At 33.8% G+C, this 72,089-nt stretch overlaps 2 protein-coding genes across 2 annotated transcripts; both read right to left on the reverse strand.

Moving 5' to 3' along the window:
* Positions 1 to 10,405: 10,405 nt before the first annotated feature.
* On the reverse strand, positions 10,406 to 22,070 carry LOC149786228 (vitelline membrane outer layer protein 1-like). The gene is made up of 3 exons (XM_089978160.1): positions 21,853 to 22,070; positions 11,837 to 12,043; positions 10,406 to 10,786 (listed from the first exon to the last, which is right to left on the reverse strand). The coding sequence occupies exons 1-3, from the start codon at positions 22,033 to 22,035 to the stop codon at positions 10,541 to 10,543; spliced, it is 636 nt and encodes a 211-aa protein (XP_089834286.1). The 5' UTR covers positions 22,036 to 22,070; the 3' UTR covers positions 10,406 to 10,540.
* Positions 22,071 to 44,566: 22,496 nt separating this feature from the next.
* LOC149786229 (uncharacterized) lies at positions 44,567 to 45,274 on the reverse strand. Its single transcript, XM_089975909.1, has 2 exons — positions 45,196 to 45,274; positions 44,567 to 44,754 (listed from the first exon to the last, which is right to left on the reverse strand). Exons 1-2 carry the CDS (start codon positions 45,272 to 45,274, stop codon positions 44,567 to 44,569), a joined length of 267 nt encoding a protein of 88 aa, XP_089832035.1.
* Between the last annotated feature and the right edge of the window lie 26,815 nt (positions 45,275 to 72,089).

The raw sequence follows: 72,089 nt of genomic DNA on the forward strand, positions 1-72,089 counted from the left end.
ATCAATTTATTAACTAAACTACTAAAACCGCCTGGAAGATGTACAAGAATAACTGAACTACTATACAAATATAGAGATAATCAAAATATATGGGATAGAAAAGGATATATAGAAAACTCTAAACGATATAGTCTGTCAAGACAAACAATTAATAGAACTAAAATGCCCAAACCTAAATTGGACATTAATATGGAAAAACTTTGCAGGAATAAAATCACCCTCTATACAAGGTAGATTATTTGTTATACCTACACGAAAGCTGGATGACAGGTGAGACTGCTTTTGATAGAGATATAATAAATGCGGCACCACAATGTAGACTATGTAAAAAGCATATAGATTCAAAAGGACACCTGATACTACGATGTCCTAAAAATTATGCAGAAAGACAACTTTTAAAAAATAAAATCACAACTAAATATGGACTAGTAAATGATTCAAAATTTTTACTTGCAAATAACATCAACAACAAGAAAATATATAACGAATTAATACTATATATCAACTCCATTATTAAAGCGAGACGGGAAGATGTAAAACCTCAGAAATTATCATTTTAACTTAATATTAATATCTGAATTTTTTATATATTATTTTTTTTGGGGGGAGGGGGCACACCTAAGGAAATCCTTGTACGACAGTATATACTATTATATACCTACTTATTCATCTTTCTAACACAACAAAATAACAATATAAATAACACATTCAACACCTTCTCACACACATATATACCTTCTATCTTCCAACCTAGTACCTACACAATAATGCTTCTAAAAACTCCAACAAAGTAAAAAAAAGAACAACTTGAATGGAATTTGACCATATAAGCCAGTCCGTACAAAAACACAAAGGGAAAAAAACATACAAACAATATAGCAATAAATACATAGCACACACTGGACACCATTGATCCATTGGCCTGGATCACTTGTATAATTAACTCCAAAAACCAGCCTGGGTTGAGCAGAAATGATACACTAGTTAGGCAGGTGTCGAAACCCTAGATCAAAATCTTTCAAAATGAAATTTCTAAAATAAATAAAACAAACATACACACTATGGAGGGAAAAACAAATAAACATAAAAAGCTTTTAACTTTCGGAATTAATTCTGAGACGGACTACACCAATAAAACCCTTAAGGACTTGCACATCTTCAGCTGTAGAGGTATGTGAATTATTAATTTATTGTGTATCAGCTATAACTATTATACTACAACGTTTATTTTTATATGTTTGCTATGTAGCTTCGGCTTATGTAGTGTAATGAAAATATTTTTTATTCCGGTTTGTGACTGAGCAGGGGATTTATATTAGCAATATAAAACAAAGTTGCATCTTTAAATAAACCTTTAGTACCGTAGGATTCTTCTCGGGCACGGTTAGGTTTACTTCTGAACGTGTTTGTTGTTTTGGGATTATAGTGCCGATAATGTAATTTGTATATGTATATGTATGTATATGTATATATATCTTTGTATATGTATGTGTATATATATATATGTGTGTGTGAGTGTGTGTGTGTGTGTGTGTGTGTGTGTGTATATGTTGTTGTTGTTGTTGTTGTAGGGTTTAACGCCATTTTTCAGCACATGATAGGCTATACATGGCGGCCAGTATTAGTGGTGGAGGAAGAACCCGGGAAAACCCTTGAAAGAACCACCCACCCACGAGAAGCTACTGGCAAGCTTTCTCACATACCCACATTAGCCGAATCCGAGAACTCGAACCCACGCAGACAGAGGTGAGAGAGATGGCAGTGATCCGTAACGGATAGCGCTTTAGACCATTCGGCCACTCGGGGCCCCAGTATATATATATATATATATATATATATATATATATATATATATATATATATATATATATATATATATATATATATATATATATATATATATATATATATATATATATATATATATATATATATATATATATATCTATATATATATATATATATATCTATATATCTATATATATATATATATATATATATATATATATATATATATATATATATATATATATGTATGTATGTATGTATGTATATGGAGGTATATATATGTATGTATATATACATGTGCATATATATATATATATATATATATATATATATATATATATATATATATATATATATATATATATATATATGTCATTACGTTTTATCATTAATGCCCGTGTTATGCATAGTACACGGTGTTACATGTATTTTCAGATGGCCCGAGTCATCACAGAATAACCCGAGTGCTCCAAGTGGTCGGACTAACCAGAGTGACCGGAGCGATCCGAGTTATCGGAATGATCGGAGTCGAAGTGGTGCCAGCTGCAGAGCTAACCATAAGAGTCGACCATAGTAGCTGTGAAGCTGAACCATAGCAGCTGAAGAGCTGAATAAACGGTGTTGCTGGTTGAGTAGCAGGAGATCGGGCGTTGCTGACCGAGATTGGTGGGCGCTGATTGCTTGATTGACAAACCTGGAATACTGACGGCTTGATTTGCCAGTGTGACTGGGAGCCGCGTGTGCTGGTGACGGAGTGTGTAACTCCATACATGTAGTCATGTATCCGTGGGCAAATTTTGGCGTTTGTAAAACCCAGTGTGTTTTGGGACTGTAAAGATAATTTGCATATCTGTCCCATTTGTCTACATTATTTCAAAATTTAAGTGAATATATTTTACTATATGAGTAAAATACATTTTTGTTTTACTCTTTGAGTGAATCACATCAATCTTTTCGTTGTGAAATCCTGTGAATTATTCACCCTTTGTCCTTGTACTGTGCAAGGTTATTTATTTATATTTTCATTATTAAGTCCGTGCGTTTTATGTTAATTGATCCAATATTTGGATCTTATACACGCACATATTAATCATAATTAATTGCTCATTCAAATGTTCTGTTGTAAATCTAAAATCCCACCCGGTTATCTTTTTACAATTTAAATTATCAAAATATCCCTCTTCTACCAACTTTCTTAAAATGGACTAGAGAAAAAAGTTAAACCGTCTTCTGCATCTACACAACATAAAATCTGGATATCAAATTCTCATTAAAACTCTTAAGCTGTGTTGGAGAAGAAACAATGACAAATGGAAACAACTACGTGCGGCGGCATCTACAATATCTCAGGTCTTTGCAAAGGTACGGATATAATTATGAAGAATAATATAAATTATATTCAGTAAACTCTCGATAGCTCGAAACATCAAAGTACATTATTAATACATGTATATAACTGGCACTACGAGTCCACGAATTTAAACGTCGCTACCAACATCTTAACAGGTTTTAACAAACTTTATGAGCCATAGAGATTGTTTGAGTCAACCGTGTCAGAGGTTAAAAAATGGTACCATACCCAGTATCTGAAGCATTTCCTAAACAGAAAGACCTATACACAAAAGAGTGCACGAGGTTCCTATATCTTACTACATTTTCAGTCTAAGTTGTTCTCGACAAGCCAGTCGGAACATACCTATATCCAAATGTTACTACCATTAGCCTTTAAGTTAAGTGTAGACGTCATATATCTCATCTGTCAAAACCAAATCAGACTTAAATTTTAGTCAATCAAAAGTTCTGTCAGGACCTGAAGTGGGCCTTTTCATGAAATAGCATAAGAAAATTACAATCCACAGAGAAATGCCTATTAGCCTACTACTTTCGAGTACGCGTGTTTTGCTAGTCAATTTAACTCTCTGTGTAGTTGTTGGTAGTTTAAATTGTACAGTATATTTTGCAGTAAATTAAATCACAAACACGCATAGAAACTCCCTCACAAATGGTGTCTCGCATCGCAAATTCAAAGGAGCACTGGCGTGTAAAAGCCGGCTAATTGTAATATTTCTGTAAACTCCAAAAGGATAATACACAAAATATATATTTGTAATTGACCGATATATTAAAATAATATATCGATAATTATGTAAGAGTCAATTAAAACATTGGCTAGACTGATATTTCTTATCAATGTTACGTGGCGTCTGAGTCTGATTAGGATTTAGATTTCTCATGCCACTAAGGATTGTATATTCCTGGAAAATGACGTCTTGTAATGAGCTTAAGTGTCACCTGATTCAGTTCCAACATGCAACTTTGAAGTTTATGTATTATCATATTGTGCTTATATTTAAGCCTGATAATGATTTTTGTAAGGGACGCATTCTATAAACATTTCTCCAAAATAAATATGTATGGTCATTACAATCAAATCATCACAGTATAGAAGAGGTAATGCATCTACACACACACACACACACACACACACACACACATACATACATACATACATACATACATAAATACATACCTACATACATTCATACATACATACATACATACATACATACATATACACACACACACGTTAAAACACAATCAAATACGAGAAGGTTATTTAAAGCACAAATGAAGTAAGTGTGAATATTTATTTTATCATAATAGGGTCTTTCTTTCCAGCAATTTAAAACTAAATAAGAAATTAAAACGATTGTTTTTATGTCATTACTTCTCAGAATATCAAACAATTTATCTTCACGTGGGTTCAAACGTACTCTTGTGTAAGGGTGTTTCTCAGCCACACACCTATTTTGAACTAGAATAACAGCATGTTTTACCGCAACTACCCACCACACCCTGATTCCCCTAGGTTAGTCTTAACAAAATACTAAAACGACTTGTTGAGCTAACAGCATCGATTTCATTATCGATTACCTAACTCGAGAACCTATCAAGGAAATCATCATCGTCGTCAGACAAAATAGTGTTGACTGAGAAACTCCCCTTATGCAAAACTCCTGCGGTTTTTATTTTATAGTTCAAACAAAATTTTATTATACCTAACATTTACGCGATATTTACTATAATAATCAATCTAAACTTTCCACTTTGCTAAAGTCAACATCATACATTTTATATCCTAAAGCGAATGTATTGATTCCATCAGAACAATATCGGTTATCATCAAAATTACACAGACCAGATTTTATCATAACATCAGTCTCAATTTTATGACAATTTGATCTTATTGACATAATCTCGACATAACCAGAAAATCCGTCTAACGCAGCTTTATACTTATCAAATCATAATCACCTTATCTACTACATTTCTTTTGATGCCTTTTACTCGTTTTTTAACTTATTATCTGACAGTTTTAAACAGTACATTTTACTACGCAATCCGATGAACTCTACGATAGGAACAAAGTTTGAAACAAACTGAATATAGATGAAACATCTATAAATGTTTGTATTACATTTTTGTTTTTGTCGCAGTGAAGTCCGCTATTTTTTGGATAATCTGAGTAGTCAAATAATTCTCGGCTATCGTAAAACTCTTGATAAATATCATCAGATTCTATATTGTACATTAGCAAGTCAGTATTTGTATATAACTATACTGCATGAGGCCACTTAACCTTATCAAAATCGTAGTTACACCAGTACATTATCGCCTATTATTTCTCAAGTACTGCACTGACATAAATTGGCTTGTTCAGCTTGAAGTTTGCATTTCTTTTACGAACGAATACTAGATTTTCATTAAATATTTTCATACTGATGAAATCATCATATGCAACAATTTTAGTACGACGTTCGATGTTATTAACGATCTCAATATTGACTCGCTTTCTAATATTTTCCATAGTTTTGCCAAGGAGGCTGTCATTCATGAGCTTGAAAACGTTATATTTTCGAATTCAGTTTTAGAAACTGCGTTTCGGCTAGTATTAAAGTCAATATAATTTTCCATCCAACACGACTGATTACATTTTAGAAGTCGATGAAATTTTCTAAATATCAGACCATCATCAAGTGCCTGTTTCCGATTATTGTAATGCAAAATGTGTCTCAGTTTGTTAAGACGATTAGGAACTAGTTTCTTTAAAATATATTTAATTTGCGAATAATTTTGTTGTTTTTCTGATAATAAACTGTAGTCAATCAGCATCGATTCTGGACAAAATTGATAATCATTATGTTTATCATGCAGCTCAACAAGATAATCAAGACCAATTTCAATAAAATAACTAATATCATCCGGTATAGCTTTATTAGTTTTATGAAAAACTGTTTTTCTCTGACCCATCTGAATCCACCAACCGGCATAGACTCTGACGATGCATATCCGAAGACGTTGTTGTAGTCAACTTTATAACACTTGATGGCGATGTATTATCATAGTCCGGCAAATACGTATTATTAGCCTTGGTATATTTATTTTGTCATGACACTTATTCTGTCTCTGCCACGATGAAACAGATCACATCTGGTTCTGTTAACACTCCAATTTTATTTTGCTATGTTTTGGTAATGTATCCCAGCTTAATCCCGGTGCTGAATAACACCAAGCTGGGTCAAAGCCTTAATTATCAGCACTGACATTTATGAAATTTTCAAATATGTCTGCAAGCAACAAACATCCGTGATAAGATACAAGTCATGATAATCACCGAAGTTGTTTCATCTGAACGAGTCCTATATCGATTTAGCATGAGCATAATCAGCATCAGTAAATGTCTCAAGATTTAACCGAGAATAAAACTTATCCTTGTCAGGTAAACTTGTTTCATCAAATTTATCCCACTCATCAAGATACTCATAGAGAAAGATTCCTTTTCTTGTTAACAAGCTTGACTTGTCACCGAAATGTTCAGTCAAATTATCGAACTTAACCGCAGCCTTTTACTACTTCGACCAGCCATGCTACTATAAACTGCAAACTATCAATAAATCTTATCTTACCTAGTGTCACAGGCATGTACTTTTCAGTGTTATTAGGAATACATTTTATTTTCTCGTTGTTCTTAATTTTAATGCGGCTTATTATATTCTTAATGTCGAACTCTTCAACTATAATATCAGAATCATATCCTCTGATATCATGACACACAACAGGAAGGAAATCTCGTGCGGTATATTTTAAATTACGTTTGTAATGTGCTTGACCTCCATACCTTTCAGTCATGTGACAATGATATTTTATTCGATCTTGATCAAGCTCCGGTTCACGAAAGTGACTTTTGCTGCAGTAAAGTCAGCTTTTTGTTTTATTATCAGCGATTTCAATGCTGCTGTCTTGTCGAGTAGCATCAATATAAAATCAATTTCGTTCATTAGATTTCTCAGAAACCAGACAGCAGTGTTAGCTCTACGATAAATCTTTATTGATTTTGATAAACGCTTATCAGCAGCAGAGAAAACTTTATACGCTTCTCCACAAGGAATATGCTCTTGAATATTCCTTGTCGAGGATTTATCCAGGTCATATATATATATATATATATATATATATATATATATATATATATATATATATATATATATATATATATATATATATATATATATATATATATATATATATATATATATATATATATATATATATATATATATATATATATATATAACTGATATTGATAGTGTATAGTGTAATGATTCAGCCTTTAACATCGGCGAGAACAAATACTTAATTTAAAAAAATTAATGCCATTTAACTAGCCTTTTATCTAGAATTGTTCTAAAAGATTTATTTGTAGTACCAAAATGCATGAGAGATTAACTAAGGTATTAACTAGCCAGTTAATTCAGTTAATTTGTTTCAAAATATTAATTGCACCAGTTTCAGCAATTAGAGACAAAAATACTTGTTTGTTTGTTAAATGAGCTACACTATCATTCTTGCTTAGCACAGTATACTTGTCTATATAGATTGCATAAGCCTAAAACTGTGTTGTCTTTATACTAAACAGTTAGAGACAAAATTACCTGTTTATTTGTTACATGAGCTACATTATCATTCTTGCTTAGCATATTAAACATGTCTATATAGATTATACAAGTCTAATAATCCGCGATGTCTTTATACTAAACAGTTAATACCGGATATATATATGCATCAAGATTTATTCCCAGTTTAAATAATTGTAATGGCTTTAGTAAATTATTTGTATAACCTACTATATATTTACATTGTGATATCACTGGGCAGGAAATATACGACTTCACTACAACTGATAAGAATGGAATACATTCTGAATATGTAATATGTGTTTTGAAATCTTATGGTAATGTTTTCATCTGAATTATAACGTTCTTCATCTAAATTAAGATATTCAAATAACATTTTTTCGGTGTCTCGAACAGTAGAAACCGACTGCGCACAACTTCTCCTTCTTTGCACTTGAGCACCTAAAGAAGAAATCATATACGATCTATTACTCTGATTTTGTAGCACTATTCCTTTGCTTCTTAATATGTTGTTATATAGAATAAAAGAGTCTATCCCGCTGCTTCCTTGAGTATTCCCTTGTTTTAATTTCATCACGATACTTTTTTCATTATTAAACTATTTCAGCTCTTTAACCATAGTATCGTTTGCAAGCAAGCAGCTCAGCAGGTAGTACAGGTAGCCTGGATCGACAGTGTCTGCTCTACAAGCCCATTATCAATAAGAGGTAGTTTCTTCTTACTATCATATCTCCACTTATAGTGTACTTTAATATTAAAGCTATTATAAATTAATTCAAGTTTAGTTAAATGTATTCTGTTGGTTGTCGAATTCAATAGTGGGGAATTCAATTCAGGTGGGGATAGGGGTGGTAGGCGATGCTTTTATCTTTTATTTTTGGCTTGGTCACCCTTGGCCGGTGGTACTGTTGTTATGAAAGACATATTGGCGACATTTTGCCCAGATGTTCTATTTAGATATTGAGCATCAGTAGCCCGTGTTTTTCTCATTAGCATTTAAAGGTAGGTGGTCCAGATGTTTCTCATACATTTTAAGGCATGTAGCGTCGGTAGCCGAGGTTCTTTAGTTATGTAACATTATGAAGGCAAGAGCCCCTTTTCTTTTTACAGCTAAATTTAAACGCCACTGGCCTATAATGTTTTTATAAACATTTGAAGGCCAGTGACCCATAATGAAGTTCAAAGGTTCTTGTAAAGAACAAACGTCTCCTATAATAGGTGGCCGAGAGCTTTCAAAATAAATAAATTATTGATGGTCGAATTTTAACTGATGAGACTGACTGACCAGTTGAAACTGGCTAACACGGTCAGGTAGCCTATAATCGATTAATACTGTGCTACTTGCTGCATACATATACCATATTATGTGAACAATTTAGGTATTTGCACTTTATTTGTAATTATGGATCCACTTAGACCGTATTCTAGGTTATGGCCGACTTCATCATGCGTGCAGAAAGGACAAAATCTTTATATATGTTAGACTATTTAATCAATGCAAAAAAGTTTGATTTTAACCCTTCTCTAGAATGTTATAGTTATGAATCGATTAGGTCAGCAGAACATGTTTGAAGAAAGTTGACAAGCTGGTTCCAAGAAATCGAAGGTTCAATATATGGTCCTAATAAAAATCGCTTGGAAAGATTAACTTGTAGTCTATTTATGGACAATACAATCCATCCGTTTGCGATTTTGAACTTTGGGTTCTGATTAGATGTCTTGAAGAAGTACTGCGGATATTCGATGAACTCGCTGAGAAAAATAGGAGGTTCAATATGAAAGAGTTACCAGTTACCTGTACCAAGATTACCTATTATGAGCAAACTGTTAAAGAAGATGGATCCCTTCGTAGAGATTCGTTGGAATCGCTTTTATATGTTGTTTGTAATTAGATATATATTGAGACACCCAGAATAATATCAGACGACAATGCAAGGTTCACTGCTCTTTCGATACAGGTGTTATCTAGTAGTATTATTTGCATTCGGCCATTTAGGATAAATATCAGATATTGAAGTTTATCATCAATCAAAATTGATCTATGAACTTCATATATTGCTGATCTAAACATACAGAGATGTATAGATCTAGGACAGGTAAAGATCAAAGTGGCCATGATTATATACTTAATGGTAGCCATGACTGTCTTAAGGTAGAGAGTAATACCTATTCTCGTTTTCAGCACTTAGTCTCTGATAAAGTAAAGATAATTACAATAAAGTCGGCAGCTTTAAACATGGTACAGTGGAAGCTCAGATTTCTTGCAGAATAAAATTAATATACATCAGTTAGGCTGAGAGATTTTGAAAGTAGCTACACAAAATTCCAAACAGATCTTGCCAGTCATAAATAGGTCCTCGATATTAATCACGTCAAGATAATCAGTGCATGAAATAACATAAACAGTGCTTTTACTTAGATAACATAAGTGACGTTCAGCAAATATTTCAAGCACAAAGTGCAATGAAATAATTTTTAAGATGTTCGTAAAGGAAGTATTCAAAGGAAGATAAAACTGTTGATAAAGTAAGTAAAACCAATTTGAATCATTCTAAATAAAACAGTGGTCAAGTTAAAAAAAGTTTTAGAAGAATGTGTGCCAAAAAAAATTTGTTTACATCGACAGATTGAAACAACATTGCTCCTGTCATACGCTTTATTGATCTTATGAACCAAATTCAGAACCTTTTTTTCTAACAGCAGTGATTGATATACATAATAGATGCAATCTAATGTTTTGGTTGATAAAAAACAAACTTTTTGTTTCAAAGCAGGTTTCATGTACAGCAAAAAAACTTGACATCATTGAGGGCTGAGTCGTCTTCATGACCTTGAGGCTTCTCTATACGCGTCTGTATGCCACAAATGGCAGAGTTTATGGGACAGATCTCGCTCCATCCACAGTAGGAACCCCAGTGTCCCCGTCCAGGAGGGTAGGCCAGCTCGTACAGGTTTCTGCTAGCCTTAAGATCTCGACACATGAACTTCACGTAATTTGCCATCGTATCGTCAGTATGAGGTCCCTAATCCAAAATAAAATAGCTAAAACATGTATCTGAATTAAACAGATTAAAATTAAATAAATAAATAAATAAAAATTTATATTCAAAGAAACATTTTTGACGTTTTTTTATACCTTTCTCACTCACGCACATACACGCGCGCCCACGCACGCATGATCCGTTGACAACTTTTCTATTCCTTATAAGACTGTATGATATTGTTAATTACATCCAAATCTGGATGTAGTTTAGTGGTCAACACATAAATTGTCTTTATACAAAGACGACTCGCAAAGAAATCAATACAAATCGGTTTGGGCGAATTCGGCAGTAGTTCGAAAGCTACTTATTAACCAGGCAAATCACTTTAACGTTAAAACATCAAAAAAAACGAGTAGATTTTATTAGAATCACGAAAATATTCACCGAATACATCCTTGCAGAAAGTGCATTACGTATAAAATAGGTTCAGGCGCGCTTCCTGACCTAAATCATGCCTAATTATGTTCGTAAATTTCGGAAGAAATATAAACTTTAAGGGTGTTTTTTCTTTTCTTCTTTCCATTGCAGTTTCTCAGCAGAATCATCGTTACAATATACCTGGTTTCGTCTGCTTTCTTTATAAATAAACAAATGGTAAGGTACATTGTTGTCTGAAGATCATGTTCTTGGCTGTAGACCACGTGAACAATAGAAGAATGTCAATAATATTCAAGATTATGATTTCCTAAATACGAAATAAATCACAGAGAATGGAGTGCACTATATTATATGATAGCTACCATCACATTTGGTGATACCGTTACTTGTTTCTCAAACAATGCACCGACGATAGTGTTATATTTAAAAAACTTCCAATACGGAGTGCATGTGAAAATAAGGCAATTACTATTACCGTGCAACATTTATTGGAGAGAAAAGTGAGCTGTATATCTGGATATGGGGATCAAAACTATAAATGTCATATTATTAGAGCGGAACATGTTTCAGATGAATTTAAATTAGCATCAATATTCAGAACATTTCAGTGGTTCCTTCATATATAAGTAAGAGTATGATCCGTTTGCATGCCTGATATGATTCGACTTGAAGTGAAAACGCAGTGAGGAAGTCTTGTATCCCAGCCGTATTGTTGCATCGTGACCACCCCGTCCAATCACCCCAGGCTCCCTGCCCTGATCCTACGTCACCTGCAAAGTGAGACCCCTTTACAGATTCGCAACGAAGAAGGATTGAATTTAGAGCTGTATCATCATCGCCACCTTGATCGGATTCTATCTGAAAGAAAACAAATTTTGAATAAAACGGGTTGCTATTAAACAAAATAGTCTAAATACAGCTCGTGGGCCATATATTAATCCGACCTTTACCACAACATATAATATTCACTCATACATCCATCCTTTACACTAGGCCAGTGGACATCAATTATGTGTGCAAACTTTGACCGAGGATCTTTAAAGTCAATATTAAAACCATTACTGACATCCCAAATTATATAAGCAGAAAGAGAAAATCACACTTGTTATTAACCAAAGGACACATGATAAAAGGTCAGTGCATATGGCCCATTTTATCAGAGAAAGAAATTATTCAATATTTGTACAATCGCTTTCATAACAAAGCATCTTTAGAAAGGTCTAATCGAACTCTTGAGACCAGAAATCGAAGTGCATTACTCAAAATGAAACCATAAAATGGATAGATATATTACAAAACCGTATTGTTAGAGTCAATAGATCATATCATCGATCTACAGACATGTCGCCAATAGAAGCGGTAAGCCTGCTAACATTTAAGAAGTATAGTTAACTCATTTTGCAATCTTACAACAATGACTATTGAACGCACAAATATAAAAACCATAGATAGAATATATCAAAATATAGGTCTAACTTTGCTAAAAGCTTTATATCTAATTTCGCCGGAATAAACTTTTATGATCCGAAAAATAATATTAGATGACACTACAATGTATTCATTATAAGACTAAAACGGACAGGCTATTGAGGGACCTGACTTTTACGAAGAGAAATTATCTCTCTAAGCAATATGTATTCAAGGTTGCGAAAATTATATAATGTTATAAACATGAATGGCAAAATTATAAACTGATATACTGAAAAGGATGAAAAAATCTTTGAATAATTATTAGTCGGACAAAAGTACTGTTTCATTAAAGTAATTTATATTGTATATCACTCTAAATGCTGTCGCAGTTACATATAAAGTAAATTACACTATCTAAATGGCAGCATTTATATGTAATGAGTGCTATCAAGCTAAGTTTTCTTGGCGAAATGGAACATCGGTATATTTGCTATACACCATGTAACGATTGTGCAAATATAATAAGATCTGTAGTTTTGTCGTCTTGTTTACATGTGGTCTGTGATTCTAATAGTGGCGTTTTTATCAGAGCATCTCGATCCCCCATCCATAGCTTGCTCGTGTATTCTTTTTTTTTTCTACTATTCTAGGATCATTTATAGCAAATAATTGATTTCCAGAGCATTTTCAAGTTCTGTATGCAAGATGGCGTTAACTATGCTTCCCTGAGCTACTGCTAACTGATGTTCCATACGTACTTAGTCTGACTTTATAGGGTGGAAATGACCCTCGTCACTGCTTTGGTCTGGAGTGATATGAAATCCCTACAAAGAATGTTCACCTTCACATTCAACGTACGAAATGTTGTGGTTCCTTTTAGTACCAAATAGTATCAAGCAAGAGCTCGGGTATTTTTTTATTGGGCAAGGTTAGATTCAAAGATTCAAAGGATATGGTACACATAGTTTGGTCATCTAGAAAGACTTCTATCTTCTAAGTGTTGAACTTGAAAGGATTTTCATTGATGACTCCGTTCAAGGCCGCAAAGCTGACGATGCCATGGAGCAAACTCTGGGTAACTGTTCTTGGAAAGTATAAATCCACTTCGCTGAACAACAAATGCATATAATTGTTGATGAGAGCTACTCTGGTATCTTCCCTTGGATTAGTGTTTGTCACTTAGAGAATTATAACTTACATTCATGTACGAGCAATTGTTGTTCAGATCGATGTAATCCTCGGTTTGTCCTTTGATTTCAAATTAGATTGAGGCTGAGTTAGTCAAAGACAACAAGGGATGAAATTCCTCCCATTGGGATTCTTGCAATGTCAACCTGGTTGGTGGCATAGCAAACACATCGAGTTCTGACTTGGAACATTCGCAAAAATTTTGATGCATCTTTTTGTTTTCCTTTTGTTTCTCAGTCAGGAATCAAACACCTCCATTTATCTGAGAGTTGTTTGTCTTTTCGTTTTTATTTTTTTTCTAAACGTTTTTATGAGGTCTGAAAGGGTGTCGACGTATATTTCTACCTGGTAGGAACTAGGAACTACAGCGTTGAGGATGAGTTAACGCCATCACTAGAACGGTGAAGCAAATTTATAAAAGTGTCTTGTCGACCAAGGTCTTTTTTGTTTTAATCAGCACATATATGTGCGTGATTTCAATGCACATTTATGCCTCACAGATTCTTGAGTGATTGTATATTTGTGTGTTCCTAAGTACAGCTTGTGCATATCCCTACTTCTTTCGTTGACTAGTAAATATGGGAATGTTGTAAAGTAGACACCTGTATATTTGTCCCTCATACAACATACTGGTTAGTAGGTGTAGACTTTTCGTAGCAGTAAACACATTAAAGAAGCTGTAGTAGCAGTAATAGTAGTAGCAGCAGTAATAGTAGCATCTACAATGTTATACAGACGTTGTTCGATTTGTAGCAGTAGTAGTCGTTGAAGAAGAAGCAGATGTAGTAATGAAAGAGAGAGAGAGAGAGGGACAGAGAGACAGAGACAGAGAGAGAATGGTGATTTCCAGGTTGTCAGTAACTTTATGCGCTAATTGTGAGGGTTGGAAGAACATGCACCGTAACCTGTCAAAATATCACCTCATGCGGATAGTGAAGATTTTTCTAGGATAATATTCCTACAAACTTTTAGAGAGAGAGAGAGAGATATGCAGACGAACATGTACGAAGGCGGTAAAAGAATATTATCTAATGGAATATAGATTCTATCAAGGTGGAGAGAAATCTACAGACGAATAGGACGAAATGGGCAGATGGATCAACGAATTGTAAGAAAAAAGAGCTAATGAAAGAGAAAAGAGAATGTTGTTTAAATTTTCAAATATAAAAAGTAAAACTAGTAAAGAAACTAACTTGAAACAAAATCTTTAATTGGTATGGATGCAATTACGCTGTTTGATCTGGTAAAGAGATAAAGAAACTCGTGATTCTTGTTTACATTCCAGAGTGAGCTATATATGTAAAGATAATTTGCAATTAGTTTAAAACATTAGATTCATTCGCCATTACTTGGGACACGGATCTAACAAATGCTGTAATGCTTATTTTTATTCCTTTTCCCACTTGATTCAAAAAAAGAAAAAGGTGAAGGGCGTGAAGAGTTGTCAATATTTGCACGAGATTTTGCGTCATTCAAAATTGACGGGATCAGAAAATACCGACACAGGAATTATTGTTGGAAATTAATAGTTTCAAAATGTAAGATTTTATTGGTTAATTATATACACAGCATCAAATTTATCAGACGATATTGCATTAATATAGGACTCATGTTTCGCCTCAGCCATTATTTAGGAGTAAGCCCTTTCATAAATACTTGTATAGAACAAGTGCTTCTACGCTTTATCCCCTAGTCCAATGCATGAGACTGAGCTACATATCAGGGTTTGTAGATGTCACTGAAGGTACAACAATTAAATTCATTCATTATGTAGCGGAAAGCGGTTGTGCGGCAGGATGGGATATTCAGGAATAAATAACTGATAGTCCTACCAGTGGAAGTTGTGTCAAAGTAACATGATAATTTATGCTACATCTTAAAACCTATAAATTCAAACGGAATGAAAGAGTACGTAGATGAGTTCCTTTATGCGGGCTTTAATTATTTCATAGCTTCATTACATCTGTTAATACAATCAGTATGCATTTAGCTCTCCAGGTAAAGGTCAAAGCGTGCGTACTATCAATCATATTGCTTCTTATTGATCGCATACGAAATTATGGAGGCAGTGTGCATTCATATTGGACGAGGTGCTTGAGTCTAGTCGAATACGAATTTCAAGCAAACACCATAAATCTCGTATACGGCAACTGTCAAACTAGATAAAGAATTTACTCCATCGAAATCCCGTTGCATTTGACTGAAATATTAGCACAAAAACAATGAGCTAAGTGCATAAAACTCCTCAATATCGTTATTTGCGCAGAGGGAGTGATATAGCATCAATGGAAAATCCAGTCAAAAAGGTGTCCAGGCGATATAGCGTCAAAATTTATAGCCGCAATGGGAAATCCAGTCAAAAAGGTGTCCCGACACTATAGCGTCAACATCTACCCTGGGCCACTATAGAGTCAAGGAAAAGTTGCAGATTGGTTAGATTTTTGTATAATGACAATAGGAATGGAACAGGTAGGGTGACGTCACGGTACTGGAAATTGGCAACAATGTTGAAAGGGTCTGACCTGAATACGCGCTACCATAGGTAGAGATCAATACAGTAGAGACATAGACATATATAACAGATATATAGATTGATGAACATCATTCTATCACACATCAAATATAAAATCGTATCGTTTAAATCTTCTTGTAACGTTTTCATCTGTGTCAACAGTACGTTCACATATATTTAAATTAATCAACTATTTTGATATGTAATATATTTTCTATTTTGTCCATGGCCACCAAAACTAGATATCACATGTTATCTAATACTCCTTTTCTGTTACTCCGCTATAACTCGAAGAGGCAAACATATTTCTTCTTCTTGTATTTAATGAGTGCTATTAAACGCATATTCGGACTGAACAAACCGTCCCCTATTCCCCAATAGGTCATATATTTGGTTTATAAACTTGTTCGTTTCAATATTATTAATGCAATATCTTTGTAACGGGCTTATTGCTTTACACTAGATGCCGCAGGAACATTGGCTAATTCCTTCCTTTTATCGATGTTGGATATTAAAGTTATTTGAAATACATTTGCAATTATCCAGATCCGCATTGAGATCTGTTCAACTGAATGCGTTGCCATTGTAATGTTGCTTATCATTCAGACAGGAGTTTTCCTATCTGATAGTACATACAAAACCTACGTTTTGGTCTTATTAACCCTCTTCCAAATTATAAATTCCTACAACTCATTCAACATCCTGTTGTTGCACACAGTACTACATAGTTTAATCGATCAACAATTTTAAAGGCGTAATGTTGATAACATTGTGTGGCCTGTATGTAAGATAGGCTTCTTCTGTATAATATATCTTTATTTCGTTTATAGATATGTTATTTCTTTATCAGCATGTACACAAAAACTGACTACAGGGTAAGAGTTAGGTGTGCTACGTCCTTTTCTCGGTTGTTAGGTTGTTTCTTTGTTTATTGTAGATGTGTATTCGATAATATAGACATTTTGATTGTTAACTGTGTAGACAAATGTATAGAGGGGAGATGATAGGGTGCTATGTTATGCTTTTGGTGTAGGTGACCCGGAACCGGTGCGTCAGACAAAGACTTTGTAATAAATAATCTTACGGTCACTGAGCTAGAGTTTTATCATCAACAAAGTCTTACTACTACTGAGCCAGATTTCTAATAAAACGTTTGGGGTTAGTGAACCAGGTTTCTCTCTGAGAATGTAGGGGGAGGGTAATTTGACGAGTTTCTTGTATAAAACAAGCAAACGTTCCCAGAGACATGTTTATTTCGGATAATGAGCAAGAGTTTCTTATAACAGTTGGAAGTGTTTAGAGAGCCAGGTTTCACATACAATTCTGAGGTATGTGACCGAGGATAGAGGTCAGCGGTTAGGGGTGAGGGTCGACGTTCGGGGTAAACTTAAAAGGTTAGGGTGCTGAAACCTTAACATCACTGAGCCAGATTATGTGATTTATATACTACAGATTAATTATATGCATAATAATAAACTACGACGTATATAGGATGTATTTTCTACCTGGATAATATAAAATTAAATGGCATTTGACACTAAATGAATACATAAATAAACCCCAATACAATAAGATGATTTATGTCCGGGAGGGTGGATGTAAATGTAACCCAGTGAATTAAATGGATGATCATTTTCAGTTCAATGCATTCAGATACATGAAAACAACCTAAGATATGTCGCCATGTGTGTTTGCTATGCCGTTCACGGTCTTGCAAGGTAGTGTGTAAATGGTACACCGAGACAACACACGAGGTACTTGCTGTGTTTACATATGGTAGTTATCAAAATTGATCACCCAGCTATCTTTCAGACACCCTACATCTTCTATAACTCTCAGTTGTAGGACAGTTGGCGTGGCATTTCCTTATCTCAAATAAATACACATTATTATTTATTCACTTTCCTGGATCAGACAAATGTAATTGATAGCAAAATGGGGTAGCATTGACACATATACAACGTAAGAGCACAATAAAATCCATTGCAATTTTTTATATTTAGAACGCTCCTGTAACTTTTAACCGATGTTTGTAAACTCAGATGTGTAGTTAGATAATAATTGATAGCTTTCATTCTGAAATTTAAACCGAGGATTAAACAGCAGATAATCATGATGACCTTATATCAGTCAGAATATCGAGTCGGAATTAAAACACTATTTTTACGCCATCTTAGGTACAACTAAAATCATGTGAGGTATGATAACAAATCCTGCGTGTGTATTCTACACTAAAAATTCAGTCCAATACCATTCTTGTTATCTAAATCTATATTATGTGTTTCATCTTTTACTTATGATGTAGATTGTAAGGGTCATCTGGTAACCACATTACATAGATTCATGATAGTGGGTTGCACTTTTAATTCAGATAAACATGGTTATGTAGGCTTTCTGGCAGCCCGTCCTTAGCTCGCAGGTGAAAAGCGCGCCGACAAATGCGCGCCGACAAAAGCGCGCAGCGAAATATGCCCATCAAATGCGCGCTGTCGAAAGCGCGCAGCATAAACTATAAGCCTGTAATCTTATTATGATTTCGATTGATAAATGTCCAATTTCGATGGAGAAAAAAAACTAATAGTTTGAATCACTATTTCCAGTGAGCAGACATCAAAGTGTGTACACTCTTAATATTGAGTAGAAATAAAGTAATAGTTTGAATCACTGTTTCCTGTGATCAGTCATCGTTGCAATTTGAAAAATGATAGACATAATGAAAAGAAAATCATATTAATCTCTATAATTGTTTTGCCTTGTTTGTTTGTCTTGATTATCCACATAACGTTGCATTTTGAACAGTGATAGAAATGATACACTGAAACTCAGATTAATACTATTAAACATTTTTTTTAAACAGCGAATATTTCCTTATTTATTTGACATTAACTTTTTTAATTTATGTCGTGTGCGCTTTTGTCTTGCGTGATTTTGTCTTGCGCGCTTTTGTCGGTGCGCGCTTTTGTAGGAGCGCATTAGTCGACGCGCTTTTAACTTGCGCGTTAACGATGGGATACCAAGCGTTCTTGCTGAAAGGTGTAGAAGTGATCTTGATGATGATTGTGATGGGATTTGAACTAGGTCACCTGACTTCGGATCAGTTGGCTGTTAAAGATCCTGATCTTGTTTACTAGTTGAAAAGTTCTGGCAATAAACGTATGACTCTCATCCTGGTACCGCTCCGGCGGTCTAGTGGTTAGCTAGTCCGCCTCGGATGCGGGAGGTCGTGGGTTAGATCCCCTGTCGAGTCATACCCAAGACTTACAAAATGGTACTAGCAGCTGCCTCGCTTAGGGCGCTCAGCGTTAAGGGGTTAGTGTTAGGACTGGTCGGTCTGGTGTTAGGATAATATGACTGGGTGGGACATGATGCTACATGTCTACGGCATGATGCCCCAGTGCTAGACATCACTATAAACTGTCACACTGCAGACATCGTAGCAATATGACTGTAAAATATTTAAAGCTACGTTAAACATCCAAATCACACAAACACACACACTCATCCTGGTTCTGAAATTGTGTCTTAAATTTTTATATACTGTAGTAAGAAACATAATGTTTCATTCAAATCTTAAACATCTGCAATGGAGACAGCCATTTAGTTTTGTTTAAATTTTATTTAAGTATTTTTTATTTTAAGTATTCATCAGAATTACAAAGTTCTCAGATTTTAGGACTTAATATTTTGGAATTACTGTGAACTACTTCAAAGACATTTTGGATTATATCATTGAGATACATAAAGACTGTTGACGTCTTATCACATTCGCGTCTACTAGCATATACATAATTTCAAAATTCGCCTTAATTAGGAACACCACTGGAATACATTAGGAACAATATATACTTTTGGACCAGTGATAGAACTTTTAGGACTTTTTGGGATTTCATTCACAAAACTGTAAGTTGTTTTCAAGTTTTCACTTTGTAATCTTTCCAAATAAATGGTTTGTTCAATGTTACGAACCTTTTTAGTCTTCGCTTTTTGTGAAGACCAAGAAATCAGCCCCACACCTGTAATGATATTGGCTGGCGTCTGATATAGTTAATAGTTAATATTATCAAGGACCAAAATATTGACGTTCTTTTCCTGACAGAAACATGACTTAAAACATCAGGCAATGAGCCCATGTGTGGGGATCCAACTCCTACTGGTTAGTCCATCAAGTCGTTCCCCCGTAATTCTCGAGGAGGTGGAATTGTTGTCATCACAGAGAACTCCATGATCAAACGTCTTAACCACACCACAAAATTCAGTTTCGACCACACATCGTTTGAACTAGTCCAAACCACACTCACACTTGGGCAAAGGCCAGTCCATTTTTTCTGCCTATACCGCCCTCCTCCTAGTAGAAAAAACAAGCTGTCTCACTCTCTCTTTTTGGAGCAGTTTCCGAATCTCCTGGACTATTGAAATTCGATAGGTGGCAAACCGATTATTCTTGAAGATTTCAACTTTCACTTTGACTGTCCCGGAAACCCAAATACATCAAAACTCATAAATTCCATTAATGTTTTCAGCCTCAAACAGTCAATTAACCAACCCACACATAAACATGGTCACATTTTAGACTGGATTCTTCATAGACCTGATGATAACATTCTACGGTCCTCCCTGGTATATCATGACCTTGCATCAGATCATCTCTGCATTATATGCCATCTTGACGTATCAGTCCCTAACCCTCCCTCCACCTATATCTGCTACTAAGAGAAACCTCCGAATGATAAATAGAACCAAACTAATGCACGACATCCAAGCCAACCTAACAACTTGCTTACCTCCTAAAGAAGAACAACTGGATAACTGCCTGCGTTTATTGCTTGACAAACATGCCCAAGCTACCAAGCGCAGAGTATCAATTCAAACGTGTTCTCAATGGTATAACAGTGTTAGGGACTAGCTATACAAAGTCCTCATTATTATTATTATTATTATTATTATTATTATTATTATTATTATTATTATTATCTCACCTATTCATCTGAAACCTGTAAAATCCTGCAGATAATCTTGTCTGCGCACACCAGTGTACATTTTATACACTTACTGGTATTTCTCGCAGCTCCTGGGCTGCCGTCGGCTGAATGGAGCTTTTGGAGTTATGCACATAATATTTCCGGATCAAATCCTATGTCTGACGACTTGTAAATATACAAGGAATAGCACAACCTTCTGTAATGTTGCCATTTTGAATTTCGCGCTAGATACGGCTATTACCAAATATTGCTAAGTGTCTAAACAGCACGCAAATGTGTTCAGAAGAGATTCGAGTGCAGGAAAATTGCACACTTTAATAAACAGATGACATCATATCCGCATATCGTCCATCGATATCAATACAGATTTGTGGGGTTGATTTATCAGACTACTTTTTCTGTTACTTAGTTTCAGACCATAGAGGCAAAACAATCATCCAAAATACCACAAAGGACAAAAACATTTATAGTATTAGATTAAAACCCGCTGATCTCCTGTGATATGGGGTTAAAGTGGTCTGTTCTCATTAATGCTTCCAGTCATAAGAAGAATATCAATAAATATTTAAAATGCATACTTTCATAGTGTACCCAACGGCGAAACTTCCTTCAGCACAGAACTGTGGACCATGCCAATCTCCCCATCGGCCACCATTGTCGACTGCAAGAATTTTTACAACATTTCTCGGGGTATCTTGTACTAAAATAAATCCTTGGATTGTAATACAGAGACTCGCAAAATAGACCAGTGTATGCAACATTGTCCAAGTGTTGTGCCTTAACGAACTTAGCCTAACTGCTGTTATATCCTCTCTTATCTCATATTTCTACGGCGTAGTATACTGTAATTCAAAAATTATATTGCATTGCAGCCAAGATAAAGTTCATAAATCCATTTAAATTTCATGGTATGTGGACTCCAGAACAGTGGACAAGTTGGTACAAGAAAGAGATTGCATCAAATAAGAAACAAGTTTTTGTCCACGCGACAACACTGTTGCTGGAAGCGTTGACGACATGTGCAATACACAATGGATATCTCTGTGAAAGAGATAGGTTACACATAACGCACAGCAAGTATTATAAACAAGTACTAACGTATGTTCCAGGAATGACTTCTACTTTGGACAATTGTTCGATTCCTTAGCAGTCTTTATACGTCCTGCATAATTACAAAAGTGCACAGACGGACCACGTGTTCTTCTGCAGCTGTGGAGTAAAGTTCCATGTAACTGGAAGAATCGTTTGTTTTTAGTTTATTTGCTTGTTTTCCTTTTTTTCTTTTCTTCCATAAGTACAAAACCGGAAAAATCAATGTATAAGCAATATTACAAACTTTTAATTGCTCACTCAAAAATTAGTAGGGCTGTTTCATGAAGATTTCTATTGTTACGTATATTTGATTTAATTTGTGTTTGATTTGGTTTGATTGTTTGCGGATTTTGGAATCTTCTTATTTTCTTTACATGTCAGTGTAATGTAATTTTGTTTAATAACACTTTGATATTTTCCAGAAAGTTTAGTTTGACCTGAATCTTTCCATGAATGCCTACTAATAGAAATACTGTTTATATTTTTGACTTAGTTCCTGGTCTTGATTGAGGGTCAAGTAAACAACTTTTATTCTCGGAGTAAAATGATTGGTTCTTATCAAGGAAATCAATAGGTTAAGTGATTTTTATATGTAAGCATCATCATGTGATCCTCTATTTCGCAAATAGGCATTTCCAAAAGTGCGCACTGCATAGTGTTAATAGTGATGTTTAGAGAGAGATCGGGCAGTTTGGGCTTTTAAACACTTGATGCCAAGTTGTTTTCTTCTGTTGTGACCAGTTTTGAGTTTTTGAGTTTTATTTTAATTTTTCGGATCCTAAAATATTAATTCGTTTCTCTGGAAATATTTTGTGCTCAGACAGAATTCCTGAACAAAGATATTTCTTAAAATTTTTATTTGGATTTCCAAAATCGGAGGATTATTTACTGTACACAACATTGACCAGGATACAGCATTCGTCATCGCCTTCCATCTTGGATTCGTCTAGAACTTGAATTCATTAGAACATTTTATTATTAGGACTTCTAAACAAATTTTCATGGATTATTCTTGGATTGTTTTTGGATTTGTTTCTTAAAACCGTAAGTTCGTATTATTTTTTTTCTTTCATTTTTACAGTATTTTTCCAGGGAAATAAATTATTATATTTCTCAAAACTTGTTGTTTTCACTCTTTCTTGTGTTACTGTTTATTCTAGCCTAAACACGTACCACTATGAAAATGTAAATAATGTATGTCAAGCTTTCTTTCTTCTTCTGGATTTATTTTCCTTTTATCTGAATGCCTTCAGTACAGTATATAATAGCTTCTTTTCAACCTATTCATGCGTTCACCCATTTCCCTATTAACAACCTCACCTCTAGCAATTGTCAACAACCGTCAAACCCTTTTTCATATAATCCTCAATCAGAACCATTATGTCATGTCAACACATTCACTGTTCTTGCTTGGTGATTTCCCCTTCTGCTTATCCACACTTAATACTATTTCGCTTTGCAAGCTCATTACCTGAAACAATAGCACAAATTGTATTCCTTATCTGTTTGTTTTGGAGGGTTGCGCTTTATCATGAGTTACTTCATGAAATCTCCTGGTAAACGAAACATTTGCGTTGGTTGTGCTTATTAGACGAGGCTAAAACCTACGTTTTATACAGGTTGCTGTCCCCAGAAATATATATATATATATATATATATATATATATATATATATATATATATATATATATATATATATATATATATATATATATATATATATATATATATATATATTATGATTAGAAAAATACTGTATTCATCCAATTTAAAACCATTTAACTTAAATTGATAAATTATGTTAAAAAAAATTCATATTTTAAAACAAAATACTGAGTGAGGTGGTCAATATTTATTCAGTGAGTGCCAGATATTTACAATAGTCTCAGTTTCGTTTTTAGTAACAACCCTTTGTTATGCATTACTCTCATAGTTGATCAGTAATGTTCTAAACCATTTTATGCAATGACAAAAATATACGGATTCTGGATTCCAAAAGTTTTTCTTACACGGTCCATTCATTCACTTTTGAATGCCTTTTAAATGTTCTTCGGCTTTAATATTGGTCATTAGATTCACTCTTGCGTTTTGTTAAATTACTCCTATGAAATATTCGTAGCATTGGAAAATGAGAGTTCTGGCTCACTTGCGTCAGTTTATAAGAGCACATATGATTTCATCGCATAACCTAAGACCACAGACTATGATAATATTCCACGAGATTGTTAATGATGATGTCGGGATACACGCTCACCATCAGAAAGACAATACATTTTTGTCTGATCATTCTGTTATCAAAACTGTAAAAAATATGAGTAGACGCTCTTATAAAAACTATGCAAGTGAGTCCAAATCGCGTCTTTCCCTATCCATTCTTAATTACACAATAAATATGGCAGATGATGATCACGGTGGTTGTCTTTAGTTTCGTATTTTGCATAGGGCTTACTTTTCAAAGAAAAACAATTTCCAAGGTTTTCCTGACCCGTTAACCTGGCTAATAAGAAAATACCTTATATATCTAAGGTATTTTCAAAAGAACAAGTATTTCCTTGTATGTTGGTGTGTGATTGATGGATGTAATTTGAGTTGTAGAGAATACAACCTAACCCTACTTCAGATATGCACCTGTCACAAAACTGCCTGATACGCTACGTCGTTTTTACTTACTGGAATTCAAAGATAAATTGTAACAATACAAACCTTTAACTTATTTTTACTTTATATATGTTTTGTGATGTATGCATCGCAATTTCCGAAGCTAGTGTTGCCTACTCTCACAAACATGCTTTCCCTATTTTAATACCTGCTAAATTTAGTGTACTTTGGACTTGTCAGGATGGTTATTCGAGGATATTGGGGCAGATATTTAGATTAGCAATGCGTTCAGACCATGCACTATCTCAACAATTAAAAACGATGTAAGAAATTGAATCCACGGGACATAAAGGTATTATAGAGGTAAGCCAATATTCTCTCCACTGTATGTTCCAAATGCAAACAACTTCAACTTACAACCGTATGTGGAACACCCCTGTATAAATAGATCAAAGTTGACTCCCTTAGTTGACACAATAGTTTTCTCTCCTCGACTAAAGCACAGAAAGTTTACTTCCCTTTTATTTGAATTATTTGTATAATTATGGCTCAGAATGAATAATGGCAGCACACGAGCGTGCATACAACGGTAAAGTATAATTTTTTATAGATAAGAATATGGAAGAAATCAGGCCAGTAAATAGCGCATACAAGTTTGTCAAAGACGCTCTCAAAATAATTTATCAGCCATCAAAAGAAAATCTGGAACACCTTGTTTTTTATGCAGAGATCGTTATCATACTTGAAAAACAAAAACGCGTACCAAGAGAAAACTATAATAAACTTGGTAAAAAAGGGTAGTTATATGATTTTGTGAAGAAAAGTAAATACTTTAGACAACTTTAAAATTCACGTTGCATCGAATTTTTATTTCTAACTGTAGTATGCTTAAGTATAGTAATTTCAGTGTCTATGCTTTTATTTTGAAAGCTACGGTACTGATTTTTTATGGCATAAATTATTACCTATCTGCCAACGCACATGGAGCTTGGTTCGAGTACGATTTTACCCACGATTCTGAATTCTTTAATGAGATCCGACATATTTAATTCTGTGCCACCATTACAACTCCTAATTTGATTTATAATATTTGTAGACCTAACGTAGGTATATTTGCGTATGGACTTATTATCTTGACTTCGCAATATCGACTTTTTCTAAATGCAGTATGCGCCTCGATTCTGACGCAAGAAATAATCAAGGACTGATTTAAGAAGCGCCTGTGCTAGCAATAACTGCTGCGCTTAATGCCAGCGGAATGTAATAAATCCCTAACATATCTGTTGTCAACATAAATCAGTTGATCATATACATGAAAGGCACTGAAAATGGTGTCTGTGCACAGCTACACAGCTTAGTTTTGCATCTGTTGGCACCACCAACAGTGAAACTATCAAAGCATATCCTCATTGTTTCTCACTTTAACATCAAGTTTACTTCTATAGTTTGCTTGCTATTTCTTATTTGAGACAAAAACCGCTTAATTTTTAATCCTATTTTGCTGATGCCAAACATGTCATCAAACTGACCAATGTTGAACATTGTAATACACTGTGGCTTGACATAAGCAAACACAACATTAATTTACAGATAAACATTTAAATGTGTATCGTTAATACATATTGTGTGTCTGAAGTGATCTGCTGATACCTTCTGAACTATGCACCGCTCCAATTAACAACATTTTGACTCAAGTGTATAAAAATATATTTTATCATACGTTCAATGCCAAACTGTGGAATATGGTGTTATGTTGTCCCTAGGGCCTATTACGGAAACAATACTGTAAACACATCGTGACAAGGTTGACAGTAGTTTGGGGTTAATCGCTAACCTTTCTGACATGTCAGACTTAATCAGTATCTCTCTATCAAGCTACTCACAGTCATATGGGAAGTGATAGTCTGGTAAATATTTAAATAAGGTTGTATGTGAGTCGGATTATAAGAACTGATCCACAATCTAGACTATAAGAAGTGATCCCTCAATTTAGACAATGGGAACTGGTCCCCAAGCTAGACTATGGGAACTGCTCCCACAAGCTAGATTATGGGAGATTATCCGCATGATAGACTATGCCGTTCTGCACCCAGGATCCCAAGGATATGGATAATGTGTCCTCCTGTCCTCCAATTGTGGGGGAAACACTATATTTCAAATGGACAAAGGAAAACAGTAGAGAGAACATTATGTACAAACAGTATTAAACGAAAAGGTGACAATCTTAATTTCTTGGATAGTTCTGCCATCTGCACTGTACTGTCATTTTATTATTATGTATTTAGGGTAATAAATATTGTATCCAGTACTCGGTTAGCTAATGAAACCATTTAAATATCCGAATATCTGGTTCACCTGAAAAGAGCTGGACTATAGAATGCTTCAATGCAAAAACAAAAATATTAAATCATGCTGAAAACAACACATACGTTTGATATCCAGGTAGTGCATGCTTAAAACAAACGTTAAATAAGTAGAATTGTCTGGAGGAAATGAGATAACTTCACAGTTACATATAAACATGTATATTTCTGTGATGCTATTTGAAAGGACAGAAAATCCTAACTGCGTCTATTTTAGTTTGTTGTAATACATGCCATAATTTGACATCATTATCTGTACAAGGAACTAATCTCAAAAGTTGAACATTGCTTACATGATTCATTTATCTATCACAATTGATGTTCCCATGCAAGAAACATAATACAAACTTAAAACAGTACACATATTACGGAATAATTTTTCTAAGTACATTATGTGGTGCTGGAAATAAAACATAAAGTTAAAAAAGAAAAACTATTTAGGTTGTTTTTATAGCAAAGATGCCGATGCTAAATGTGAGTATAAGCTATGTAAATACATACTGAATCATGCTGAAACAAATTACAAACTAATCTCGAGAAATATTATTGTAAGAGCGAGAAAAAACCCAAAGATTTTGGAGTGAGAGAGATAGCACCATATAGTGTCAATTTACAAGAATATCGTATATATTATATGTGAAAGTTTTAAACTTTCAAACTGATACTTTACCAACGTTAATTCTCCTCAGTGTAATTCATCTATGTTAATAATATGCAACCTGATACAATATACATAAAATCCTTGCATGCCAAGCAAACATAGACAAACTATATTCCAGACTTTTGTAGTATGTTATGACATATGTTAATAGCAGAGCCCTAGCAAATTCAAATATGCATATCATAAAGACATTGTGCCCGCTTGAAACAGACATTAAACTAGGAACAACAAAATTGGTAAATGATGATACAGTTGATAATGTGATCAGATATTTACCAAATGCCTAACATCGCAAAAAAAATGTAAACACACGGGCAGTTGAATAATGGGGTAAGTCCTATTAGCATCTGTTTGTATTATTGAAAATACACAAATCCCTTAAATCAAACAAAGGAAATCACTTCTCATTGAATATTTATAAGAGTACATCTCAATTTACAATATTGAATAAGACTCCACCTGGCACTTACAAAAGTTAGAGTTAATATCTCTATTCTTATGTCGACAACATGTTCAATATACAGAACACGCAAACAAATAAACATTGTATTCATAGCGCATTATAATCTTCAGTACTGTTACACACAATATGATACAAATAATAAGATGGAGTTTCATGACTCAGGATTCGGGGGACGAGGTACGAGCTAATAGCATGAAATAATAGAAACAATGATTGAATATCATATTGCAATTTACTCTTTTTGCATGAATAATTAAGCTATGTTCCGAATATCTAGTGTTTAGTTCTAGAGAAGACCCTGTACCAGTATCAACTTGATATCATTTTATCCTGTAGCGTGCACTCCTATTTTATATTCGTACGAAATTAATTTTCTGATTAATAAGTATTTCTCAAGCAGTTCGAGAAATCCAGATTTTCTGAAAACAATATTTGCTCGATTAGCTGATAAAAGCAACATATGACTATTGACTCCAACATGAAAGATTTATCAATATTTTCATTCATAGTTCATTTTTCATTCCTAATATATTACGTTATTTTGAGTAATTTGAAACTGATTCCTTTTTCTACTCCCATGGAGTGGTGTTGTTTTTCTTGTTTCTAGGATAAGGGACATGTCCTTTTCCCTGATTCTTGTTTTCAATCCTGACCTACTGTGTGGGTTTGTTAAAATATATCCTTTCTTTGCCAAATCGCATCTAGCCTTTTCATAACAGGATGTAATCACTCTAAGACAATTCCCAAAATTGTTGGCCATGGTCACCACTTCTTGCCTGTCGTCAAATTAAGGGAATTTCACAATTATTGGTTTTCGTTCTTCTTTCTTGCTGTGTAGTCGGTAATCCTGTACAAAGTACATATTTTCATAAAATTCAAACTATTAATGCATCGATTCCATAAATAAAGATTTCGCAACTCTGTAAATAATTTCAGCTGAATCCTGGCGTGCTACTCCGTAAAAAAAAATGAAATAGAAAGATGGGTCGATTATAGACAGCTAAATGAAGTGCTATTTTTGAACATTTGATGGGTCGAGTCCAATCAGGTGGAAGATATGTCTGGTTTATTTGAACGATGTCATTGTGCTCGGCGCAGATTTGTAAACGTCTGACAGTGTCTGCAAGACGTTTTCGAGAGACTGCTACATTCTTGCTTGAAACTAAGTATAAGAAAGTGTCGTTTGTTCCAGAAGAGTGTTTCATATATGGGGCATGCTGTATTTTAAGATGGCGTCCAAATAGATCCCGATAAGATCAAACGCTCACATAACTAGCCTACTCCTATAAACAATAAAGAGGTGAGGAGCTTCATGGGGCCCAGCAACGTGGAATAATTGCCCACTGAACTTAGACACAAAGACAAAGTGATCACATTCAAGAGGGCTCTCAAAACTCACTTATTTCGAGTGCAAGAACAAACATAAAGACTTAATAATCTTTCCTACCTTAAATATTTTCTGCATGTCTTTTATTAATGTTTTCTAATTTCATTGTGTTTGTTTTTGTAATCATATCATTATATGTTTTTTATCTTATAGGTGTTGTCTAATGTTGTAAAGCGCTTAGAGCTTCTAAAGATTAGTCGATAAACAAAGTCCTCATTATTATTATTATTAATATTAGTAGTAGTAGTAGTAGTAGTAGTAGTAGAAGTATTATTATTATTATTATTATTATTATATGCCTGTGTTCGTACCAATGAACATTATTGGAGGATTTAATGAGATTACAAGGCATTTAAAATATTGACAAAACACAATTGTCAATTTGAATCCAATGATGCAGATGAGGGACATTCCAAACTCCAAAATCCAAGTTGTTTTAGACGCCAATGCTGGCTTACACCGTCGCATCTGGTTCGAACTTCACTTTGGATACTGATGCAAGTAACTGTTCAATCAGTGCAGTGCTCTCCCATAATCAAAATGGACATGAAAAGTATATAGCCTAATAGAGCCGGACGCTGGGTATCGCAGACAGGAGATATTGCGTCACGCGTAAGGAACTCATTGCGGTTGTCACTGCTATCAAGCAATTTCGCTGCGATTTTTACGGTAGGGAATTTATCATTCGTCCCGACCATAGTTCATTACGATGGCTGACAAACTTTAGTGAGATCGAAGAGCAACTCACACGTTGCATAAAAACTCTTCTGGCACATAAATTTGAAATCGTTTACTGTGGGACTGTGACACACCAAAAGGCTTATAGTCTCTCACGAAGGCCTTGTGTGGATTGTTCATATTGCGAAAATGTTGAACTTAAAGATAGGAGTACGTTACAAAACTCCAGTAAAGAGTGCACATGTTTTCCTTGCGAGGTTCTAAGAGACTGTATGGAAGAAGGGCGCAAGGAAGAGTCCTCATGAATTGCATGAATTTCTGCAGGAGACCTGAGGATGAATCGCAGAGAAGAAAATGACACGTGATACACAATTAGATGCCTGAAAATTTGAAGAGTGCTCAAAATGGCATCAAATATCAATAGGTAATACAGCAGGTAGTTCATTATGTTCTCAGCGGTACAGGTTGGAACTCCGGGATGGAGTTTTCTACCGTAGGTGGGAAGATGAGACGGGCAATCGCATTTCTTTGTAGCTAGAAGTCCCAATGGTAGCTGGGAAGATGTTCTTGCAAACTTACATGACGCCGTTACTGCTGGTCACCTTGGAGTGAACAAGACTCTTTCAAGAGTACAGGAGCGATTATACTGGCTTGTTGTATGGTGAAATGTTAAGGACTGGTTTCCTAGTTGTGACCAGTGTTCAGCACGGAAGAGGCCATATAAAGCTAACGGAGCTTCCACGAAAATGTATAATGTTGGTGCACCAATGGAACTAATCGCCTTAGAGAATTTGCGGCCCTCTGTTGTGTCAAATCATGGAAATAAGTACCAGAACTATTTCACAAAATGCGTGGAAGCCTTCGCATTGCCATACCATGAGGCAGAGACTGTTGAAAAAGGTTTGGTGGATCAGTTCATGACTAGCTTCTGTGTTCCGATGCACATTCATACAAATCAAGGAACTTTAGTCAGATTTGTTGAGGACGATGTGTACTTTTATACGGGTAGATAAAACGCGGACTACGCCTCTTCACCCACAGTCAGATGGAATGGTAGAACGTTCTAATCAGACTGTAGAGAAAATCCTAGCTACCCTAGTGACCGAAGATCAGAAAAGCTGGGGTGATATTCTGCCCCTGGCACTCATGGCATGCGGTATGGAAAATGGGAGCTAAGTGCATTTCTCTGGAACACACGAAAACCCTTTCATTTTGAGTCCAACTTTGTATCAACTGTGCTACCGCGGCCCCCTTACAAATAGCTAGAAGATACTTATATGTGATTTTCATATTCCTTTGAATATTTTCTTTTGCTTTGGTTTTATATCTAACAGATTTTTAGACACTGTTGCGTGCATGATCATAAATGTTAAGGGTGTATTCACCGTTATCACCTTTGTTAGGACACCAAAAAATGATTTGTATTACATTCTGGGATTATGTACTAAATAAGCAGGCTCGACATAGGATTTGCATGACTTTTGCCTTGTTTTTATATAAATTATAAGCCTGGAAGAACGGAAAAATCTTTATTTTCGGCAGATTTCATAGATGGAAACACATCCCGCTTCTTCCACTGATACTTTTGCATCCTCTACTTGCTTTTTGAAAGATTTTACAATTATTAGGCTGATACCATTTCAAAAATGAGTATGTACATGCATATGTGTTGTTTAACAGTATACAGACTACCGTTGAGATTTCTTGTTATAAACATCAACATAAATCTGGATAAATCTTAGATAATCACAAATTTATCGCGTGGTGTTTATCTGCCAAAGCGGTATGCTACTATACATGAATCAGTTTGTTATTTTTATACCTGAAATTGGTTGCCATGATTATTATTTAAAACATCATTGCTAAAGTGTGAAAACTAAAAACGCACGCTTCTAGATTTCACATCGTGAAAAACAAATATGAACATCATCCACTGATGGTTGGTGGAGATAATCATCAAACACAATACAGTAATCAAATCAAGTATATTAATTCAGTTTTAGTATTGACCCATAACGTACACCATTACATTCCACATGATGCATACGTCGTGGCGTAACGTAATGACATACTTATAATCTTGTCAAAATATGCTTAAATACCTTCCGTAAATAAATGAAATTTTTCATAACAATTTATAAATTTATATCCATTATGTGATAAATACATTCTTACAATCTGTTTTCATGTCGTAATTGTTTAATATATGAAATATTAAATATTTTCAGGCCAAGGATATAATAAATTCAATGTGTTTAACTAATTTCATAAGAATTAATACTCTAAGAAAAGCCTCTACGTTTAAAAACAAATTTCACCGGAAAACGAATTATGTATGACTTTTCATTAATGTCTCATTCATTAATATTGCATAGACATATTTAGTTTCACCGATGAAAAGAAAGGAAACCAATGCAATAATCAATTCATTGAAACAGGTTTATTTAAAATGTATGTGTCTCTACAAATTTATTAGATAAAATATTACATAAATGTACAATATACAATAATTAGAAACTTGAAAACAATTTTTGAAATGTCGAGAATCTACCCTTCAAACTTTATTTTTCTCACCTCTGTCACGGTGGCTGATGGAAAGATGCCGCAGCTGGAAGTTTCAAACAGCCATAAATATTATTTTAAGTCATTTTGTGAAAGGAATACATTGTCTTTCTTCTCTCAAAACTCTGAGAAATTTCAGGAACAAGCAAATTGAATTTTATTAATTTATAGCTTAACGGTGCCGTTTCCTACAATCGGACATAAAATGTGGGGTTTTTTGTGGAACATTCTCATCTACAACATGCACATCCACATCTCATATATTTGTATTACTATAGGTTTATATTAAAAAAGTGCCTGGAGTGATGCTTTACATGCATTTTTTGAGCAAACATCAGAACAATTACAGAGTAAAAGATTTTGGTTTACTCGTCTAGTTAGATAGCTATAAATCGTTGTAAATTTATTAAAGAACAAAAACATTGCATAAAATTGAAAGACACGATTCTATGTTCAAAGACAATAAACACACTGATAATACGTCACAAAATGATTTACTAGGCTGTATAATCTCATTTCATAGTGCTAAATTACTACCGTTCTATTCCACTGTAATCCTGGCATAGTCATATTATTAGTATTCTGGTATCAATAACATGTTGAAGATGGAGCTTGGTATTGGGGGGATGGACGCGATGCTCCCAAAGATTCATGCTTTCATCCACTTACTGAAAGTAACATTCGCGTTTTATGACTGTTGTCAAAGTGCAAAATGACGTAGGACTGTTTAAATAGTACATACAATTGCAGCTCCTACCATTCTCCCCTGACCTTAGATTCCGTCTTCTTGTGCCTTTTTAATACATTATCAGTTCCTTCTCGAATATAGTCTTTATTTTTCTTGTCGATTAAAAACATGGAAATTCTAACTCTAGAATGGCTCTAAAAAGATATGCATGTGTAGTATCGACTAAGGAGTAGACATACATATAAAGTCCATATTTGCTTCTACGATGGCATTGACTACATTCTAAAAACAAGGGTTTCCATTCAGCAAAGTCATTTTAAATAGACGTTTTATTTCATGATTAATTACGTTTTATTCCTCGGTAAAGACTACTTTATGTTCTTATTATAGCTTCATAGAGTACACTGTACTAGAATTGAATGACTTAATGCATGATCGAAGTCGGGACGAAATATAAAAACACACATACCATTGACCTCAATGGCTTTTCAATGGTAAGATTCGTTGTAGAATCGCTCACTTTGCTAACTCTATGATAAAATGAAAAGAATGCACTTTATCAAACGTACAAGCTAAGTTCCCGTATACAAAGCAAATGGAAGATCGGTAACCCATGCTGCATGGACAAAGTTATACCGTGTCTTTTAGACCATATGTCAGTCAGTAATGTAAACTGTTTCAAAGATGTACGGTGTGTATTGCACCACTAATAATGTAAATCTTCTCAAAGTTGTTCCGTGTGTATTACACTATTAGTCTGTAATTTAAACCGTGTGTATCAGTCCATCATTCCGTAATACAAACCGTCTCATGTTGTACCGTGTGTATTACACCATACGACAATAGTGTAAATGGTCTAGAAGTTTAATGTTTTCAAATGTATAAATAAACCATGTGTCATTATGTAAAGCAGAATTTCCAATCGTTTCCTATTTGGCCAACAAACAAATAGGAGGCAGCGGTTACAGTTTCAGTAACCCCAAACGTTTGTGTTCAGTATGATAACACAAACAGAAACGTATAATTTGTTTTGTCCCACAAGAAACATGATCCAAAAGTGTACGTGTTTTATAAATGTTGCATCAGTCTATCTAAATACGATGGTACATAACATAATTACGAAACATAAATATTTATGACATTTATATTACTATTTGCTAGCAAACTGCTTTACTTATATTGATTGAAATTCATCAAGACGTATCAGTAATTAAATTTTTTTTGATTCTAACTTCCTTTACCAAGATTCTACTTTCTGTCACAATCATTACTGAAAATAAATACATAAAACCTGGATGTGTTTGCATATAATGATTGCTGATGGATTATTGTCAAACAAGAGACCTATATTACAAATAAAAAGGCGATTACCTTACCTTCCTTCTTCATACAATGAAAACTATGACATGTAGAGCTATACTCGCAAACAGCAGAAATAGTAGAAGCAATATCAAATCAAGCTGAACTGAAAAAGGAAAATATTTATATTATTATCATCGTCTGACATTGCAATACATGCAAAATAATGATAAAGCGTAAATCTGCAATTCTTAGGTTGGACTAAACAATTTCTTTTGATTGGCTTTGGGGTAAATATTTTATTCATCGTTATTTAGCTGTAATGTAGTTAACAATATAGAGTTTTACTGACTGTCAATCACTTTTGGAGATGGGTTTATGCAAAACGTATTAAGCAAAATAAGTTAAAAACTTTTTTATGAAGCAAATATTTTGTTTCATGTTGTGCGTATAGCATTATAAAACCACGCAATATGGCCAATATGTACACCTTTAGCGTGTACGCGTGGTTGATTTCATTGTATTGTATTGCAGTTGGTCGAATTTCATTTGACTGATTTGGTGCATGCATGCACTAGGTCCTTGTCCAACACTGACTAAGGCTCCGTTATACATTGTACCCGTTCTTGCAAATAAGAACCATATGAATGGTTTATTTAAGCAGGAATTAATCATTCTTCCAGTTTGACATATGAATGAAGTGTATTTTCTGCAATGCCACGCAGTTCTTTAAAAAGTCGTTATAACTAGATCATAAGTCTGATAACGATGACAATGACAGTGAAGAAAGTGAGGTTGAGGAGGAAAATGATGTTGGTGATTATGACATATGACGACGACGTAAAAGATTATGAAGACAAAGAAGGGGCCCAGGGAGGAAAAAGATGATGGTGTAGTTGTGATTACAACAACCATATTGAAGAATAAAGATGAATGGGGTGCCTTTAAAGAAAGTAAAATAAAAGGTTCCATTTCCTTGACTTCAAGGCACCCAATAAGAAAGATGAATAGGGTGGAGAGGGAGGAGGCTGAAGAAGAATATGATTGGACACATATATCTGAGGCATATCATACCACCCAAGAAGGAAGACGAATGGGGTGGAGGAGGAGGAGGCTGAAGAAGAAGAATATGATTGGACACATATTTGATGCATATCATACCATCCGCGCAATTACTTCCACGCGAAACTTGTTCGCAGTCGCATGAGTATGAACCAGCCGTATTTGTGCACTCTCACAAGGGATTAATTAACGTTCATTAATATTTGAAATGCAATGTATGCCTGACAATAAACGTTCTCTTAAATATTATTTTCAAACCTGCATCAATCTATCATACCCAAGTTACAGACAATGATACTCCAAGAATCTAAGTATCGCATCTGGGGACCAAACCAACATTTAAGACACTCGTAAGTAGAAAGAAGTTTAATTTATAGGTTATTTTATTGTTAGGAGGAGAGAAGAGATACGTTTCTGCAACAAATTTCATCATGATACCCATATTATATATATAATGGAAGCTGTGAAATTTTAGAGAAAGCGTAGGATGAGCGTATTCGACTACCAATCAGTAAGTTCTTAATATTTTATAAATGCCTTTAAGGAAATTAAATAAACGTTTTCCATTTTCTTGACTTCAAGGCACCCAAACACTGCATTGCATTCTGACTCTAATATTCAATCACTACAAAACTTGGCACAATTTGTCGACATATGTGTGATCAAATAAACATTATTATACAACCTGCATATGTGTTGATAGAGAAGTTTTGCATTTGTTGCTTCATAATCAACAATTGATAATATTTGATAATAATTTATATTTCTCTAAATATCTGCACAATTCGAAGTGGCAACTTACATAAGGGATAAAATGCAAAACAAATGATTAAAAGAAAATACGTTCATGTCAAATTATTTTAGTGATAAAACTACATAATGTATTTTTGTGCACGCCCTTCTGATAATTACTTCCGAAAAGAGAAAATGTGTACAAGAAAATGGCCTAACAAATGGGCAATAACACATACATTTATTTTCCATATACCCTGTCCCATCCAATGAAGCATTTGCAGAAGTAAGAACCGTCGGTATTAGTGCAAGTACCGCCATGTTCACTGGACATGCTATTTCCACATTTTCATCACAAACGTTTGTAGCTTAGGCCAACATAAAATCAAGCACCGGTCTGCAATATTTTTCAGGAAATGCATCTAAATGACACAGTGGCAGTGAGTCAGTGCTCAGTCATCTTTAGAATATCATTAAACATGCAATATGTCAAGACAAGAACACATATACGCAGCTGGAATATCTTTCTCATGAAATGCGTATTGCATAACATATTTACTGAGGATCTTTCGTTTGTTATGTATATTTAATTTTTTTGTCTGTTAATTTATAGAACAATTATTCCATTACATTTTTATGAGAAAATGGAGAACTTCCGAGGTACCTGCTGGTGGCGAGTGGTCAGTGAACTATCAAATTGTAGTTCCAAAATCATACAGATAGGAAATTCTCAGTCTGGCCCATGAAACTACTTTGGCTGGTCATTTAGGGATTATTACGACTTATCACAAGATCTTGAATCACTTCTTGAACAAAAATTAAAAGTAATGTTTGTAAATTCAGCAGCTCTTGTCATACTTGTAAAATGGTAGGAAAACCAAATCAAAAGATACACAAGGCTCGTCTCAACCTATTCCTGCATTTGACGAACCATTTAGCAGAATATTGGTAGAATGTGTCGGTCACTTACCTAAGACCAAGTCATGTACCCAATACTTGTTGACCTTAATGTACCGGTCATCACGATTCCAGAGGCAATTCCTTTAAGGAATATTAAAACTAAAACAATAGTAAAAGTTTTGATAAAGTTTTTATTCAATTTGGCCGTCCGGAATATGTCCAATCTGGTTAACGGTCAAATTTTATGTCTAGAATTTTCCAGCCAATTCTACTTGGATTTGGCATCCATCCATTCAAGTCAAAAGTGAAATGATGGTTCGACAGAACTACAGCGGAGAGAACCTTTAGGTCTGGAACTAGAGGTCTGTCTGTCTTGCTCATTCTTCAAAATTTTCTTTAGATTAGATATTACGGCCCTTACAAAGTTAGGAACAAAATAAGTTAAATTATAATAATAGCACTCCTGGGATGTAAATAAATTAATGGAGTACCAGTATGTTGAGAGAGATAGGCAGGTTAAACATGCAATTAATTTAGTTGTACCTGTCCCATTCAGTAAGGATTTAAGTGATGAAATGCAATCGGATTCTACTGATTTTGGAGTAACACATCTTCGAAATTCAGAAATTATTAACAATCTGGACCAGAAACATTGACATTTGCAACAACAAGAAAGGAATGAACTGAAATAGTTGTTACGTGTTTAGGCTTGAATAAACAGTAACACAAGAAAACGAGAAAACAAAAACCTTTGAAAAATATCACAAATAATTTATTTCCCTGGAAAAATACTGTAAAAATAAATAACAAAAATATGAGAAGTTACGGTTTCCATAATTAAATCCAAAATGTATACAAGAATAATCCACGGATTATTGCAGTCGTAATATTGAAATGTTCTAATGATTTCAAGTTTGAGTCCCCACGAAGAATCCAAGATGGAAAGCAATGACGTATGCTGTAACTCGTACTGTGTTGACGTCTACAGTTCCTTGTACGAAAAAATAATTTATCCTCCGGTCTTGGAAATCCAAACAGAATTTTCAATAAATGTCTTTGTTCAGGAATTCTGTATGAATACAATACAATAATATTTCCAGAGAAACTAATTAATCTTTTAAAGTCCAAATAATTTTTAGAAAAATTAACTAATACCTCAAAAACTCAAAACTTCATTTCTGGTCGCAATAGAAGAAAACAACTTGACATCAAGTGTTTAAAAGACCTGGACAAAAAATCACTATTAATTCTAAGTATTTTGCAATTTCGGAAATGCCTAATTGCGGAATATATTGCGAAATAGAGGATGACATTGTCATATTTACATGTAAAAGTCACATAGCTCCTGTATGTCATTGATAGGAACCAATCATTATACTCCTAAAAAAGTTGTTTACTTGACCCTCAGTCAAGGCCAGGAACTAAGTCAAAATAGAAACAAGTGTTTCTATTATTAGGTATCTAAGTTAAAACTCAGGTCAAACTGACTTTTCCAGAAAATATCGAATTCATTGTAAACATAGTTACATTATATTGACATGTAAAGAAAATAAAAAGATTCCAAAACCCACAAACAATCAAATCAAATCAACTTAAATCAAATATAAATTAAATCAAATATATGTAACACAATTATCACTTGAATATGAGAACTGATTTCCAGATGTTCCTATAAGAATAAATAAAATTTAATATGACGTTGAAATTGTACATTCCACACCTATGAAAATACACCGTACAGGATGAACCCTCTCAAAGAGGAATACATGAAGAAGAAATTCAGTATTTGCTGGAGAATGATTTCACTGAACCGAGTATAAGTTGCTAGAGTTCACAAAGTATACTTATTCCAAAACCAGATAAAACTTTCCGCATATGCACTGATTATTGAAAGGTGAACAGGGTGAATAAAAAAGATTCAGATCCATTACCAAAAATCGATGACTTCATTAACTCTGGATGGACTTTATCAATATAAAGTGATGCCGTTTGGAATGAAGGATTAGCCAAGTGTTTTTAACGTTTAATGAACATGATTACTTCTGGTCTAGATAAATGTGATACTTACATCGATGATGTCGTCATCTACAACGACACCTGGAAAGAACATTTAGCGACAGTTCTAAAATTCTTGGACATATTTTGTTTGCAAATAATAAAAAGTAATCTCACGATAAGGCTCACGTCATCAACGTAATTTCCAATTCCCTTGTATGCAGAATTTAACCTGTATAACCAATAAGGCAGTGACATATATATGATCCGAGCGTATTCGTGCAATTACCACCGTTTCTACAGGGAAAACTATCACACTCGTTGATGTCTGCGATAGAACGGATGGTATATTTTAATGCACGGTCTTTATATAAACTTATCTAAATAAATTAAGATTTTCTAAAAATAATTGTCGCCCTTTGACAAAATGTTCTTATTTTGACTTAGTGTAACACATATGCCCCGCCGATGTGTATTGTCATCATAAAAAATATTGTATTTATACACCTCTAATGTAATATAAACAATGATTTTGTACAAAATTAAATAAAAATTAACTCCCACTTTCTACATGCATTTTTCTTCAATCATCGCTTACATGACTGAAACGTATCCCATGTATTTTATTCATAAGTTTTCGATTTCTGTAACCTAAACCTATGTTATTGATATCAATCAGAAAGTACTAAATAAAGGATTGCAAATAATACTGTTAACAAAATTAGACATTGCCCTGAGAATATCAGATGTTACGCAATATTTATACAGTTTGCATCTAAATGAGACGGAGAAAGAATAGCGTTATGTACACGTGACGTGAAAGACAGGTTAACTGATATTATAATGATTAGCTTATCAAGTAAAAAGTACTAAATAAAGGATGAAAAATAACATTCTCTACAAAATTAGACCTTTCACTAAGAATAGCAGATTTTAAGTACTATTTATTCAGTTTGTATCTAATTGAGATGGAAATAGAATAGGGTTATGTTCACGTGACCTGAAAGGCAGGTTAAATGATATAACGTTTATCTCATCAAATCGTTTCAATGAGCTTGGGTGTGTGGAGAGGTAAATGAAAGCTATAATAAGCTCATTCATTCAAAATGTGTTTTCGTGCGAAAGAATAAAGAAACATAATCGTATACGGTGGACATTCTCACACTCCTGGTTCTCTGTTAAAGCTTATAAACACCCTATGTCAACGATAACAGGCTAATATTGAAAACACCATACAGTGTAGATCATAATAATATTCGGACTAGTAACGAACAGAAATATCAAAAGTATAACATGTAACAATGGCTAATGTCCACTAGCCAATTTACTGATTATATAAATGCATGTCGCAAAAGTCACAAACTCAAGCAACATATCTTGCTCATCTTAGGTTGAAGGATATACATACATTTACTTGATTCCAGCAATCTCTGCAAGAATTACAACGACTTGGAGAAAACTGCAAAACTAGGTCTACTAAAAATAATCTTCACTTGGAAAAATAGGAAGCGGCATCGCAAAAGGTCATAACTTTAATTAAAGCAACCAAGAACCCTGTGCCGCCGTAGCTTAAACATAAAAAGAAAAGTCCCAGCAACACCCACGAACCCTGCTTCAAAACACTACACAAAAGACAAAAACAACAATCAATTACAAACAGGTCAGAAGTTTCCTCAAGTATACTCCACAGGGATATTTGCAGAAGAAAAACTGTAAAAAAAATCTCGTATGCACTTGAATTAAGGCTAGTGAAACAAAAGTGGTTGAATTGAATTTATAAATACATATATACACAGAGGGAGAGAGAGGACAGACAGACATACATAGAGACAGAGAGAAAGAAATAATGATAGCACAATGCATGAAGTAAACAAAAGAAGCCTCGTCCTAACTAAACGATAGAAAAACAAACTTAAGCACAATGTAATATAACTACATCCTGTTCGTTTTAAACGACAACTCTAGTAGCAAACATTAATCATTAAAATTATATAATATAGAGATCTGAATATTTGGAACAGTTGTAATTATTCACGATAAATTTTATATTTAACTTGAAGAAATCGTAGAGATATAAATACCCTCTTGGAAATATTTTGTTTGTAAATAATTAAATTTAATATGAGTATAATTTTTAAGCATTCAGCGTAATTTCCACTTACCTTATGTGCAGGTTTGACCGGTAAAACCATTTAGGTAGTGATATACATATGAGCCAAACATTTTCGTTCAATTCTACAGGGAAAACTATCATATTCGTTGACGTCTGTAATGGAACGGAAAGTGTCTTTAAATGTAGGGTCGTTATGTCAGCTTATCTAAATAGAGAAAGATTCTCTTAAACTTGTTGGCCTTTTGTAAAACGTACTAATTTTGAGAGTGTAACACATATGTCCCGATAATGTGGCTTGACATCATATATAAATATAAACTTCTAATGTAAAATAAACAATGATTTGTACAAAAATTAATAAAACTTTCCAACCAGTTTCTTCATGCATTTTGTTCAATCACCACTTGCATGCAGGAAAGGTATAAAAAGTTTTCTAATACGTATCATTTAAGATTTTTGCAACTTATATTATCGATATAATTGATAAAGTACTAAAATAAACAATGAAAAAAACAATGATTGCAAACAGAGATTAGCAGGTTTCATGCAATATTTATTCAGTTTGCCTCTAAACAAGATGGACAAGAATAACATTATGTTCAGACTACCTGAAACACAGGGAAACTGATATGATAATACGTGTTCTACCCTGAGTCTTTTCAATGGGAGTGGGTTTGTGCAAAAGTAAAAGAAAGCTGTAATAATAACGATTCATTGAAAATATCGATTAGTGCGAAAGAAGCAAGAAGCATACTGATCATATAAGTTTGATATTCTCAGATTATGCTAATGATGTCTGCTATCTTTTAAACACATTAGGTAAATGATACCAGGCGAATGTTGTAAACACCATACAGTATGGATGATACCAACAAAGGGACTATTAATGAACAGAAATAACATAACAAGTAATCGAGGAAATTAACGGTCTCAGCTTAATTTAAAAGAGATACATACATTTACAAGATATAAATAATCTCTGCAAGCAAGAAAAAGAATTGAAGAAAACTATCAAACTAGTTCTACGGGAAACAATCATCACCTGAAAAATAGCATGCCACAACGCAAGGGGCCATAACTTCAGCTAAATTAACGGAGAAGCTTGTGCCTCTGCAGGTTTAAGTTAAAGACAAAAGAAAAAAATCCACCCCACCCGCCGTAAAAGATCCTGACGTATATTCACTGGGAAGTTTGCAGAAGAAGAATTGCAGAGGTCTCGTATACGCTTGAATCAAGACTAGTGTGTTCGTGCAAGTGCCACCATTTTGACATGGATGACGCTCGCATTCATTGACATCTTAAATTGATCATCTAACAGTAAACAATAAACGTCTGGCCAAATTATGTAAAATATTTTAACCGCAAAGAATTTGTGAAAATAAAAATAGAAATCAGCAATCAATATTAATTAATTAATTAAGAAAAAGTAGGAAATAGCGATGTCCATGATGAAGAAGGTGTCAAACGATGGTGATCATAATAATCAAGATATCCTAACTTATTTCGGAATTAATCTGTGTGCAAAAGTGATCAACAAAGATCCATGACTGAGCACATATTAAATTTTAAAAGAACGTTAATCATGTGAGTACTGCTAATATCTCAATTGGACGTGATGGCGATGCATATGTTTTTGAAATTATTTCTATTTAGCCTTCTTTGATTTCAAAGTAATTTAGCAGACGATATCTAAGAAATGCTTTCCATGAAATGATTCCGTCAAAGCGTGAAATTAGTCATTTATGAATAGGTACAATTTAGTATGAATAAATATTTGGAAACTAAACATTACTCAGTGTTTGGAGCTCTGCTTCGTGCAACTATTCGATCAGTAAATGTACCACTTGGGTTTGCATTCACTATATCTCGTTCTGGTCTCGTCGGATGAAGAAATTGCGGGACTTGGTTGCATCCTAACGTACTGCTCTAAACGTATGTAAGGAAATGCTTAACGGTGTTGTTGATCCTACTGTAAAATTGTCCGCCTTTATTGCAACTCCGTAGTAACCATTGCTTCCAAAGGCGTCATACATCAGTGTGCATGTAGTCTAGATTTTAAACAAAATGTTTGAGATTTAAAACATTTGTGTAAGACATATTTACATTCTTAATACATTTTCATGCAGATGTTGAAAGATCTGAAAATTCATAACAAGATGATATTATTGCTGGTGAAGACGTCTTTACTAATTGCTCACTTCATGTGGCAGGTGCACATTATGTAAAATAATTCCTATCGTTTCGAGTCTTCGTGAGAAAAACACCTAATTAATTCCGACTCTCTGACTATATGAAATGCCCACAAAAATAACATACATTTAATTTTTGTATCATTGCAATACATCACACAGTATTCTGCAATTTGTGCTTTCAATCGATACCAAAACTAGTTTTCTAGTTTGTTTCACAGCCACACGAGCCTTCAAATATATGTACATTATACTATATGAAATGGGAGGACAAAGTAAACTGATACATTTTTATTTCTGCCGAAGTAATCGTACTTTCTATCAAACTGAAATTACTTCATCTAACACAGAACACGAAGCTCCTTCCATTTCTTTTAATTTTTTGACACAGTATTGTGGACAAATACAGAGATATACACTGATATGTACACATTCATACATCAAAAAGACTGGGAGAATACTTACATATATTTTTTTAGACAATAAAAACATTTTGGAGTAACTTAAATGTCAATTATTTTGTGCGGTGATAATGAGAGAGTTACCTGGTATCCTTATTAAATGTTGGTATCCATGGGTCAGTTTCACAATAGGACAAATGTCAATTTGGGCGGCAGAATTGACTCTCCCAATATCAGAACGAGTTCCTAAATTTGCCACTGATCTGATTTCCCAGCCACCGGTAGATCCAGCATGACCTAGGGATATTCAATCTCCACCTATAAATCTAAATTAGATAAAGTGTGTCAAGAACGTACTTTTTCTCTTTAGAAATTAGCCCATCAAAATGTTGTGTACAATATGAATTCGAGGAAGCAAAACTAACTGGATGGCATTTTAAAAGTCCTCATTTGCTTTTAACATCAAAAAGCTCTTTACCTGATTCATACATAATTTGTATTTCACTTATCATAATAGCCTAGATACAATGTTAACTTTTGTATATGATCATTAGGTGAATACTTTTTTGCAAAAGAGGATATAATTTTTAGCAATCAGTCTTCTAATTAATCCTTAACAATTACAAAAAGCTATTGTTCATGTTAATAGTGTGCAATAAATGTTAACTAATTACCCAAATTCGTAAGATGAATATTTGGACGGAAAGTTATATATAACACTGCCTCTTCAGATCGTCCAATCTTCTGTCATACTGTAGTCCGTACAGTAATACTGTAAATCTCCATTTGTCCCATAGCAGTTGACAAAACAGCTCATGGGTCCAGATGAGAGAAGCTCGCGCGTAAAAATGGTTGCCTGGTTACAGAAGTTACTAGATGGAGTTTATCTTACTCTGTAGGAAGATCTCGATCTAAAAGAAGTCTAAGAAGAATCACATTCAACGTAGTCGTTGAAAACCAATTCTGGAGTTACTGCCTTATGCAAGCCAATACCATGCCTCTCATTCTAAAGTTATTTTCAAGTACGATTTCCTAATAATCCTAACTCATGATCTACCAAAGGTATTTATCAATGTACAGCCAAACCTGCCGTCATGGTCAACTGAATTAAAAATTACGCATATTATTCAATCTTGGACATCACACTCAAAGCATTCGAATACCCTCAATTAAATTTAGTTAATGGAGACTTTAATAAGTCAGTTATGTTTCTTTCCTGTTTGCTTCTATCTATAGATTGAACGCATATACAAGAATATATATAGATAGATAGATAGATAGATAGATAGATAGATAGATAGATAGATAGATAAATAGATAGGTAGGTAGGTAGATAGATAGATAGATAGATAGATAGATAGATAGATAGATAGATAGACAGACAGATAGATAGAGAGATAGATAGATAGATAGATAGATAGATAGATAGATAGATAGATAGATAGATAGATATGTTAGGTGTCGGTATCTACTACGTAGTAACTTAATCGCGCGTGAGAGTGAGTAATAACAACCGCGCTGGTTAATAAATCTGGATATTTCTAGTGATGGAATATTGCCGTAAATATTAATCTGTTTTTTATTATTTATTTCCGCTATACTCAGTGCAAAATGGGTTATAATGTTCGCTATGAAATATAGTGCATTGTGTTTTATAAAGAATATATGTGTTTTAGTTGCAACTTTGGTGCAAGAGTTATTGGTAAGCAACATGCTCGCACTCTCATATAAACAGCAGGAACAATAAAATAAATGAGATATCTCGCTAAAGTGTTCTAAAAATATCCTATCCTAAGCATCCTACCATGGAATTTTTTTTTAAAATGTACATATGTTATTGTATTATTACCCTACTATTTTTATATTTTTGCAACACGAATGTGATTCTCAATATGCATTAGGCATACTTGTAAACGGAGAGACCAATGCTCCCCAACAGTAGCAACGAGTTATGTCTTGAATAATAAAATAATATATTGTTAAACCATAATATACCAGTGCACAACGTTTACATCGTTTGGTTTCAGGTAGCCACTTGTTTTAGAGAAATATTAGATTGTGTAGTTCTTCACAATATTTATGTGATTATCAGAAGATATGAAAATATTCGAAATGAATATAAAATATTTAGTAATGGTAAAAGGTCTAATATTATTTAGTGCCAAAAATGTCAAGCATCATATGCGAAACGACGGCACATAATTGTCATTCTCACCCCCTTCTAGTCTATATGTGCAATACACGCATTTCCCATGCAGTATGGATAAGGATTTTCATGCATAATATGTGGCTATTGTTCAGTTATGTTGCAAAACGCACTAAAACTATCGCGATTTATTTCCATTAATTACAGTCTCGGGGACCCTAAGTTCGTAATACACAGTAACTGCTGACGTAATTTACTTGTCGTTCAGACAAATACCGCAGTTAAATCCCGACACGATTTGGTGTTTAAGGTGTGGTTCATTTATGGTTTATCTAATTTGTTAATTCGGATAATGTTTCGTTACTTTTCGTCACTTTTCAAAGCAGGCATATTTGTTGAAAGGAGCCTGCTTGGCCTGCAACGGATGCAAATGAGGGCATTTAAAGAAAACGACAGATTTTTTGTTTTAGATGTAATCTTCAAGAGTCCAAAATGTACAGGAAAGGGTATTTTTCTCACTCTGTGATGCCTAGTTTACGTCATCATATTTATAACAAACCGTTAGAGACCCATATCAAATTGAAAGCAGCTTGATTACTTTCACGCCGGTCAGTTATGTTTATCAGACACAAGTTGCGCGCGCACATATATGTTGGGGCCTTGATTTGAAATCGAATGGTAATGAGACAATCAGTGACGAGTTTCTAAACTAAATGTCTTACAACAACGGAGAAGAAATAATAAATATTCCTCGATTATGTAGTTTATAAAGGTCGAGAAAACCTTTGAATTTTTGGTATTTTATAATATTTTATCTTCTTTACTTTCTTTGTATCTATGAAAGAAATTACTTGGTATGGATAAAGTTATCTGCATTCCTTTCTGCTCAATATAACTTTTCATATGGCTCTAATTATAATGTGTATGAAATATCTATATTTCCTTTTTTGAAAACGTAGATCTAATGTTAATTGTTTGTGTTTTGGTTCTGTTTTTTTAACGTCGCTTTAACAATTTTAGTTATATCGCTACGATGGCGGCATTGTGGCAGTTTATAGTGATGTCTAACACTAACTTCCTATTTTCGATTGCAAAGCGAGATAGCTGTAGTATCATTTTTATACGTTTTTGGTAAGATTCGAACCTCCCGCATAGATTCGGACGCTCTAACCACTTAGGCCACCGGAATGGGTAGAAGTTTTTCCGGTGCTGTTCTAAAACAGGACAATGCTAAGATACCTGACATGCACAAGCACATATCTACTCAGGATTTCATATCGTCCAACGATTTGCCTATGGAAGATCAATCTCTCCACAATATTTAGGGGTGTACGCTTCGGAAATATTTCAAGACAAACGTAACGGTTGACGTAATCAATGTGGCTACTGATCACTCACATTTTTGGAAAGGTATCTTAAAACGAGAACGGATACTATTAGGTTTTAAATCGATATCATTTAATAAAACACTTAATGTGTGTTTGTGAAACAGAGAGAATCGACAATACGACGGAGGATAAGAGAGAGAATATTTTATTCCTACTTTTATAATTGTGAAACACAGAACGGACATTACGACAGAGACAAAATATTTTATGCCTACTTTAAAAATATCACGAGACTTATGTAACTTTTATGGTATATTTTCCTAAGAAATTTCAAACACACACGTCCTACTTGAAAATCACATCAATAGGAAAAATCCACTTTTTTCGGCAGAATATCGCAAGAGTGATCTGAAGACATTGTCGACTAAAATCATTCTTTTCTGAACAAGTTGATGTAAAATTCTGACAAAATGTTACATCCTAACATTTGTTGATGTATTTTGCATTAAGACTGTCACGAATACCTTGGTCACAGTCTGTAAGCTTGTTTGTGCGTTAGTTTTATATTCTCGTTAAGCATCTAGTGGTCAGGCGCAGAAAAAGAAACATCTGACCTTCACACTGCGTGAATAGCTGAGGCGGTAGAAAATATCGGTTAGCCAGTGTAACCAATGTACTTTAAAATAAATACAGTGAATACTATAAAGAAACTACATTTTAAAAGAAACATATTTCTTTGTGTAATATATTCACATTAAAAGACACAAGTTCATGATGCATCCTATTGTCAAAAACAAAATTTCGTCCACAACATATTCATATTTATAAAAGACAGATCTTGGTTTCTTGAGATGTACTTGTACAAATTAAAGTTCATGCTTTTGAAAGAAACTCTTCATATGCAACGTATTTACATTTAATAAAGTAATGCATTTTCTTACATGTTACAATCAAGGTCCATTTTTTACAAAACAAACGTAAAAGCAATGCCAAGAAAAATAAGAACAAAAATAAAAAGGACAAAGTTCATGTTTCTCTTTTATTCTTCATACTCGATGCTTTGGCCCGGTCATCTACCACTGTTAGGACTGGTCGGCATGGTGTCAGGATAATGTGACTGGGTGGGACATCATGTGACGGTAAACTGCCGCACTGCAGAAGCCTCGGCAATATGACTGAAATGTTTAAACCTACGTTAAAAATACAAATCACACACACACACTGATCATCTACCACTTGTATTCCGACGTTGAATCTAAGATGTTTCCGACCACGTAAATCCAGTGATAAATCTGTTTATGTATCCATGATGCTTGGTATACTTACTGGTAAGCACCAAGAGTAGATCAAGTACAGGCAATATCTGCATCACATGGATGTGAAACGTGTCCATGTGAATTGTTACTTTTCTAATGCAATTATTAAACTGTTCTCTTATCTTCCGTTTTTGTCCAAGAGCTTGGAAGGAGTTAATTCTGCGGGCGTACTAAACCCAGCTATGTTCAGGAGTAATAATTTTCAAGATTCAGTATTATTCCGATGATTTGCAAACTGTGGTCCGGGTCCTTAAAGACTTCACGTTTGAAGTTCCACCCGAGAAAGCAACAGATTTCATTACCGACATATTGAACTCATTGTTATAGGAACTTTAACCAAATTGCCAGGTCAAAGATAGAGATCGTTTGAGTCTATCGACATGCATCAGTTTGAACTCTACTGTATGACTCGGGTTTCATTAAAATCAGATAATATCAATGTTTCATCATATTATGATTTCTCACGTCCTCCTGAAATCTTTCTACAGTGGAGACAGTAATAATAGATAGGTTATTAGATGCACTTTTCTCTCGCAAGACCGATGAGCGACGAAGAAATTAAGGATGCAAATGCTGTTCACTTGCATACATTTTGAAATTTAAAAGGATGAAACCCCCGTGTGTCTTTTTCTTCTGTTTATCCTCCTGTTGAAGTTGTTCAAAGTCAATCATTTGGTAACTAAATTGATCTAGTCACTTCCCTTGCCATATGTGTTTCTTTGGGTAGTTGGTGCGAATGAATTGTCCACATTCAGAGCTCAATCTCAATAGTTAGCAAGAACAGTTCAGCTGTAGATCTTGCAACATGTTCGTAGCATATAGGACTAACAAACGTTCGCTTGAAAGCAAAGCAAGGAATTCGTTTTTTCCCTTCTGGAATGCAGGGGTTAGATGCTAAACAGTACTGGCATCTCTCACCGCAATTAATGTGTTGCTCTCGGCTGGTAACGCCTTGATCACATTTCTCACGATAATGATCATATCTGAGAAATACGGCGATATCAGTAATGGCATCGAAATGTTCTTGATGATCATAGACGTGAATTTTTTCCATCTGGGAAATCGAGTCTTCGAGACAGACATACGCTCAACGCGTAGCGTGGAGCCAAGACGCCTTGCATTTGGTGAATGTCAGACATGCCACAGGAAACTATTTTCTTGACACAGCATTAACATATTGTGTGTTTAGACAAAACTCTGTACAACAGTATTTTGCTTTCTTTTGCCTCACTCACTGCCTTTGGCGTGGCCCAGATATTACTAGCCCTAGTGAAGCCATGTGTCGATAAACTTATTGGACCCCAAGAAGTAAGCAAAGGTAAGATTGCTAGAAATAAACTTCACCTAAATGAGACAATTTTTTTGCTGACAAAATCCAAATAGAGAACTTAGAGGCAACATTATGTAATCTTCATTGTACCCGTCCGTGTATTTTATCCAAGATTTTCTGGGTCGACAAAGTCACCACAGATAGCAGCTCCGATAACGTTAAGATCAGCAAGATCAACAACACCAAGCAATTAAATCAACAACTCGCTTAAATTTAATCCTAACACCTTCATTGATTGCATCCTTGTACCAAAAATATATGTGGCGCATAACTTCTGCTGTGGTCATCACTCTTAGAAAATAATTTCGTAATTGTGCCGGCGGTCGGCAGATGCTAAAATCTTCTAGTATTTGATTATTTATCTGATTTAAATTCTATCCATTGTTGTATTTGCAGGAAAAACAGCAGGTCGAACTGCATGTGTCTGCAAATAATATGTGACGTCAAGAAAAACTGATCGGGGACTTAAGAACACGGCCTCATCTCTCGTATTAATGCTTATTGTATCAACTGAATTCTTCAATATGAGACTCGTCAAAGAGCTTGAAATACTGAAATGAATATCTAGACAACATGATTATACCACTGAACAAAACTTCTTTTCAGACCAGAGCCCATCATACTTTTTGACAAATTAGACGATGATATGGAGTAATATTTTATGTACATCTGATTCATAAGTTCTTGCCGAGCTTAGATAATATTTTGTTTGACTACATTAGTCAGTACGGGCTGGTTTTCTTTCGTGGGCGCAATTTCTCTGACTTTTTTCTACAATCTTTTACCTGCTGAACTTCCCGATTTGTTTAGTATACCTGGCAACACGGTGGCTATTCTGCTGCTTGCTGATCAGAATAATCCTCCTATGATCATTGTGTGCTTTAATCGAGTTGGATTCCTTACACAGATCAATTAAATATTTTCGTTTTGTGATCGCAGATGCGATCAACTCTTACACGCCCATTATTTAAGTTGACATTGTTTCTCGATTTTCCGTGATTTTATTTTTGATATAGTAACCTAATGGTAAGCTGCATACATTATTTACAGGACAGTTAATTAGAAGACAGCGTTTTGACTGAAGCTATAAATAGCATGGGTGTGGCTGCTACTTGCGTCATATGATCCTTCAGCGGCAGAACAAATTATCAGCAAACTAGTAACCTCGCTGGCATTAACAGAAAAATCGCCATCAGATAAGTCATTTTTTATAGTTTGAGAGCAGAATCAGAGCAAATGACGCAGACTGTTATTGATTGTAAATTCAGTTTGGAAGCTAGCCTTGAGCGTCATCCTATTCATTTGTGTATAATAATTTTGTTCAAATAATATCTTATAAGCAGCATCACTTCTCCCTGTAATCATACATTTTATATTACTTTCTGTATTGATGACGTTATAATAACCTGGAATTGTAGAAAGCTGAGTTTCCACATCATCTGCTGAGATAAGAGACCTAAATTTATTTGTACTTTCTCTAACGTCATGAAATGAATTCCAAATTGCAATAGAAATTAGTGCAAGTTCATAGAGCTTGTAGTGAGATAGTTCAATAGGCCTACTGTATCTGGTAGCAAAATTACTATGGTTGTTTTGGGCACGTTTGCTATCAAAGAGAGGAGTTTGATACATGGCTATATGAATTTTATTCATTAAAACATCGTATTCCGGATTATTGAGTAACATTTCCTTAAGCATTTATGTAATTTTGTTTTCAATTTTTGCACAGACGCTGTCAGCTTGTTTACTTGGTGATATAAATTTTATTCGTGCGATAATCTCTGATATTTTTTTTTTAATATTTTATTCCAGTGCCGATTGTCCCGTTTGTCGTTTCTTTTGTGTTAGAGGTGTCGCAGACCATTATTTCACCATAGCTGGTGGTGCTTTTAAATTACTCCACCTAAGTACTGTTTCAAATGCGGATAGTTATTAAATTTTTTAATTGTTGTGGTGTCGGAATTATTACCTGCAGAGGAATGTCAGCGTTCGTATCATTATGTTGCTCGCTCTCGTATGATTTAATTTGCATCTTGCCTAAGATTATAATTTGGCTCATTTGATTTTTTCGAAGTGCGATTTTATCTCAGGGATTTCGCGTTGACTTTTCTCCTTTATCCGTTAAAGAAGGTTGCCTTAGTAAGTGCTTGTATTCAGATATCCGTTCATTAGCCTGACATCGAGCTCATAAGAAACCTCTGGAGATAAACTCTCTCTTACGTTGCGTGACTTTTATCTGCTTCTCATGTAATACCAAAGTTTTTAGATCATCTCATCTGATGTCACAGCTTGCTCTAGTTTTTGGGCTAAAATAGATTTTCTGCAACATCACGCTAAAATACTTTTCGCCAATTTTTTGTCTGCAAGAACGCAACCACATATATTATTATGTTGCTCCATATAGTATAATATCGTCTTGCTACTTTTCCTGTGACAAATGACATAATAATATATGCCTTTATAAATATTAGCTATCTTGAACATTCAGTCTGACGAATAAAATTTGTCAAAGTCACGCTGGTACATTTTAGGAACCTCTTCTGTATCGCGATAAAATACCATACAATTATGCCTATTGCTGCCTATAGCATCGCAATAGCACTGCTTACATTTAGCAGCATATATTCCACGAAAATAATCAGGCGCAATAGATTCTATGTTGCCGTTGTCAGAGCCAGAACATAATACGAAGCAACATGTGTTGCCTCTAATACATTTTGGCACTTGATAATAAGACTGCGCCTAGCATAATGAATTGTAGCACTTATGTCGTGATAGCGAAAGTTATTTTTTAAATCGTATTCATATTAATATGTCACTAAAATTGTAGCCACGCCACAAGATAACGGAATGTAGCCAAAAAAAGAACACACGGACAAATGTGCCAGCGCGAAAGTTTTGCTGACAGAATCCAAGAATAATTTTTCTCAAGGGATCGAGTATTCTACATCTCAGTAAGCAGTACGCACTCACAAATTGTTTTTGGACACGACATTATAGCCAATAATGCAGCTTCAACCATCGAGTACATTGGAAGGATATATATCTCGCTGAAGATAAATTAGTTTATCTTTTGGATCGCAAAGAAGCCGAAAATTTTGTAGAGAACATCCGCAGTGGAATACGGTCCAATACGCATTCAAGTTCCAGATGGCTGTATAATTTTGGATCATGCAAATGTGCCCATTTGAAAAATTTGCACAGCCGGTGTAGACGTGAAGAGCGTAGTAATAACAACATGTAGGCGTGCAAGGGACAGTACAAATGTGGGCAACAAAACAATATGATGATATCAAGAGCGTGAAAAATTGTATCTGATATATTCCAACGCTGTCGTCAAATATCGCAAACAGAAGTGGATTTGAAAAAATTACATCGTCAGAATTGTCAGAATACACAAAACATTTTAGTATATGCCCAAAACGTTGCTTCAGGTACATGGGCAGTAGTGGATGTGATCAATAACTTCTGGACACGATTAAAATGTTCTGTTGCAATTACAATATGGAGATTCCAAATGACAGTGATGATCACCACTGCATTGACGAGTAAAACCTACGCAAAAAAATAGAAATGTAAAAATAAATAAAAAAGAGTACAGAGAACATAGCCATGATTATGATGACGTGGAAACTATACTACAAATTACCAATTGGTCTGATAGAGAAAACAAAGAGCGAGATTCTCCTGATGACGATGAAATTTCACAGGCAGAGCGACCAAAGCAGTAAGTGATTCCAGATTATTCTGTGAAAAGAGGCTTCATAAGCATATTATCTCGTCATGAAGTACAAGCCTATCACGATTATGATACAAGTAATATTGAAGCGACCATTGAACACACTGTGATATTAGCTCCAGATGAAAATTTAGTGTTCGCAACGATTGATGACAAAATCAAATCTATACTGAGCATTTGATGACAAGATTAATTCTATACTTGTCGGATACAGTTTTGGAGGACGTGCGATAAATAAATTATATTTCTGAGCGCACATTTGAAATGACGCCGCATAATTTCTATTTTGAAAAAATTCAGCTTTTCAGTTACAAACTAGATGCTGAGATGAAACTTATGTTGCAAAAAAAGTATTGTGACTGATTACATTATTGTTAAGTATCAATACATGAGAATATGTTGTGCCAAAGAACGTCAGGCTGCTATTGATTCTGCCTAACGAAATATCTAGCCATCGACAGAATTATCACGAGAAGACTTTGTTGATGATCAAGAGGCATCTCAGTCTGCAAAGGATCTGCTTAGATTACGTATCTCAAGCCATCCTAGAATGTATCGAAGTAAGCTATGAAGAAGAGTACCCGATCTCCATGCAAATTTCTAGATCTAGAATATCCACCGGAGTCACAGCTTAATCGGCCTCAGTTGGAGTTCAAAGTTAATGACGAGACGAATAAAGAGACATTGGCGATATACAATCAGTTCAAATACAAGGAACTTGAATTCACGATAAAAAATCTGCTAAATGCATTATTTTTCACAAAGGGCACTAAGAAAATATCCTGTCAATCACTACTATATTTCAGAGATACATGCTGGCAATGAGAGTCTCTGCATAGTCATTCCAAAGCAAAATGTTCGATTGTACCATAAAATAATAGAGACACGAGATTTCCTAAGTCAAAGACTGCCCCATAAGCAGAAATTTCATAACCGGCTTCTGAGCCGCAGTCAGATTATGTGGTAAAAATCCAGAGGACGAAGAAATGGTTGGCTTGAATTACATTAGCAGCCAACTCGAAAAAAGAACAACGCGAATAATCTATTGCATATTACAGATGCTATCACGAATGAGCACATCGTTTACCAAATCTTATCGATATTATAAGCACGTTTTATTTGTGTTGACACAAATCCGGCTGGGAGTTCAGAAATAAGAATCGTGGACAACATCGTGGTCGAAGTAAGACCCATGTGCTTTTGCAAGTACGAAATAAATTATCCCAGAAATATCAGAACGGTAGCTTTAAAGAAAAGCGTTGACACCGTAGTTGATAGAGGAACTGAACTAAAGTAGACTACAACAAGAAATAAAAATACAATACAATGTTCATTTTAAAGATGCCTCCTTTCAATATTTGTCGTGGCAAACTCATAGAAAAATTTCTTATTGCCAAGTTTATTATAATTTTCCCCAGTAAGCGTTTTCATTTTCTATTTCCATAATGATCTCTGCGTAATAATCAAGGTGGTCCAGATTTTCTTTTGATGCCTGATAAATTATGTTCAGAGCGTCCTTGACAAGACCTGTATGCGCTATTTAATGATATGATTTGTTGTATTTTGTGACTGACACCCATGTACTCTAAACTCAACCTGCGCTAGTCCAAAGTACACAAACCATATCAGGTATTAAAATGGGGAAACCAATACCAGCTTCTGAACGTCAATCTATGAATTACTAAACATAAAAACGTAAAAAGAGTTCCCACTTCGTGTTTTTACAATGTACATTTGATGCCCAGGAAGTTAAAAAGATCTAGCAAAACAAGTATTTGTTTTTAAAGGTGCACATATGAAGTCAGGCCAAACTTTAGTATCTATAGTCTAAATTGCACACATTAATTATTTCCCGAAAAAAAATAAATTAAACGTTCGTTTCGAAGTATGTAATATATACAAAGTCTATTCTAGATAGCCTGGATAACCAACAAGGTAGGTTGTCACCATAATATCAGCAATAATTTATGCGTAAACAAGAATATATGCAACTTGTAATGGATAACAAAGGGAAAGAAATGTTTTGAACATACTCACATGGTTTTATAAGAGCGCAGACGTTGTCCGTATTTCCGGTTCCGATAACAGCATGCGCAGACATCAATTTATTTTCATTCAGATATTGAGCGTGGATCCCGACATTATCAGTATCTATATCGAGGAAACTGACCATAGTCTGCAGTCTTAGACTATACGACAAAATCGTATGTACGTTACAAAACCATGCAAGTGAGCCAAACCTCTCCTTCCCCATATTGCTAATATTTCATGAGAGAAATGTATCAAAACATTAGTGTGAATCTAAAGACGAATATTGAAGTAGAATAACATTTAAAAGGCAGAGGCATTAGAAAAAAATCATTATAAATGTATGAGTACATTTAAAATACAATGAACGTATAAGAAAAAATGTAAAATGCAGGGTCAGTATAAGGTTGGCCTTGGATATAATGGTTACGGATCAACTTTGACATCGATGTATAGCATACGGTAGTTACTGCTAACACAACCGAGACTCTCTGAAACATCCGGCATTACTGAAAAATATTGCCATCCCATTCCATATTTCTTTCAAAATAAGAAAACAAATCTTAATGGCTTTATATCAATTTATGTTAAATGATTTTAAATTGAATGAATTCATTTTTCCTAATGATGATCAGATATATAGATTTCTGGTGTCAATACCCTGTTTTAAATTTAGGTTTAAGCCTCGACATTCAAATATAATAGCCCCCTACCAGGCGATTTACGAAAATAGCTCATGACAAAGTGTCAACCTATTAAGGAAACAGCCAATGAATATATTTTTTATCTTTTTAGGAAATGGGCTGGAAAAGAGAGACAAATTTAAGTGTGGAAAGGCAAAAGGGGAATCCAACAAGCAAGAACAGATAGTGTGTTGACATGACATAATGTTTTTACGAAAGAAGGATTGTACGGTTGCTGACAGCTGTTGGAGGTTGTTAATAGAGACCTGACTCAATGCGTGAATTGTTCGTATAAAAAGCTAGAATATGCTGTTACGGAGAGCATTCATATGAAGAAAAGAAGCCAGAAAAATATAAGGGTGTCAAGGGAAGAATATGTTTAGAATCCACCCCCCCCCCATGCCAGTAACAAAATGTTAAATGACAACTTAAAACTTATTGAAATAATCATTTCATAGATACCAAACTTTGTTTGTTGAAGCAAGATACAACAATAAATGCAAAGTGCAAACATTTTCAGTTTGTTGTATAGATCTTTCTGGGAAGTGCTATGTATGTTTACTTGTCTCAGGGGCATTTGATGTTATGATACTCGTCTACAAGTTTCCTGAAGTAATGTGAATACGAACATTTCTTTTCAGTGCGTTTGCCCTACACTGCTTATCACAAAATAATTACAGCCGTGGTTCAAAATTCTTTTTTTACAAGTAGATATAATAGATAAGATCATCAGTGTGTTTTGAATTAATATTGAAGTTTGTGATCGTGCAAATATGCATATAGGTAAGTGGGAAACAATTTTAAAAATCAACTGAGTATAAAATTCTTTTATTATAAGGGGCATTGTTAGCTAACTGGTCATGCCTGAAAAAAGAGAAGTGTGATATAATGAAATAGGATTTAATATATTAACGTATATTCTGATAAATATCAAAAAGTAAAAAAGACTTATAGTACTACTAATTTAAGAGTCAGTTTTTCTCCATCTGGAAACATGTATAAATTGAGAACACATAAACAATGTACACTATTTAATTTGTAAAAAAGTTCACTTCACATGTCAACAAACGTTTATCCTCATCATAGCTCTGGAAATTACATATTTTGAGTGAGCAATTATAAAATGGTCGTAACAGAGCTTATTCATGTTTCGGTGAGCGTCCTTCTGGGAAAAAAGAAAAGCAAACAAATTAACTAAAACCCAATGATCCATTCTATTAACTGAAACTTCACTGCACAGATGCAGAAGAACACGTGATCTTTCTTTGCAATTTCTTAATTGTGCAGTGTGTTTACTAAGATTGAAAATTAATTGTTCAGGCATCCATATTAAACGTCATTCCTGGAAGAGACTTGATTCAAATACCTGCTGGGTGCTGTGTGTAATGACCCCGTCTTAAATTCGTTCACAGAGATATACATATTTTATTGAACATGTAGACAACACCTCCAGAAACAGTGTTGTCTTATGGACAAAAATATGTTTTTCACTGTATAAAATCTGTAGCCTTATTTCTTATACGTGTATCATGTATCAGCTTTTTCATTGTTCTGAAGTCCACACAAAATAACATGTAATTTTGTTTAAGAACTTTATACAGGCTGCAATTTCATATACATTTATGAATTATAGTATACTACGCTTAAGACATGCTATATAAGAGAAGATATTCCATCAGTTATACTAACCTCGTAACGGCACAACACTTTTACAATGTTACATACACTGATGTTGTGAGTCTCTGTATTACAGTCCAAGGATTTATTTAAGACTATTAATGTCCCCAATTGTGACACATTAGGCGACTGGCATGGTGCGCATTACTTTGGTGAAAGAACGTTTGCAGTTGGGTACAATATGAAAGTATGCATTTACAATATGTATTTACATTTTTTTTTGACAGATGGTAGTAATGAAAAAAGACCACATTAACCCGTATATCGCAGAAAAGTAGCGGATTTGAAACTACTATTATAAATGTTTGTGTCCTCTCTGAGATTCTAAGAATGATATTCGACTTAATTTTCCAGTGTAGAATTCTCATGCAGGATTTGTTCTCCTACCTCACATGAATTTAATTGTACCCCAGATGGCTTTAAAATAGTTTTCATTCTCACCTCTAGCTATTCTGACTGAGGTAATGACAACATGAGCATCTATTTTCTCCTCGATTTAAATTTCGGAACTAAAGCGATCAATTCCTAATTTCACTACTCCACGGAGTTTACCAATTTCTACCAAATGTTACAGGTCTTTTTAAAATATCAAAAACTTTCCAAAGGATATGATGGTGCTCTTATGCTGTCTATGCTTAATAGCGACGCCATGCTTTTTTTGACCAAGTAATTTGAGGAAATAAATATGTGTATTTTTATGAGATAAGGAAATACCATCATGATAGGCCTACACGTGAGAGTTAGAGAATCTCGAGTATGTCTAAACGCTTGCAGAGTGATCTCTTCATAACTTGTACATGTAAACACAGGCAGTACCTATTGTTGCCTGATTATACCATTTTCACAATATTGTGCAAGACAGCGCTGTGTGAGTGAATTTGCACAAGCTCTACTTAAAAACACAAATATACCATCAATCAAGAAGCTTGGATGCGATAAAGGGGAATGAAATCACACACATACACCCACAAGCCACCAACCTACCCCCACCCACCCACTATGACACAAGCTAGAGTAGGATTGATAACACACTCAATGCCCAGAAAGATACTTATACACTATTGTGCAAAAATCGTAAAGGAGATTAATATCGGTGCTTTTGAAATGTTCTTATGAAAGTAAAAGAATTGGGTTGATCAACTTTATTTCCAATTTACTCTTTTCTTTAAATTTATTATTTTATGTTTACATTATAATACCACTTTTAAATTTTGTTTTTTTAAATTAAATTTGTTAAAATTGTTCTATTCACTTTTTAAATATTAATTTATAATTTTAATTTTTACTTTTCGTTTTCAACATCTTTATTTTCAAATTCTCATCTTTAACTTGGGATTATATATTTTCATTTTTTACATTTTCGTTTATTTTTCAATTTTTTTGAAACTTTAAAAACTTCATTTTGATATTTCCTTTAACGAATTTCAAATTTTACGTTTTCATTAACTGCACATTTTTAATTTTCCATTAAAATTCGAATTTTCATTTTCATATTTTTTAATTTTCTTTTTAAACTTTCTTGTTCAATTTTTCATTTCAGTTTTCATTTCATAATTTACAGTTTCAATTTTCGTACTTAATTTTTGTTCACTGTCGATTTTCAAATATTTGTTTCGCAAATATTATTTCAATAATTTCGTTTGTAACTCTTACTTTTTTTTAATTTGATTATTCAAATTTTAAGTTCTGTATATCAATTTTAATGTAATTTTTCTAACTGAGGTTTATAAATGTGATCTTTTCAATTTTAATTAAATAGAAAATTCGTTTAAATTTTCAGATTCAAGTTATCATCTACAAATTTCATATCTAAATAAACGTATTCAATTTTACCTTTTTATACATTCATTTTACATTTAAATTTTTGGATAATTATTTTCAAATTTTCAATTGCACCATTAAAAACTTCATTTTTCAATATTTCTTTTGTAAAATTTCACTTTCAATTTCTCGCTTATAACTTATCATTTATAAATTAAATTTGTCGAATTTCATTTTTTCAATATTACATTTAAAAATGTTTCATTTTCAGTTTTAATTTTCCATTTATCATTTTCCATTTTCATTTTGCAAATTTTGATTTTGTTATTGTAAATTTTCCGTTCAGATTTTATAAAATAGATCTTACATATTCTTCTTATTCTTTTATATGAACTTTATGCAAAAAGGAGATAAAGGATATTTTGCACATGCATACGATACGGCAAGGACACTAAAGTTTTAAGGAAAAGCATTTTGAGAAAGAGATTAACATACACATCCCTTGGCAAAACCTCTTACATTTCTTGGAAAGATATGCTTCTCAAAAGATTGCCAAGTGAAACGAGGATCAAATCCCCCCATTATTATTACACTCTTTTGTGGTAGGATGTAAGTACTTTTTGTGAATAGTACGTGTAAGCAATGCGATTCTTGATATTTTAATGTTCAACATCACGTCGAAACTATTTTAGCATTTTTAAGAGTTCAGTTGAATCTGGCAATACGATTTTGTATTATATCTATCCATTTTATGTTTTCATTTTGATTAACGCTCTTCGATTTCTAATCTCAAGAGTTCGATTAGCCCTTTCCAAAGATGCTTTTTATTAAAAGCGATTGTACAAATATTGAATATTTTCTTTCTCTAATAAAATGGGTCATATGAACTGACATGTTATCATGTGTCCTTTGGTAAATAATATGTGTGCTTGGCTCTGAATGCTTATATAATCTGGGATTTTAGTAATGGTTTTCATACTGATTTTATAGATCACTTGTCTAATGTTACAAATGATTGATGTCCAATGGTTTAGTATGAAGGATGGAGGTTTGAGTGAATATTATATGTTGTGGCAAAGTTCATATTAATATATTGCCCACGAGCTGTATTTAGACGATTGTGTTTAATAGCAACCCGTTTCATTCAAAATTTGTTTTCTTTCAGATAGAATCCGATCAAGGTGGCGATGATGATACAGTTCTAAATGCAATCCTTCTTCATTGCAAATCTGTAGAGGGGTCTCACTTTAGAGGTGAGGTAGAATCAGGGCAGGGAGTCTGGGGTGATTGGAGGGGGCAGTCACGATGCAACAATCCGGCTGGGATACCAGACGTCCTCACTGCGTTTTCACTTCAAGTCGAACCTTATCAGGCGTGTAAACGGACCATACTCTTACTTACATAAGAAGGAACCATTTAAAATTACCTGAATATTGATGCCAAACATACAGAAAAACAAATGCGTGTTACTTTTGAAGGATCTAGAAACATGTTTGTGGAGGTGAGCTAAAATAGCTTTATAGCAAACAAACGAGGAAACAGTCGTTCAGTTTAGATCCATCTAAAAAAAATGTTCCGCTCTAATTATATGACATCTATAGTTTCGATGCCTTTGTCCAGATCCTCAGCTCCATTTTGCATCCAATACCTGTTCCACGGTAATAGTAATTGCCTCCTTTTCTAATGCACTCTGTATTGAAGTTTTTAAATACAGCACTGTCGTTGGTGCATTATATGAGAAATAAGCAGCGGTATCACCAAAGGTGACGGTAACTATCATACAATATATTGCACGCCATTGTCTATGATGTATTTGGTATTTAGGAAATCATAATCTGGAATATTATTAACTTTCCTCTGTCGTTCACGTGGTCTACAGCCAAAAGCATGATCGTTAGACAAAAATGTGCCTTACCTATTGTTTATTTAGAAAGAAAACAGACGAGACCAGGCAGATTATAAGGATGATTCTACTTAGAAACTGCAATGGAAAAAACCCTTAAAGTTTGTATTTATTCCAAAAATTACGAAAGTAATAAGGGATGATTTAGCTCAGGAAGAACGCCTGAACCCATTTTATATCTAATACACTTTCTGCAAGGATCTATTTGGTGAATGTTTTCGTGATTCTAATAAATTCAAATCGTTTCTGATGTTTTAAAGATACACATATTTGCAATATGTTTGTCTGATTAATAAGTAGCTTTCGAACTTCTGCCGAACTTGTCCAAACCGACTTGTATTAATTTCTTTGCGAGTCGCCTTTGTGCAAAGACAATTTATATGTTGACCACTAAAACTTCATCCAGATCTGAATGTAATTAACAATATCTTACAGTCTTATAAGGAATGACAGAGTTGTCAAGGCATTATGCGTGCCTGGGCGCGCATGTATGTGCGTGAGTGAGAAAGGTAGAAATAAAACCTCAAAAAATGTTTCGTTGAATCGAATCGTTCATTTATTGAATTTTAATCAGTTTAATCCAGAGAAATGTTTCCGCCATTTGTGGCATACATACGCGTATAGAGAAGCCTCATGGTCATGAGGACGACTTTTGCTGTACATGAAACATGATTTGAAATAATTAAGGTTTTATTAGCAACCAAAACATTGGATTGCATCTATTATGTATACCAAACACTGCTGTTTGAAAAAAAGGTTCTTAATTTGGTTCATGAGGCTAACGATTAATAATGAGTATGACAGGAGAAATGTTGTTTTAATCTGTCGATGTAAACAAGTATTTGGCACACATTCTTCTAAACCATTTTTTTAATTTGTCCACTGCTTTGTTTAGAATGATTGTATATATTATTTACGAAAATCTTAAGAAAAATTATTTTCATTGCACTTTATACCTGAAATATATGCTGAACGTCATTTATGTTATCTAAATAAAAGCACTGTTTGTGTTATTTCATGCACTGATTATCTTGACATGATTAATAGCGAGGACATATTTATTACTGCCATGATCTGTTTAGAATTATTTATAGCTACTTTCTAAATGTCTCACCCTAACTGATTTATATTAATTTGTATTCTGCCAGAAATCTGTTCTTCCATTGTACCATGTTTAAAGCTGTCGAGTTTATTGGAATTATCTTTACTTTATCAGAGACTAAGTGGTGCAGTTGAGAATAGGTATTACTCTTTAACTTAAGACAGTCATGGCTACCATTAGGTGTATAATCATAGCCACTTTGATCTTTACCTGTCCCAGGTCTATAACTCTCAGCATGTTTACAATAGCATTATCTGAAGTTTATAGGGCGTTTTTGATTGATGATACACTTTAATATCTGGTATTTATCCTAAATGGCTGAAGTCAATAATGCTACTGGATATCACTTCTATCAAAAGAGCAATAAACCTGGCATTTTTGTCATATATTATTCTGGGTATCTCATTTTATCTCAAATTACAAACAACATATAAAAGCGATTCCAAGCAATCTCTACGAAGGGATTCTTCTTCTTTAACATTTTGTTCATAATAGATAATCTTTGTAAAGGTAATTGGTAGCTCTTTCATATTGAACCTCCTATTTTGTCTCAGAAAGTTCATCGACACCATCTGCAGTACTTGTTCAAGATATCTAATCAGAACCCAAAGTTCAAAATCGTAAACGGATGGATCTTTTAGTCCATAAATAAACTACAAGTTAATCTTCCCGAGAGATTTTTATCAGGACCATATATTGAACCTTCGATTTCTTGGAACCAACTTGTCAACTTTCTTCGAACATGTTCTGCTGACCTAATCAATTCATAACTATAACATTCTACAGAAGGATTAAAATCAAAATTCTTTATGCATTGATTAAATAGTCTAACATATTTAAAGATTCTGTCCTTTCTGCACGCCTTTACATAACCTACCCATGAGAACCCTCTCATTTTTATTTTTTGCTTGCGCTTAACCTAGTGTACGGGCTAAGTGGATTTATAACTAAAAACGAAGTGCTAATACCTAAATTGTTCACATAATATGGCATATGTATGCAATAATTCGTACAGTATTAATCGATTATTGGCTACATAACCGTTTTAACAAGTTTTAACTGGTCAGTCAGTTTCTTCAGTAAATATTCGACCATCAATTATTTATTTTTTGGAAAGCCCTTGGCCACGCATTATAGGAGACGTTTGTCCTTTACCAGAACCTTTGACCTTCACTATGGGTCACTGGCCTTCAAATGTTTATAAAAATATCATAGGCCAGTGGCATTTAAATCTGGCTCTAATAACAAAAGGGGCACTTTCCTTCCTAATTTTACGACTCCTGCTCCATTAAAAAACTGTCCGGTTCTAGGCCACCTAACCCTACGCTATTGTCTGTCAACATAGTTATAACTAAAGAACCTTGGCCACCTAAACTACATGCCTTCAAATTTGTGAGAAACATCTGGACCACCTACCTTTAAATTCTAATGAGAAAAACATGGGCTACTGATGCTCAATATTTTACTAGAACATCTATATCAGATAAAATCATAGTCTACCACCCCTATCCCCACCTAGCAAAATATATTAGCAACATAATTAAAATTACAAATTTCATACAATTAAATCATGGAACAGACATCTAGAAAACTAACAAAAAGTAAATATTACCCTTGTCCTGTAGACCAAATGAAAATATTTTCTCTCGAATCAGAATTTTGAACTCATACCATTAATCATTTTCTTTAAAAATACTCTGAAATTTGCTAGAATTTATTCAAAGAATAGATACGCAGCACAATTTGATATGAACCTTTAGCATCAGTCAATTAAAGTTGAAAGAGTGGATGGCTACATAGGGATGTAAAATATATTTGACGTTTAGTTGATTGCCGTATACGAATGTTAGTAGCATCAAAATAATAGTTTCATTTATACTTTCAGAGGTGAAAATTACTCTAACAGTGTTCAATACAAATACCATATTGAATTCGACAAAAACGTAACAGATCTAAATAAATTTGAATTAATTTATAATAGTTTTAAAATTAAAGTACAACAAAATTGGAGGTATGATAGTAAGAAAATGTATATCTTATTAAGCTTGTAGCACAAAAACTGTCAATCAAGGCTAGTTGCATAACCTGCTGAGCTGCTTGCTTGCAAATGACATTATGATCAGATAGCTGAAATAGCTGAATATTGAAAAAGAACGCACCTTGATGAAATTAACAAAAGGGAATCACTCATTGAAGCAGCGCGATATACTGTTTTATTCTATATAACATCATAGTAACAAACGAAGGAATAGTGCTACAAAATCAGAGTAATAGATCATATGTGATTTCTACTTTAGGTGCCCAAGTGCAAACTTCCAACAAATTGTAAGCAGTCGGTTTCTACTGTTCGAGACACTGCAAAAATGTTATTTGAATATTTTAATTTAGACGAAGAAGGTTATAATTCAGATGAAAACATTACCATAAGATTTCAAAACACATATTACATATTCAGAATTTAGGCCATACTATTTAGTTGTGGTGATGTCGTATTTTTCCTGTCAAGTGACATCATAATATAAATATAAAACAGGTTATACAAATAATTTACTAAAGCCATTACATTTATTCAAACTGGGAGTAAATCTTGATGGAAATACCAACATAGCAGAACTGATATATCTATATATCTATATCTATATGTATATATCTATCTATCTATCTATCTATCTATCTATCTATCTATCTATCTATCTATCTATCTATCTATCTATCTATCTATCTATATATATATATATATATATATATATATATATATATATATATATATCGTATTAACTGTTTAGTATAAAGACAACACATATTATTAGACTTATACAATATATATAGACAAGTGTACTGTGCTAAGTAAAAATGATAATGTAAGTCATGTAACAAATAACAGGTATTTTTGTCTTTAACTGTTTAATGTAAAGACAACACAGATTATTAGACTTCTACAATTTATATAGACAATTATAATGTACAAGCAAGAATGATAGTGTAGCTCATGTAATAAACAAACAGGTATTTGTGTCTATAATTGCAGAAACTGATGCAATTTATTGTTTCAAACAAATTAGCCGAATTAAATGAATAGTTAATACCTTAATCAATCTCTCATACTTTTTTGGAACAAGAACTAAATATTTTAGAACAATTGCAGAGAACAGGCTAATTAATGCAATAATTAGAGAACGTCATTATCATTTTTAATTAAATATTTGTTCTCACCTATGCTAAAGGTTGACTCATTGCAATATACACAACCAATAATAGCAGGCAATGCTGCTGCTGCTTTTGTACATAGTTAGACATTCCGAAATCGTTTTCAGGTCATTTTAGTGTTTGCCAAGGATCGAAATAGTACTCCTGCTGTCACCGCTGCCAGAACTTCTTATTAATCCGTATTCAAAATGTTCTATATTAGGTCAAATGTTGTTGGTAAAATTACTAATAGTTGTAAAACCTAAAATTTGTTACACATTGTCTTTTGAATGGTCCATTAAATGGTAAATTTTGCTGAACTTTTGACTCAGTGTTGATCATATCTTCACTAACGTTATTTGCTAGTTCTGTTAAATGAGATAAATTTGTAATAATCTTTTAATTGTTTAGATTTATTTTAGTTGGATCTTGTTCTTTAGAAATGTCTTTTTCCTTGATTTCTTCATATTGTTATCAAGATAGTGAATTTCAGTTTTCAATAGAAGACACACATTCACTGACTGTCCTTTCTTTCTGAGCAAAGCACAATCTACATTTCCTTTTTTAGTCATAGTTCTTTCATTTATAGGTTATGAATAAGTATATTCCTTCTGTATATTCCCATGTTCTCATGTATTTCTGAATTTCATTTAACAATTACCACAAATCTGTTTAAAATTAAAGGTAGCCATTTCTATTTGAATGATTTATGGTCTGTTCAACATGGTTTCTGTTCTTTTCTAGTCTATATCTTGCAAAAACTTACTTACGCCTGGTGTTTTATCCATACTGTTAACATTTATGAGTTCTCCAGTTAAAAATTAGGTTTCTTAATTTTTCTTAATGCGATATTTTATTTAATATTTAACATTTACATTCTTTTGGACCGAATTCTTCCTTCTTTAGCATTAAATTATTGACAATATATTCTTTGTATAAAGAAAAGTCTTTGTTGATCTGTTGATGCAATGGGTTTAGGATTTCTAACGAGTGGTAAAAGACGAGCAGTAGGCATTGGACAAGGCTAAGTACGAGATTCTTTATGCAAGTGATAATATCCAACTTCCACCTTTTTACACTATTTTAATGGACTAAAGCCACCTTGAAAACGAATTTGCTATCTTCACAATCTAAGGAAGATATTAATTGATCTACTAGTATCATATATGAAGATGAATATCAGCACCTACAATTAAGGAAACAACTGGTAAACACTTAACGAAGAATACTTTTAGCAGTCCATTCACAACAAATCATGAAAGTATAGGAATATTGTAAATTGCTTACTAATTAAACAGATGACAGGGAGAGAAGCCAATATAATATTGAAATAAAAACTGAGCAAAATTGATTTGTTAAAAATCAGTTCAAAAGGTAACTTCACACAAGATGAAAGACCATGTAAAGTTTAACTTCAAAACCAACTTGAAACAAGCACACAGTAGTTTGAAAAGGCCAAAACAGACAAAATATTAAAAATAGTATGGCTAGTCAGACCTATGAGTCAAAGAATTATTACATCGATGGCTTTAAGTCGGGATTCAACATTCATTACTTGATAGCTGGCATACATGTTTTTCAATTTTAACAAAAGGTTCTCCAACTAAAATAGTTAAGAAAGAAGTGCTGCAATTATTGATTTTAATTCCTTAGCACGAGTTTAAGATTTATTACCTAACAGCAACAATTATACCATCAGCCTAAACAATAAATTTTTTTAATGACATTGATACTATGCAATTAATTTTACCCAATGAAAATTAAGGAAATTAAAAATGATTAAGTTCAAGACATAAAACATTCTGGAGATGTAAAAAAACATATGAAACAACATATACAGTTTAAAACTTTATAAAAATATTTGTGGCAAGTGTTTCTGCTGAATTGGATGTTCAAAATCCTACTTAGTAGCAGTGGCGATCTATGCATTAGGGTTTAAAATAACAATCTAGGTATTACAGTGTTTTATGCAACTTTACTATGATTTGTTGCAAAAGCTTCAAAAGACAAGCTGATATATAATGCAGGTTTAAAACACGTGATGACTGGAACCTCTGCTATCACTGAGCTGAATACTTTTGATGAGATGATGAGTGATGAAGTAAGCGGTAATAGGTGGCGATGAATTTGAGGCGATATTTAATACCACAAATCCCTGGATAAACTTACGATACCTAACGACTAATTCATAATGATTCTTGGTACATAAATTGCAAAAATGTTAGATTCGAAGGACAGTTGAAAAGTAAATTTCGTTTCAATACCATCGGTAACAGAGATAGTAAATATAGATTCGTTACAGAGTATAGATCTCTAAGTTGATCATGTGAACAAGAAAACAATGATTGCAACGTTTCCTACTCTACCGTGCTAGAGTGACCAACTATTCAATTGTATTTATTGGAGATAGTGCCTGCTGCAAAGTTATTAGGCCATGTAAACAATTCCAGGCAGGTCATTAAAACAGATTAAATATCAAAATTTAAGATGAAGCAATATGTTTAATGGCATGCCATAAAATGTTGACTATATTGTAATCCATCAAGCCCACCCCACTCCCTGCTTGGCATATCTTTCTAATCATCATTGATTGCCACTGATAAAAGCTAACGGCTCGGACATACCTTTTTCAAGAGTATATCAGTTCACAAGTCTTCCTTTACGAAAAGCTTGTTGGTTGCAAAACATGTATCATTATCATGGCCACACTCACCTTTCACAATTGACACAAATAGATATATCTTGATTAAATATAGCCTAGAAAGATATACAACGAAGCTGTCTCGAGATCTTACAATCTGCTATCACTATTGTATATATTAACAGTTCTCCTATTTTGTATGCGCGAAAAAGCGGAGATAATATTATTTGTTCGCTCGACCGTCTGTTACACTATCTATTCCACGCTATCTTTTGTGTTATTTAACATAAATTAAATAATCATTTATTGTATTTATGTATCATTACTAGAAACTACAAATGCTCAAATGTTGTTTTCAAACATAAACAAGATGTACAGCAATAATTCAGAAAAGAAAAAAAATGTATTGATGATATTTAATGATGATAACATCGAGATAAGCACCGATATTCCTGAGAGCAAGATTGTTACAGGACGAAGATAAATTAATACATAATGAATCGAAAGAATGCTAAATTAAACAATATACATACACAATACAGAAACAAACGCGAAAATTTGTATGCGGAAGGATCTATGTTAGTCAAGTGCAAGACAATGAGCAAGCAGATAATGTTGACAAGCAAGCATATGAAACAAACAGACACACACACACACACACACATACATATATATATATATATATATATATATATATATATATATATATATATATATATATATATATATATAGATAGATATTCATCAACAATTGCAATTATTTTATTATTGTTGGTTCCTTTGCTGCATCGTTAACGCCACTATTATAAAGAAAAGCCTCTCTCATTTAGTTTGAATTATAAACATTAGTTTTTTAAATATCATTTCAACAAGGCCGTATTTATCTGCCGAATTATCCCAAGTTAAAACAAAAGGACCTTCTAAAAAAGAAGCCTTCCATATGACAGTCATCTAACTCTCTGAAAAATAAATTATACTCTACTTCTATAATTTCTTTGAATAAATATGTAAGCCCTTGTGCACAGATTGTATTTTATTCTCGCGCTAAGCGTCTACTTTGTCATTCAATAATAATTTTCTCTTTTCGCTACATATAGTTTCTCATACTTGTTAAATCTGTTGAATCGTTTGAACTAGTTGATTTATTATGTTTGAAAACATTTAATGCTGACTTAAAATCTGATTATTTATTATACGGGGGCCTCGGGTGGCCGAATGGTCAAAAACGCTCACCGTTACGGATCAATGCCATCTCACCTCTGTCTGCGTGGGTTTGAGTTTCGTGCTCGGTCAATGTGGGTAAGTGAGAAAGCTTGCCAGTAGCTTCGTGGGTCGGTGGTTTTTTCCGGGGTTTTCCATGGTTCTTCCTCCACCATTTATGCTGGTCGACATGTATATCCTATCTTGTGCTCAAAAATGGTTATAAACCCAAAACAACAACAACAACAACAGCATTTTATTACACGATGTAATCTTTCAATTAAGAAACGATCGAACTTGATGATTCAGGTTGAACTTGTTTGATGCTATGTCATATATCAGGTGAGAAATATTTTAATTTTGAATAATTACCACTACATTGCATAAGCTTCGTTGATGATACTAACTATATTTGGCGTGAAATCTTTCATTGTAGAGAGAACGGAATTCACTAAGCTGAAATTACAGACAGTTTATTTTTAAAGCAATATTTGTGTAAGAACTTTAATGGATTAAGTGTTTTTCTACTGTCAGCTAAGTTTTGTATGGGGCTATGTGATGTCATAATACGTTTTACACTTTATCTAATGATCCACAAAGAAAAGGATATAAGAGTAAAGGTCCTGTCGATATAAAAAGTATGTTGAAACTCTGTCTTCTACTGTATGCAGATGATCTTGTACTGTCGACTGAATCAGCAACTGATATGCAACGTTTACTTTATAGAATAGTCCAATATTTGAATCTTAAGGAACATCATGATAATACTACAAAAATATTTGTGCGCATAGGTGAGTGCTCAAGAGGTTATGAAAAATGGTATTTGGGGGAGAATACACATAACGTTTGTTCTTATTATATGTACGTAAGGTTATTTTGTCATCAAGGGGAGTATAGAATAAAAATCAGAAAACATTTGCAGAAACAGCATTTAAGGCAATGGATGCTTTGAAAAGTAACTAGATCAAATTTGTCTGGAAATATTCTTAAACTTTTGCCCATTTTGTCTCACGTCTCTTAGGTTTGTGGCTTTAGTGATGTCTCTAATGCAGAAAGAGTGCATGATACGTTTTGTAAAATTTAAGAAATCATGTCCTTACTACTTTGTTTGTAAAAATTGTGGATATTTTGTGAAAAGTATCCGATTTAGGTTGAAATGACAAGCAATGTCATATAATCGATTGCCAAAATTATGTTATAGAATGAAAATATCTTGGCTTGAGGGCAAAAGAAGGAATTCTGCAATTCGGGCTCATAATATTGATAAGGAATGGTATACCGAAGGAGTGTGGAATGAGGCGATTATTATGAATATGCTACAAACTAGATGTAAAGATATAGATACACACCAATCTGGCGTGTAGAGGTGAATAGTATGCACAAATTGACAGTATTTAGGGTACTAATGCTAAATGAATGTGGTAAAGCTTATTTACTTTGTTTATTCACGTTATAGTTTGGAATATATTATGTAAATTGAAGGGATTTTACTTGATGTTAAGGTTAATTAAGTACGTATTGATCAATTGAGATATGTCAAAAGACTCTCTTAATAATGTAATAGTACCATTGTGGAATCAGACTTTCATTTT

This window comes from Sinohyriopsis cumingii, chromosome 12 (assembly GCF_028554795.1).
Source record: "Sinohyriopsis cumingii isolate HCF-2022 chromosome 12, ASM2855479v2, whole genome shotgun sequence".
Lineage (NCBI taxonomy): Eukaryota > Metazoa > Mollusca > Bivalvia > Unionida > Unionidae > Sinohyriopsis > Sinohyriopsis cumingii.

Bases quoted from the DNA above. Each gene is read 5' to 3' on its own strand.
- LOC149786228 (XM_089978160.1), bottom strand. From the start codon at position 22,035: ATGTTGCATACACTGGTCTATTTTGCGAGTCTCTGTATTACAATCCAA. The intron at 12,044-21,852 runs GTATGCATTTTA...GTTTTCTTTCAG, and splicing joins CCGTTGGGTACACTATGAAA to ATAGAATCCGATCAAGGTGG. The intron at 10,787-11,836 runs GCATGCAAACGG...ATTTTGGATTAG, and splicing joins TTCAAGTCGAATCATATCAG to GGACCTCATACTGACGATAC.
- LOC149786229 (XM_089975909.1), bottom strand. From the start codon at position 45,274: ATGAGCTGTTTTGTCAACTGCTATGGGACAAATGGAGATTTACAGTAT. The intron at 44,755-45,195 runs GGACGATCTGAA...GAATATCCCTAG, and splicing joins CTACAGTATGACAGAAGATT to GTCATGCTGGATCTACCGGT.